This window comes from Ammospiza nelsoni, chromosome 3 (assembly GCF_027579445.1).
Source record: "Ammospiza nelsoni isolate bAmmNel1 chromosome 3, bAmmNel1.pri, whole genome shotgun sequence".
Taxonomy (NCBI): domain Eukaryota; kingdom Metazoa; phylum Chordata; class Aves; order Passeriformes; family Passerellidae; genus Ammospiza; species Ammospiza nelsoni.
Window position 1 is genome coordinate 12,254,526 of NC_080635.1, and position 63,345 is coordinate 12,317,870.

The 63,345-nt window shown below is 42.8% G+C and overlaps 3 protein-coding genes across 6 annotated transcripts in view; 1 reads left to right on the plus strand and 2 right to left on the minus strand.

The window, feature by feature from the left end:
• Positions 1 to 11,381, plus strand: part of LOC132071157 (lutropin-choriogonadotropic hormone receptor) — a 24,098-nt gene extending 12,717 nt beyond the window's left edge. Inside the window, exons 5-11 of the mRNA XM_059468518.1 lie at positions 239 to 313; positions 402 to 479; positions 3,031 to 3,099; positions 3,726 to 3,800; positions 4,928 to 5,113; positions 7,587 to 7,667; positions 9,998 to 11,381. Coding sequence (XP_059324501.1) covers positions 239 to 313; positions 402 to 479; positions 3,031 to 3,099; positions 3,726 to 3,800; positions 4,928 to 5,113; positions 7,587 to 7,667; positions 9,998 to 11,195 — 1,762 coding nt within the window. The 3' untranslated portion in view covers positions 11,196 to 11,381. The remainder of the gene's footprint in view (positions 1 to 238; positions 314 to 401; positions 480 to 3,030; positions 3,100 to 3,725; positions 3,801 to 4,927; positions 5,114 to 7,586; positions 7,668 to 9,997) is intronic.
• Positions 11,382 to 15,292: 3,911 nt separating this feature from the next.
• On the minus strand, positions 15,293 to 27,197 carry GTF2A1L (general transcription factor IIA subunit 1 like). The gene is made up of 9 exons (XM_059467376.1): positions 27,177 to 27,197; positions 25,140 to 25,241; positions 24,742 to 24,865; positions 23,323 to 23,378; positions 22,268 to 22,361; positions 20,480 to 21,066; positions 18,347 to 18,619; positions 17,432 to 17,521; positions 15,293 to 15,560 (listed from the first exon to the last, which is right to left on the minus strand). The coding sequence occupies exons 1-9, from the start codon at positions 27,195 to 27,197 to the stop codon at positions 15,453 to 15,455; spliced, it is 1,455 nt and encodes a 484-aa protein (XP_059323359.1). The 3' UTR covers positions 15,293 to 15,452.
• Positions 27,198 to 35,435: 8,238 nt separating this feature from the next.
• Positions 35,436 to 59,460, minus strand: STON1 (stonin 1). 4 transcript variants are annotated; one of them, XM_059467372.1, is made up of 4 exons: positions 59,394 to 59,460; positions 46,851 to 48,829; positions 40,057 to 40,259; positions 35,436 to 39,674 (listed from the first exon to the last, which is right to left on the minus strand). In XM_059467372.1, the coding sequence occupies exons 2-4, from the start codon at positions 48,778 to 48,780 to the stop codon at positions 39,600 to 39,602; spliced, it is 2,208 nt and encodes a 735-aa protein (XP_059323355.1). In that variant the 5' UTR covers positions 48,781 to 48,829; positions 59,394 to 59,460; the 3' UTR covers positions 35,436 to 39,599. The 4 variants fall into 4 exon arrangements, with proteins under 4 accessions (XP_059323355.1, XP_059323356.1, XP_059323357.1 ...); XM_059467373.1 differs by lacking the exon at positions 59,394 to 59,460 and adding an exon at positions 59,244 to 59,287; XM_059467374.1 differs by lacking the exon at positions 59,394 to 59,460 and adding an exon at positions 58,808 to 58,832.
• Between the last annotated feature and the right edge of the window lie 3,885 nt (positions 59,461 to 63,345).

Genomic DNA, 63,345 nt, shown 5'->3' on the forward strand with positions numbered 1-63,345 from the left:
ATCTCTCCCTCATGCTTAATGTAGTGAGAACATATGCTGCTCCTCTAGGACACTGCTTGAGAATTCTGAAAACTTGATTTTTACAGGTCTTACAAATACCTTTGGAGCCTACTTTAAAAATTAGATTTGTCAGTCAGTTTTTAAATCACTGTTAAACTTACACCTACCAAGTCAGTTTCTTGTTGCATCCACTCTGGTAATATTTCCTTCTATAAATAGGAATTATGTTTTTCTCTAGGAGCATTTGTAACACTGGAATAAGACAATTTCCAGACCTGACACAGATCTTCTCAATGGAAGCTCATTTTATTTTGTAAGTAGAGACCCATGCTAACCCAGCTGTGTTTTCCATCCTGCTCCTGAGACACTGACAAGAACTCCTTTTTTCTTTCCTTCCAAAGGGAGCTCTGTGATAACTTGCGTATGACAATTATACCACAAAATGCTTTCCAAGGGATGAACAATGAATCACTGACTCTGTGAGTACAATAATCCTAGCTCTAGCTCCTTCTGTGAGGATAACACTTCTGCTTGAGGAAAGTGGGTTGACTTCATGAAAATCTTGACATTCAGCCCCATAAAAAATAAATATGTATTGTGTGCTGAATTTTAAATGCCTAAGAAACATAGGGATGTTCTTCAAGATGAAGAGCAGAGTTTTATTTAGGAAAGGAAATAGGACCAGAGATCTAAATCTTCATCTTCCATGTAATGTTGTTTTTAAAAATACCATCACCAAGATATAAACTACAAAAACTGCACTGGAGGCCAAAGTCTCTGTTCTTACCTCAGGGATGTGGTTTCTTGAAACAGTGCTTTCAGGGACCAAGCAGTCTGGGAGAGCTCAGCTTCAGCTGCACAGGATTCCTCTGAAAAGGAGGGATGGAGACACAGAACAAATTGGTACAAACTATGGCTACTGCTTCTTAACCCTGATTTCTTTTGCCTCAGTTTATTTTCCTATGAGATCCCTGTAAGTCTCCACACCCAAGACTTGCCTTTTAGCCAGCAGTGGGTTCATTGTTCCAGCCCCCTTTGAGGTGGGTGGGTTTGATGCTGTGAGATGCCCCACCTGAGGAATGCAGAAAGCCAAGGTGTAATGTCCTCTGCCAGCACAGCAAGAACTCTGTATGGATTTCACAGCTCACTTGGCTTCAGGAAAACTTCCACAAAGTAGTGCTGGGAGACGAGAAATCACAAGCTAAGCCTCTTGGCAGGATTTAGGCCAAAATTTGGGTTTCCCAAGGAAGGACCCTGTGATCCACAGAGAGCAGGTGTAGTAGCCACAGGCCTGGATTTAGGGGCCAGGCTCCAGCTCACATCCAACAGGAGCCCTGCCCAAAACTCCAGGGGTATTTGCACCTGCAAAGGAGCTGCAAGAACTGCAGCTGATGGGCTCTTCATCAGGCTGATGTGCCAGCATGACAGTAATTTTAACCCAGATTTTCTGTATTGACTAATACCTTCTGGAAAGGAGAGAGGAGCTGGGCATAAATGTGACTGAATGCTACTCCTACACGATGCTAAAGAGGAGCAATTGCTTGGATTAGTGCATCATTTCATCTTATGAGCCTCTTTCCTCCCAGCAAGTTCTCAAAATAACTCCAGAAAAATTATTATTCTGCTAATGGTGCAAGAAAATGAACATAAAAGAGATGGAGAAAGGTGCTTAAAGTCTTTACTGTAACCCTAAAGTGTGTTAAATGGGAGGGAGTCTGAGTCAGGAAACAGCCAACAGTCATTTTTCTCCCATCCTTTTGTGATTGGGATCTCACCACAAGAAGAAAAGAATTATCTTATCAGCATCTTCCTAATTGTAGAGCTCTGTGTTAACTCCACCCCATGTTGTTAGCTGTAATTAGGGGGAGTAATTCCTCCTGCTACAGCATGGTCTGGTGGAACACAAGTAATCTATGGAGGTGTAAAGTCACCCTGCAGTCATACTTTGCACTGCAAATAGCTAATTTAGCCTTTCCAGCTGTTAATGTTTCTTGTGAATTGGGAAATTGATCCCACATATTGTCATGGTCTTTAGGGCTATTACTAATTTCAGCGTTGTGCTGAGGTAGATACCATCTATCAAGTGGTATCTACCAGGTGCTCCCCACACTTGAGCACTTGGTTTCACAGGGCCAGTTTGTGCTGTCCCAAAAGCAAGTAGAAAAGCCACAAAAATATTGTTTAATTCATAAACAGTTCCAAGTTTTCTAATAGGGCTTAACATTAAAGCAAAAGTAATAAATACAAGTGACTGTATTGAATTTCTATTGGATACATGAACTTAATATCACAAATTGCTATTAATAGGCCTATAGGTTACATCTCCTGCTGAAGGAAAAGAGCTGGACCTCTTTTCCTCTTTGTGGTGTAGCAGAGCTGAGGCTTTAGGTGTCTGGCACCAGGGTGGGGAGTCAGGAAGCAGGGTGGCATCCAGTGTCCCTGTGCAGGGGACAGCAAGGCTCCCACAGCACAAATCAAGCCTGGCAGCAGCACCTTGGAGAAGCTGATAACTCCTGGCCTGCTGGATGATGCACAGCTCACCCCTGCCTCTCTGCAAAGCTGTCCCTTGGCAGATTTGTCCCTCCATAGAGGATCTGCAATCCAGCAGCTCCCTCCAGGCTTTACAGTTGCTTTCCACCTGACACCTCTCTAAGCCTTGCAGTCTTCCACCTGCACCTGCTGACTCCACAAAATCCAGGTCTCCTGCCTCCAGGTTGTTGTCTGTGTGCCAGGAGCTTACCTGGACTAATGCTTTGTTTCTGGATCTCAGCCCCAGGTAGGCACAGCTGAGCCCCTCAGCAGGTGGAAAAGCTGTACCTCAGCAGAAGTTCTCTTCAGCAGCTAAGCAGGAAGGAGCTTAGAGAATTTAATCTGCACCTTTCTTAATTTAAGAGCTATATTACCTTCATTCTTTAAAAGCAGGGACTCTAATCATTAAAATGAATGCAGCACCGAGGTTTGAAACTTGTAATACAAAATGTAACCTCACCTTTTCCAAATCTTTTTTCCTTATGTTTGTTTAATCTCCAGCAAGCTGTATAAAAATGGATTTGAAGATATCCACAGCCATGCCTTCAATGGGACAAAGCTGAATCAACTGTGAGTATGCTATCCCTCCTCAGTAATTTACACAGTAAATAAGAATTTAAATAGTCAGAGGTTCTTCCTTCCTGTGTCTTCTGTTTCCCAATACCCATGAGAAAACTGCAACTTTCAGTGTCACTGTGACTCAGTTGTTAATCCTGCAGCTCTCACTGCTTTTCCTGAAACAACTTCCCTTAAAATAGTACAGCTTTTGTGAGAAAAGCTCATAATTCTTAAGAAAATTTCATAAATTAGTGTAGAACTTGAAACAGTAGTCCAGAGCTAATCTACAGTTTACAGCCAGGAAACATCAATAGTTTTTAATCCCTCTCACACACTGGAGGACTAGTGTGATGGTTTGGGCAAAATGTGTATTTGCTGCTGAAGTGAAAGAACCCGCCTGTTTGCTCCTGGTTTAAGTCAGAAGAATTTGGAATTTATCACATTTAAGTGTAGATGATAATGATCTGACGGCATCAGAGGAAGTAAAGGCCACATGGGAAATACAAGCACTCCCCAGCCAGGCAGTGCAACAACCACTGCTGTGGTGGGAGAAAGAATGGAAAACAGGTGTGAAGAAGAAACCAAAAAAGTGATTTTTAAAACACAGATGTAAAGAGAGTTCATTTTTTGTTCCATAGGATCCTGAAGGACAACAAGAACCTCAGGCGGATCCACAACGATGCCCTGAGAGGGGCCACAGGGCCAGATGTCCTGTAAGTGTCCACAGCTCCATGACCTGAGTGTCCTGTGGGAACTGCACTGTGCCACCAGGGCTGTGTCACCACAGCAAACACAAGCTTCAGGTCTGGAGGGAGATTTGATCTCTTAACCTCTGTGTACAAAGTGGAAACATGGCAAGGAGATGCCATGAAATTAGAGAGTGAAAGGAGTTTGCATAACACATATCAGTTCCAGTGGTGGCATTGATCTCCACCTCTTAGACATTTTGCTTTATTTGTGTCAGATCCTCCTGATCCTGTATCTTATATTCTGACATTGTAAACTAACCATCCTTTAGTAGGATGGACATGTTTTGGCAATATATAGGTTTAGAACTTGTTTATAAAAGAGAACCAGTTGATTGCACGCTGTAAGTTCATGCTGAATAAAACTCGTTATTATAATCCTCATATTAATCAAGGACTTACTGGAGGGCTGCCCTGGCAATAAAACACAGTGTGCTTCTGTAAATAGCATTTTGTGCTGCACATGCCTTTTTTGTGCCTTTTATTGGTGCTTTATGGAACATGGCATTACCGACATCACTTTCAGAATTGTGAGCCTTTTTTTCCTTTGTTTAATGTCCTAATGGACATTTTTCACAGCAACAGCCCCTCTGAAGTTACTGTAAGCCAAACTCCTTAAGTTTGTGTTGGCAAGAATGACAACATTTTTGAGGTTTTAATTAATAGCCATTTAATTAAAGCACCTAGAACAGCCTTTCAGAGCCAAGCAGAGAGAAAGGAGAGTGTCCTATCTGTCAGCTGGCTGGAGAGTCACTATTGCCCACCTTCCTTCTTCTCTCAGTGTCTCTGGCTTAAAGGGACATCTCTCACTCCATGCATGAATTTCCAATGGAAAGGTCAGGACACAGCCCCTGGAGTGGTGGGTTTCAGTTTCCCCAGGATCAAGGGAGCTCCTTGCCTGGCTGGAGCTGCCAAGCCACAGGGATGCTCTTACCCTGCTGCTCTGTAGTTCACAGACCATGTCTCTGAGCTGGGCATCAGTGCTGAAGCAGATCTGAACCTTTATGAAAAAACCAGTTGCTGTTGTCTACTGTCATGCTTTGGTGGTATTTTTGCAGGGATGAAAAGAAAAGTGAATGCTCTTTGTTTTGCAGGGATATTTCTTCAACAGCACTGGAGTCCCTGCCTAGTTATGGGCTTGAGGCCATTCAGGTCTTGAATGCAACCTCATCTTACTCATTAAAGAGGCTGCCACCACTGGATAAATTCAGCAGTCTTCTGGAAGCTGTCCTAACATATCCCAGCCACTGCTGTGCTTTTCGAAATCTAAGGACAGAAAGGTAAGTCCAAACAGCACATTATGGTACTACAGTGCTTCAGAAGTTCCAAAATGGCAATTCTGCTTTATTCAGCTCACATGGTTTGATCATCTTTATTCCTGTTACATTTTAAACCCTAAAACTGTGGTGCATTGCAAGGCCTTGCAGGAAACAGCAAATCTCGGCTAAGGCCAGGAAAATTATGTCCATTTATTTTAGAGCAGAAATGGATCCCATCCTGTGCCCCAGATCTGCCAGCAGAAACATTATTCTAAGCTTGTTTAAAGCTTACATTTTTCTTGGTATCTCAATTAAAAGCCTACTGGCCTACAGAAAACAAACTTTTATCAATAGCACATTGCCCTAACTAAAAATAAAATGAAACCCCTGTAGCCTTTAACTTAATTAATACAGGTGATATGATGACATAGTAGAAAGGGCAAGCTTTCAATTACCCACCAAAATTTAATGCCTGCCCCAGGCCTACAGAGAGAGATTACACAGTTTAGTTCCAACCATTTCAAGTAATAGACAGTATTGTTCTCCCCACAACTGGAAACTGTGGCACAGGGAGAGCTTTGCATCCACAAACTTGGGGCAGTTAACCCAAGACAACAGGAGCTCATTTTTCAGCATTTATGGTTGAAAGAAACCAAACTCCAGTTGGCTTCAGGCAGCCAAAGCAATTCCAGATGGGTTTAGTTTGAGCCATGGAGGTGCCTCATTTCTCATCCATCTCAAATGAAGGCCAGCAATGACTGAGCAGGCAGTTGTGGGAGGCCTGATCAGTGTCACCCCCCTGCCTTCACTTCAGGGACATCCTGGAAAGGCAGGAGTACATTCCAATTCTTTAGGGTAACATTAGGGGTTAATCTGTGCTTTCTCTGCCTACCTCATTTTACTAAGGAGTTCTTGATTCTGCACGAACAGAACAAAGATTCTACTGTTAAGCATTTCCATTGCTAATGAACTGATTCGGTCACAGATCACATCTCTGAGTGTATTAAATGCAGGAGCAACTCTGGCAGAGAAAAAGGGTATTTATTCTGATAAAGATAACTACATTTCTGATACTCTATTGTTTTTTGGGTGCTTGACTTTGACGCATGGGCATGGCCTATAAAAACAGATGTGCCTTAGCAAGTCACTTTCTTATATTTATATTAAGTGACTGTTTTCTTAATAAATTGCTGGGGAGGAAATCCCATGCAAATCAAGAAATTACTGCTCCCCTACCAGGGGCATCAGCAATGAGGTGAGACAAAGCCATTTCCATTCATACTGGTAGATACCTGGCTGCTACTTTCAAAGGCTCAAAACCAGAGATTTTGCCAAATGTATCACCTTTCAACTTGTACTATTCAAACTGCTTTACTTCAAGCACGCAAAGTCTACCTCCAGATCCCAGACAGCTTTTAAAATAGTCACCTGAGGAAGGTTCACCCCATGCACCAGGCATGGGCTTGGGGCTGAGCTGATGGAAAACAGCTCTACAGAGGATCCAGGGACCTGTCCCTGAGCCAGCAGCGTGTCCTTGTGGCCAAGAAGGCCAAAGGTATCCTGGGCTGCATTAGGAACTGCAGTGCCAGCAGGTCAGGGAGGAGATCCTGGCCCTCTGCTCAGTTGTGGGATCCTCAGGATGAGAGAGATGTGGAGCTCCTGGAGCAGGTCCAGTGGAGGGCTACTATGGAGGTCAAGGGTCTGGAGAACCTCTCCTGTGAGGAAAGGCTGGGGGAGCTGGGGCTGTTCAGCCCCAAGGAGAGAGGACTGAGAGGGAACCTCATCAATGAGGTCTGTCAGTATCTGAAGGGAGGGTGTCAAGGGGATGGCACAGGCTCTGTTCAGTGGTGCTGGGCAATGGGACAAAAAGCAACAGGCAGGAACTGATGCACAGGAAGCTCCATCTGAATAGGATGAAGAACTTCCTTCTGTGCAGGTGACCAAGCACTGGAACAGGTTAAAAGGAGAGGGTTAGAGTCCCCCTCACTGGGGATATTCCAGGACTGTCTGGAATGTGCTCTAGGATGACACAGGGAGGTTGGACCAGATGCCCCACCATGGTCCCTTCCAACCTGGCCCATTCTGGGGTTCTGTATCAGGCCAGTTTCCCAGCAGCTGTGAACAGGCACTTCTCCAAAAGCCAGCCTAACTGCTTCCATTCATCCTGGTGGAGAATCTGGCCCACTTCAATGCAATATTTCAAAACACACAATTTAATCCAAGTTCTAGGTATTTCACTATTAAAAAAAATACATCCTACACAATAACCAAGCTGAAAGACCATCCTTACACACCTTACACAACCTGACACTGCCTATTTTCACAGCATTTGAAGGCTTCTCCTTCCCACTTCCAGATGTCTGCAGGAACATTTGTGCTGCCTTGAGGCCAGCACTGGCTTACCTTACGTGTCTCTGAAGATCACTTGCAGAGAAGACAAGGCTTTGGCCAAAATCCAGCCTGAAACTTAACTTTCTTCTCATCCTTCTTGCAGACAGAATTTGTTGTTTTCCATTTTTGACAACTTCTCCAAGGAGTGTGAAAGCACCATGAGGAGACCAACTAACGAAATGCTGTAAGTACCTCTCTGCATAGAAATGATGGAAGTAGCAAATACAGACCTCCTCCCCTTTCTCCTGTTCACATGTTTTTTACTAAGCAGGTCTTTGCCTGCCAATTCAGTCACCTCTACAAGTTGCACAGTGGTAATCATTAAACCAAGATTTGGATTTTCAAAAGGAAAGGGGAATAAAAAACCCTCATGATTTCACAAGATTTCTCATTCCAGTTTGTCTTCTGAATTCTGAAAGGATTTCAAAATTATGATTAAATATTTACAGAAGTTAGTGGCCTACATGGAGAGTTTCCATCCCCTGAAATAAATGCTGTTATTGGTGTGATTCAAAGAAGAGGTGTTATTGTTAACTTTTTTTTTTTTTGCCTATAGAAAGGATAACTCAAACTCTGCATATCAATAGTTTTCCATGGTAGAATGGAGTCCCTGAGCTAGAAGTGTGATGACCCCATGCCAGTGGTTTACTCCGTCTAAACAAGTCTTTTCATATCATCACAGTTTTGCTTGACAGTGCTCAGTGTGACAATGAGAAAGGCTAATATCAGAACTGTTGTGCTGGCTGTGCTGGATGGCACAGGCTCTAACCCAGCTTTTAAGGGAGAAGTTAAAAGATTTGCTATTCTTCATCCCTCTGCAGCTACATGGGAGACCTTGGGACTTCTTAGCAGCCCTGACGAGGCGTCAAAGCATTCTAAAGTCTAGAAGAAACAAGCTTATGGTCACAAAATCCCAATGGCTAGATACAGCTGAGATGTGATTGATTCATTGGGATAATTACTTCCTTGGACAGTATCTTGTTTGCTGGTTGGTGAGGCCTCCTACACTTGCCATTTGGTTTTATCTGTCTGCTTGTTTTGGATTAGCATCTGTTGCACTCCTGCTGTGCATTAAATAGTCTGCCCAGCCTATTGGCTCCTGAAGATTTTTCCTTTGGCAAATCCCAATCCCAGCAATTCTCCCAGCAATGAGCAGGCATTATAATAAGCAAGTGAAAATAAGGTTATGGTTCATGGGCTTAATGGCTGCAGAACCACAGCAGAAATCATCTGAAAGTCCTGAATTCTTATTAGTAAAAAAACCAAAAAAACCCACAAAAATCCAGCTTCCACATAGCAGCACATTCACACAGCCTCTCAGAAAATCACAATCATTTTTATAAGTAAATAGAGTCAAAAGTATTCCCTGCTTTTCCAGTTTGAACCAGGCAAGTAAATGCAGTTTTCCATATACAGAGAGAAGTAAGGACAATGAGTTTGGGACATTATTTGCCCCACAGGAATAGCTGAAAAGCAGCTCAATTTCATTTGCCAGTTAAGACCCTGCTCCAGAAATATAATTTAATGGACATGCTTCAGTAGATGTGGACGCTTAAGCATGTAGTTAAATTTTCCTAAAGTTACCAGTTTTCTCAACAGTTGTCCTCAATAGAGATATTTTCCAGGTCTCAACACTGCATACTGAGTGTTTGCCCACCAAACACTCATATCAGGATGATTTGGAAGTTGGGAAATGGGCACCTGTTATGGCAGGGAAGTGCCAGAAAAGACAGTGTTTACTTTTAACACATTTCTTCTTTGGCAGGCTTATCACCACACTCTTGCTGACCTAGAGATTTTAGAAGTCCATCTTAAAAACCTACATTTTTAATTAGGCATTGGGTGCAGCCTAAATGTAACAAATTCCTAGCTATCAGTGTGATTTAGTTAACCATGCACTTCTACTCCTTGTCCTATAATACTGCAAACAGCAAATTCCTCAGCACCTCCCAAGCCATACACAGTCTCAGGAATTTGTTTGCTAAGTGCCTTTCCTAAGGGGAGCAAAGGTGCACAGTTAAAATCCATAGGTTGTGTTAGTATGGCTTCTACAACTGCCTGTGAAACCTCTGTGCATCAAACCTGTAACCCATCAGCCCAGGTATTGCTGTGGCTTGGACTGCAGCCAACCAGCAGCATGAGAACCATGGCTCCTCCACAAAGCAGTGAAAGTGAAGTACTTACAAATAAGCAAGTTGTATAAGAGAGCATTTCTGTGGATAGGACTGTGACCCCTGCTGCTCTCCAAGGCTGCTTCCCAAACACAAAGCATCCTTACAAGGCTTCGTTATTTGTAAACACCCTGTAGAAACACATGGAGGACGTCACTGTTTTAGAACAACTCTTATCTGTTGTCTTTTGCAAAAGAATGTGAGTGGCATGTAAATAATAACTCACTTTGTTTGGGGGGTGGTTTTTTCATGGTTACAGCGTTGACTCCAACAGCACATTGCTGTGGTCAGCAGAGAGGAAGATGCACTCCTTTGGAACAGATTATGAGACTTCTCCCTACAGCTACTCAACCATTTTCGACGACAGCGAAATGGCCGGCTTTGACTTTGAGTATGACTTCTGCCAGCCTAAAGTCCTCACGTGCACCCCGGAACCAGACGCCTTCAATCCCTGCGAAGACATCCTGGGCTACAGCTTCCTCAGGGTGCTGATCTGGTTCATCAACATCCTGGCCATCGCCGGCAATTTCACCGTGCTCCTCGTTCTGCTGACCAGCCACTACAAGCTCACCGTCCCGCGCTTCCTCATGTGCAACCTCTCCTTCGCCGACTTCTGCATGGGGCTGTACCTGCTGCTCATCGCCTCGGTGGACGCGCAGACCAGCGGGCAGTACTACAACCACGCCATCGACTGGCAGACGGGCGGCGGCTGCAGCACGGCCGGCTTCTTCACGGTGTTTGCCAGCGAGCTGTCGGTGTACACGCTGACGGTGATCACCCTGGAGCGCTGGCACACCATCACCTACGCCATGCAGCTGGACCGCAAGCTGCGCCTGCGCCACGCCGTGCCCATCATGCTTGGGGGCTGGCTCTTCTCCATCGGGATAGCCCTGCTGCCTCTCTTCGGGGTCAGCAGCTACATGAAGGTCAGCATCTGTTTGCCCATGGATATCGAAACGGGCCTGTCCCAAGCCTACATCCTGCTCATCTTGGTGCTCAATGTCGTCGCCTTCGTTGTCATTTGTGCTTGCTACATCAAGATTTACATCGCCGTGCAGAACCCAGAGCTGGTGGCCGCCAATAAAGACACCAAGGTCGCCAAGAGAATGGCAATACTGATCTTCACAGATTTCACCTGCATGGCCCCCATCTCCTTTTTTGCCATATCCGCTGCCTTCAAAGTTCCTCTCATCACAGTGACCAACTCCAAGATCCTGCTGGTTTTGTTTTACCCCGTCAACTCCTGCGCTAACCCCTTCCTCTACGCCATTTTCACCAAAGCCTTTCGGAGGGATTTCTTCCTGCTGATGAGCAAGCTTGGCTGCTGCAAGAGCCGAGCAGAGCTCTACAGGATGAACTATTTCTCTGCTTATAACTCCAACTGCAAGAACGGCGGCGCAGCCACGGCCCCCACCAAAGCCTCCCAAGCATTCCTGCTCTTGTCAGCCTTAGGGAAGCCCTATCCTGCACCACGGGACAAGACATCTCACAAGGAAAATTTACCCAGAGTGCCAAGTTACCCTTTGCAAGGCCAGTTGTGATTATCTTAGTGACTAGGGATTGTTTTACAGTGTCTTGAACATTTCATAATAAATAAAAATGCCAGTCAGTAATTCTTATGCAACATAACTGTTCTGACATTCAAAGTGGTGTTTTCCCTTCTGTTCCTTTGTGATGACAGGTGTGGAAGGTGGCTATTAGGCAAAACTTTTCTGTGTGGGGAACCAGAAGAGTCCAGGAGTAAAGTTGTTCTTGAAGCTAACAGGTACTGCAGTGATTGCAGCCTGGCTTCTTTTTCTCCAGATCTGCTTCCCTGGAGTATTTAAAGCCTGTTTGCTACCTTTCATGGCTTCTTTTTTCATTCCTATCAGCTGTGCTGGCATTGTTAGTTTAAAGAAAGAGGCACTAAACTAGAAGCCTCCATTTCATCAACAGAAGCTTCCAATTACACAGCCACCTACACACAGTTAAAGAAGAGCATTCAAGCAATAGGCTGTAAAGATGTCACTAAGGAGGAAAGTTTATCTATTGAATCTTTGTCACAGGCAATTTTGCAGTTTACATTAGATCTCAGTCTGAGCTGGTGGGCAGTTTACTTAAATTATTAACCCATGCACAGCCATGTGTGATCTGGAAATCACAAGAGATGCAAAACCTCCTCTGCTGCACACAGGACTCAATTTAGGGCATCACATGTGCACACACAAATCAGGTAAATTGTAAAGGCTCCCTCTCTGCAGCAGGAGAGCTGCCTTCTTTTCCCTCCTGAGACAGTCTCAGGAATGATTTCCACCTGTCCCACTCTCTGACATCACCAGTGGCATTCAGGAATGCACCAGATCCTCTTCAGCACACATAATCCGACTCTATTCCAGGTGATGAAGCAGAGTTACCTTTTTGTGACAATGTTTTCCCATTAAAATCTCTCTTTTCCTTCACTATGCATTGCCTGATGCTAAGTGATCATGCTAAATGCCTGGTCCAGACTTGCAACTGCACTGCTAATTTAAGTGCAGAGTCTGATACATAAGAGAACAGTACTACTGCAATCACTTTAAACCTTTTACATTCTCTTTTCAGCTGAGTCCTTTGCTTTCAAGTCTGTGACAGCAACTGAGTTCCAAAGCACTCCTCTTGTTGCCAAACACTGCACCACCAGCTACATTTGCTTCACATTAATGAAAGCAATTCTTTGTACCAGTGACTGGTCTATCATTAGTTCATAATTGTGATAATTAGCAATAACATCTCTGACCCACTCTTACCTTCAGCATGATGCCATGGTTTCAATCAGTGCAAAAGCTCTTGATGTAAGCACAGCTGTGCTCATGAGCAATTCCACAGGTGGGGCATGAAGCAGGATTGAGAACAGAGGAGACTCTTAAAACTCTGTGGTTTAGCAATCAATACAAATTCCATTTGATGCACCTCTTTACATACACCAGCCCCTGATCTTACCCAATGATCCAAAAAGACTGTGATAGGACATCTAACCATAATACAGAAAAAGGTACTGGTGAAAAAAATAGCTACTGGGCCTAAAACTTCTCTGTCACCTACCTCAAAATGGATTTTTGAGACTCTTCATCTGACATCCCATGGAAAAGTCCTGCACATAATTTAGGACACGGCAGCACAATATCTTAAGTGGGCAACAACTGATTTACTTGCATCATGTTTCAACAGGACAAGCACACCCTCCCCACTACATAACATGGTTAGGAAACCACAGGCAAGGGAAATGAGTTAGAATTAATAACAACTGATAGCACCTGCCCTACAGAGCTGCAGAAGTAACAGATAAGCAGCAAGAGAGTCTCTGAATTTTATTTTTTTTTTGTACGTGCTGCAAGTGCAGTGAAATCCACCATTTACAAAATTGCTGTATAAAAAAATAAACCACTGACAAAACATCAAATGTTATTTATTTACTTAAAATTTGTCTATGCACAAAAATAACCAAATAAGTAAACCTTTAATAAGAGATTTAGATTCATGACAGATCTTCTCATACAAGTTACCCTTGTTATTCTATCTCATTATTTTTACTTTACCTTCTTTCTGGTGTAAAGTTTTAGACAGCCATTTACTGAAGTACCTTTGAAGGCCATAACTGGTATTACACACCTCATCCTGTCACATCTGCAGCAATATGTTTGCTAAACTGAAGTAGCAGCAATCAAAAACATTAATTCATAAACTATTCAGATCAAAAGCACTGATTACTGTTCAAGTCACAGACTAGAGTTTACATTTTAACAAGAAACATTTTTTTCCAGTATAAAAATTCCTAACTTCAGGTGTATTTAGTTGCAAATGTCTTCTTCAAAGCTGTAATTCTTTACTAATATTATCTGTAAAACTAGCTAAAAACTAAGTACTCTTTAGCCCCTTTATTTTATAGTGACAAGGAAAAACAGGTCAAATTCAGAAGCACCATTGAAAGCCTTTGTGGTGCTTAGTGAATGGTGCACATCCAGTCCTGTCCCATGGATTCCTGTGCCACACTACCTCTGCTCCCAGTCCTTTCTGGCATTGGAAGTGGTCCCACAGTTCATAATGTGCACATTTACAGAGCATGAGCACCTCAGAGCCTGTGAGAGAGTGCTGAAACCTAAGAGCATCTATCATGTGGTAAGAGCTGCATTTTTTGTGCATTTATGGGTCTGAAGCATAGCATCAGTGCAGCTACAAGTCATCTGAATGGGGGAAAAGAAATCATACATTGCAATATTTTAACTGCCTCTGGACACGCAATTCTTCACATTCCACCAGCAGCATCTATAAAAGACAAAAGGAATGTCACACTTGGTTCAAGTGCTCTAGTTCAGTGTCCTGTCTTTGACACTGGAGAGTAGCAGAGGCATCCAAAAAAAGCACATAACAGACTCAATTTTTAAAGAGCTACTTCCTGCCTTATGGCATCAGCACAAGGGTTTGCACCATTACCAACAAGGGCTGGGGGTTTTCCCTTTGTTTCTTCCATTCATTCATTCTCTCCCATGCTCAGATTTTTCCTTCCCTTCTGCCAGCCTCTGCACCCTCTCAGGGATTAGAGATAAGCAAAATGTCTCATTCCAGCAGACATGGGAGTAGCAGCAAAGGGGGAGGTGTTCCTTAGTGTAGCACTGCCCTTCCAATAAGATGATCCTGCTCTGAGGCAGCCTGGCTGCAGCTTCACCATGGAATTGCCCATCTTGCCCTACAAGGAACAGGAGCCAGCCAGGGAAAAGCTGCAGCTTTGAAAGACAAGGGCCCAAAGCTTCTCTTGGACCTTTATTTCTGGAAGAACTAACAAAAAGTTGATGTTGGGAGGAATGCAGATCTCATGGTAGAGTGGGCTACTGCCACATGCATGGCTTGTACCCACTTCTCTAAGCAGGGTTTAAACTGAGGGAACACAAAAACAACTCTGTGCTAGAAATGCATATGAGATAACACTTTTATTATTATGCACAATTTGTATCATTCACAGCTTACTGGTCTGTAGTCCTAGAACAAAGTGGAGATGTACAGTAGCAAACTTAAATGACTTTGCATTGACAGTGAAAATAAATCACATTTTAATGCTGCATCACACTCCTCATTGCATCTCAGTAGACGTAGCTAGTATAGAATAAACGATAATAATTCTCATATATTGAGAGCTCCAGGATCTTTCCCTTATTGCATCTAGAGTGCATGTCTTTAAACTAAGTCCAAAAAACACAAAGCAACTAAAAAAATCAAGAGAAATATGCAGCTGAAACAGCCACAGGTTACAGACTAGCATAGATATTGGCTTTTTTTTCAACTCAAAAGTCTTTGAAAAGAGAACACAACAGTGTAATTTTATATTTCAACTCATACCTCAGCTTTTAAGAACTGGGGAAAAAATAACAGAACTAAAACTTATTTGATTATAATCAATAAGTAGTTCTTTACTAATTACTAAGTATTTCTTTACCTTCTTGAATTACAAACAGATATAACACTTCAAACTTTAAAGCTATTAATTCATTGGAAAAAATTAAATAATCAGAAAAAACAGCAAAGACAGCTGAGTAACTAACAGTGCAGTGGTTTAGTTTGAAAATTAAACAGATTAACACCACAAATTAACAACACAGATTTTGCATATTTTGTCATCACAGATTTGTTGGTTTGGGGTTTGATTTTTTTTTAGTTTTGATTTTTTTTTGTTTTGTTTTGGTTTTTGTTGGTTTTTTTTTTCAATGGCACAACAATAGAAAGCCCAGTTGTTTCACACAAGGCTTATAAGGAAATAATGCCACAGCCTTCAAGGACATACTGAAGTTTCACCACTCTGCATCTCCAGTGGCTTTTGCAAAAACATGATCTTTACCCTCAATGGACATCACTCCATCTTTTAAGTAGAACTTCCATTTGTTCTTAGTTCGATGTATCTGATGAAAAATAATAATCAAAATTAATGAAATCACAAATATAAGTTAGACCAGTCATTAAAAAAAACCAACAAGATTTAAGCACAGCCTGTTTTACACACCTGGTTTTTATTTTAAAATCTTTATGACCCAAAATATTTAAGGGAATATTCAATGGAAGCATTATACTTCAATTGTTTATAAAGAACTCCCAGCCCCCCCAAGAGAGAAACCTCCTGAATCTTGTCCCACTCTCCTATCCCACAACTTCCCCCTAAAAAGTGTTACCCATGACAGCTCAACACCAGCAGGACAAGAGAACAGTAACAGGGCAATCCCAAAACACAGCACACCTTGCAAACCAGTGTAGCTTAACTAAAATGCAATGTTTTCTTTTCCACATAGCAATGCAACGTTGCAGGCACAGAGGTGTTAGGAACAATCTAAAAGCACCAAAACTTGGCTTAAAAGCAAATACTGCTATTTAATTTTTTTTTAAAGTAAGAAATAATTTGCATATTCTGTTTCTTTTTAAATGCCTGCAAAGAGATCAATACTCCAGAAAGTTTTGTTTAATACTAAAAGAAGGAATTTTAAATACCCCTGGAAAATTCCTTGAATTGTCAGCATCAGTTTTCAATTCCAGAAAGAAAAGAAACAGGACAGCAATTTTATCAACAACATTGTTTTAAAAGGTAACAAGGAAACTTCAGACATAACTGGTTTTATCTACTTTCTTCTGGGCCTACATGTTTTATTAAATCTGTATTGCAAAGGGGAAAACTACCAACATCTTCCCCCAGCTTCTCTAACTCACTTTCTAATAACATCTGATATTAAATTTCCTGTAAGGCATGCCCAGTGCTGACCTTCCTAGTAGTTTCTTTTAGATTTTCAGACAATTTTTCAGCTTATTGCAGACAAAACTTGCTATGGATAACAGTATGCACTACCTATGGCAACTGTAATGTCTGAGTTCTGAGGCTGCAACACTTGGTGTACCTTTCACTACAATACAGACACCAATAGCTTCATTTCAGAGGCATTTTCTACACATATCCCTGCAACTTTTCAAAATAACTGGTCTCAGGAAAGGTCAATCTGTCACAGTTTTAAAAAGACAATTTTCTTAGCACCTCTCCATTTCCTAAACCACAGACAATCATTAAGACGGGCCTAGTTAGACACACACAAAGTTGTCTCTAGGTACTTCTGAAATAATATTTTCTAAAAAGTCAAGGCACACTCTTAAACTACAGACACATTTTTCCATATCTGCTTTAAAACATGCCCTTTTTTTCTCTTTTAAATTACTGACATGTAAGCATCCAAAACCATGCAGTAGCTAAAAGGATTTGATTTGATCTTCAGGAGCTCAAAGTAAGGTTGAATTTTAAACATTAAAACGAAGGTGGACAATAAGGCACTTAACAACTACTTTGTTTCTCAGAACACAACAAAATTCTGGTAGGAAAATCTCTCAGTGAGCACTACAAAGACAAGTAAGAAAAAAAAAGAAAAGAAAGTACATACACCTCTCTTTCTGTTATCCTTTATAAAAGCCTTAATTCCCAGCTGAATATGCCTACATACATCCACAGAGATGTTGATCTTACTTAAAAGTTAAGGAAATAAACAAGCTTTTGCATCTTTACAAATCATCATTTTGCCAGACTTGTTGTTCCCTTTTCCTTTAATAGCCCATTACGATTATCCTCTTTTCAGAAAACAGTAGGAAAGCCTTCAAACTATTGTCAGCTAAACACATCATTTAAACACTCCATTACAGCATTAGAGTTCCTTCAAAAGGCACTGACAGGAGAGCAGAGATGGATTTGTGCAGGTATTATTTAGGATGATTAAAGAACAAAGATAAAAGTGTATTACTGTACCTTTTCATACTGACAAACGATCACATTGTCGGTGTCAAACAAGTCTGCAATGTCCTGCTCACTGACATCATCACCAGAGTTCAAGGGGTCCTAGAGATTAAAATTCTGGTTTATACACTCTTTCAGAATAGCATTGAATGTACTTGGAATTAAACATTCCAAGAACAATAAACCTACCCCTGCAAAAATCAAGACCTGGAGGCTGTGAAGTCCACATTGCACCAACCTCATTTACAAGCACCAAACCTCATTTTACACCTTTGCATTCTCAAAACCCAAAACACCCTAAACAAAAACACAGGTCAAAAAAAAAGCAAAACTGCTAAGTGATAAAGCAGTATTCAGTAACTGAGATACTGATCAAGTTGTATTTATGTAAAGTCCAAATGCTACAAATTGATGCTCTTGTGAACAAACCCATAGGATACAAAATTGCATATCTTTACATAAAAGGAAAACCTAGGGCATTAAAAGAAACACAGGGGATTAAAGAGAGAACAAAGTTCTTGTATCACTTTTTTCTGTGTCTAATTCCCTGTGGTCCTTTAGAAGGAAAGGAAACTTAGATTTGTATCCTGATCTTAACTAAACCTAATTCTTTAAATAATATCTTACTTAAGTCAAAAGCTCCATTCCACTGAGGCCAGGGGTCTACAATACAGCTTTAATTCTGATAGCTAAGTATTTTAATTCATCCAATAAACAAATTACTTTCTAACAGTTTTTTCATTTTTCCATACTTCTCATAATGAGCTTTCAAGTAATTTCTCTGCAGCACCTCCTATTTCCAGAGGTTTGTAACTTTGCTGTGCATGCCCTGCATCAAACTAACCAGGAACTGTTCTAGATCCAACAATTCAACAGTTGAGAGATCTAATATTGTTATATGCTTCTAAAGGCTAAAAAGTAAATTACCTCCTCAACTATGTCTATCTGGAGGTCTTCATTGTCCCCATCACTGCCGCTGGACTCTATGTTTGAAGAACTGTCACATTCTTCATCATAGTCCTCCTCATCATCCAGAACTCTCAGATCCTCTGAATCAATAAAGCCAATGAACTCATTCTCTTCTTTATCTTTGGTATGGGGTATTTGTTCCTTGGAAGAAACGTCCCCGGTGCCATCGAGCTGACTTATGCCTTCAATGTCACTGCAGAGATCTTTCTCCAGCGGTAAATCAGACTCCGCCTGCGCCGCGGGTTCCGTGGGACAGCGGGGAAAGAGACCAGGGACAGCTTGTGAACCAACACCCCCGTGCTCAGCACAAAGCCTGAGAGTTTTGTATCAACAAGCCAGGGGCACTAATATGGGAGTTTCAGGTCCTACTGCTCGTAAAACCTGAGTACATTTGTAAACATTGCGTTGCATTTAACTTAAATGGAACCCAGGTCAAATATTCCTCAGCAACACAGAAAAAAATTTCTTACCCTTTTCTCTAAACACCCTTGTGTTACAGGGTTTGCAAGGGTTTTTCAGGGGTGAAGAGAGAGATGAGAATCTTGACTTTATTATTAGAAGGTTGGATTTATTATTTTATAAGTTACATTAAGACTATACTAAAAGGAATAGAGAGAGAAGTTTAGAAGCTGCTAAGCTAAGAATAGAAAAAAGAATGAATTAATAAAGGAGCTCTCCTTGATTCTGTCTCAGAGAGAGCTTGTCTTTGATTGGCTCTCAATTGTAAACATGGGTTAATCACAGGTGCACTTGTTGCACTCTACAGCAGCAGATAACCATTGTTTACATTCTCTTTCTGGGGCTTCAGCTTCTTAGAAGAGAGAAAAATCCTAAAGAAAGGATTTTTCACAGAAGATGTTTGTGACAGCCTTGTACTCAAAAAACAGCAATCAAACGGACACTTAGAATTTCTATTGCAAAAAATAACCCTCCCAAAAAAACCAAAAAAGGAAGCTACTCCTCCACCCCCAAAAATAGCATTTTTCATTTTTGAAATAAAAGTCAAGAGGAACTGTTCTCTCTCCCTGAACTCATTCAAAATGCTTTGTTTAAATAAGATATAAAAAGCTGGGAGCAACAGTAAATATTTCAGTACTTCAAGTTGCTGTTCATAAAAGTGACAAAATTCCTAAACAGAGCATTCACAGGAGCATAAAAGGGCTTTAAGGTTTCAGCCATCTTCAGTTTCTCATTAAATCTTTATTGTAGCACTTAATTCCCATCCACATACACTTTCTAGTTCAGGAAAGGAACACTTTGTTTTGACCTCCCATTCTCACTACAGACAGCCTTCATCATGCTGCCATCAGAGTTCAGATGAGCAACATTACACTTTCTATTTACAGACATTTGGCATTACTGTCATTAAATTTGCATTTAATAAATTTGTCTCAATCACATATGAGCACTACAACTCAAAGTCACCAAGCCAGCCTGAACTTCAAACATCTGCAAATCATTTCAGGCGCTAAAATTAGATGAGGTCAGGAAAGAGGCTTGTTAATTAAAATCACTCAAGTTTCCCACACAGCTCTAGCTGAGTTCTAGTTTATCCAGGACTTTTTCTCCAAGGAAATACATTTTCTTCAAGGAGATTTTCACTTATCAAATTTGACTTTTCATCCTGAATGCATTCTCAATACATCTTTAATGCTCTTCACACATTACAAGATAAAATTAATCCCAGCTGATCCTGCAAAAGCACTTTGCTCACAATTGACCAGTATCCATATGCAGATCATGCCCGAATGATATGGAAGTTCTCAAGGAGTCTTTCATGTCTGCTTAGTCACAAAAAAACCCCAAAAGTAATCAATAAGTCTAATACTGAAAAATGTAATGCATAGATAGAATGTATTTTTTAATTGATATTCTCATCAATCACAGTATTTTAGCAGTAGTTTTGACAAATTCTTAACGTAAAAACAAGCAGTCAGCAACTGCTATTCTAAACAAGCTTAAGACTGAACCATAAAAATCAAAACAACTTTTGTTCTTCTCATTTAGAGGAGCTAGTTGTCACTTAGAAATGTGTTCAAACAACCCCCTCTAACAGATGTATTTCCATTAGCTGAGAAACAAAAGCCTTACCTTGTCAGAGGAAGCCATGCTGCCCTGACCCTTCAGAAATGCATTTCCATCCAAGCTTTCCCCTGCAATAATCAGGTCAATGATATCATCAGACACCTGCTGCTGCAGCAGCTCCGGATGTTCCATGTCCAGCTGCCCCTCCACATCCAGCAGGACGCTGCTCGAGCTGCTTGCCAAGGATTCATCAATAAAAAGTCCTTCAGAGCATTCTGGAGTAAACACAGCTGTGTGAAGGTTGTCATGCTGGAATTTTTCTGTGGATTCACTGCACTGATTCAACACTGCATTAATTTCATATTCCTGCAGACTCACAGAAGGCTGCTGGACCAAGGGAGCAGAGTTCTCCAGGTGTTGTTTCTCCACATAGCTCGGTTTAAACAGCACAGCCTGCTGGAGAGCAGCCTCCTGGGGCTGCAGTGTTTCACCAGCTGCATGGGCAGCAGATGCACTCAGCTGTGTGACACTGGCCTGCAGAACTGAAGCTGGCCCAAGGGGATGAAACATCTGCTGCACAGGGTAGTGGAGGAGGCTTCCATCTCCTGAGGCCTGTGTGACCACAACAGGCACATTCACCTTGTAAAGCTGCCCTGCAGAGAGAAGAGTTCAAAACTGCTTCAGCAGGTGAAACCACAGGCTCATCCAGGCCACTGACATGCCCCCACTAAAAACAAGAGCAAACACCAGGACAAACTATGAGAAAAAGGACATTTGCAAAGCAAAACTTTCCTCAAGCACAATTCAAGCCCTGGAAAATCAGGCATTCAGAAGCTTTCTGAATCATGGCTTCCAGCCAGTCCATCATGTTTAACACCTCTTTTTGGGTCTGGCCTACGCAGTACCTGTGTCAGTAAGCTCAATAATTTAACTACATACTGGATTTTAAATAAATCAATAAATAAATAAATACCCTGGGTTTTAACTTTTCCATGTAATTTCAGAAACTAAGGAATATAAGATGAAACAGTAAACTAGTCCATAGCTACAGGGCAAGTTCATGCTTTAAGGACATTTAGGTATTCTCTCTAAACACCTTAAATTTTTTAGAGAGAATATCTAATACCTAAAACTAATTTTAGTTTTTAAAAACACCAACCAACCCCTAATTTATGTATCTTTTCTTAAGAAAACCACTCCAAATACTGAATGCCTAAAGTTATTACTATCAGGGTCAGAATTGAGATGCCAAGTTTAGAAGACAAGTTCCAAATTTAATTTGACTTTTCCCCATACACACATGTTCACACAGACAGAGTTACTGGTACCAGTCTACAGGTCTCATGACATCAGGAATTATGCCTGAAACAGATAACTAGAGATGTCAGTTTTCATCAAAGAATGGCTGTTTGAGAGAAGAGTCAATGACTGAACTAAGCTTTCCAAAACATTCAAGCAGTTTTTGTACAAGCAGTGTTATCACCAAAAGAACAGGATCAAAAAGGTTAATGGATAGTTGAATTTTATTTGAATAAGAAATCAATTTTGTCTCTGAAGCACCACAGTGCTTTTAGCTTTTTGAAAGCACAGAAGATTGTCCCAGAGAGACAGGGAGAAGGAGATACCTGTGTCTGGGCTGACAAAGGAAAGCACTTAAGAGTTGTAAAACTGACACACCAACTAATCATTGCAGTTACTTCCCCACACAGCCACTACAAAAACAAAGTACAAAGAGGAGGGTAACTGCCTCTACCTTACACTTTAACTTCTCATCTGTTCCATCTGCTGTCCCTGGGACTGTCCTTCAACATCCCCAGGGCCCTGCAAGGTTTGACATGCCCCTGTTACCCTTACCTGGTGCTGGCTGCAGCATCACCCCAGCTGGCATCTGCAAAGGGTAAGCAACACACGGAGGGAGAGCAAGAGTCACACCCACTCGTGGGGGGCCCTGCAACACAAGAGCTGGGCTTAGGCAGGGCAGGGCACTGAGTGCCACTCCTGGAGTATCCATGGGAAACAGGAGGGAGGGCATCTTCACTGGAAAGCTGCATCGTGCTTCTGAGATTTAGACAGATGAAGAGTATTCTGCACTGACAGAGCAACAGCTTGCCCCAGGTGTTTCCTGATTTCCAGCTATCACACTCCCATTTTGTTACGGCAACTTTTTCCATAATCCCCTCAAGTACCCATGAAGAGTATTCTGCAATGACAGAGTTTATGCATTACTCCACACAGCACAGGTTTTTTGCCTAGGCCTATGAAGTCACTTCCTAGTCTCTCTTCCTCCTGGGAAGCAAAGAGTTGGATATACACCTCCCTTTCAATCTAGCTCTTCTGAGGAAATCCAACTTTTCAATCAGGAAACGCACATATTGCACAAACATCTTCCCAATATTATATTTCAACTTGATAAGCTACTTAGCTTGAGGCTCAGGAGGCACTCAGTAAGTTCATCAAGCCCTGGCAATCAGTGGCTGCTCCCCAAAGAAATTTTGCTATGCCCAGAGTTCCAAACTTGTCAACTATAAAAACACTCATTTTCCTTCTGGATGATTTCTACACCTCACAGATAATGCTGCTCCCAGCTTCCCTAGAGGTAGTATTTCCCAGCCATGCACTATTTTAACAATCAGTAATAAATTTTTTCTTTTAAAAGTCTATATAGCTGTGCCATGTCAACTACACTTTCATCCTATGGGCTAAATACAGGCAGCTGTATCTTTCCAACATTTCTGGCTTCACTTTTTGCAGAACCAGCTGGTACAGCCCATCCTTTTTCACTGCTCCAACAGAAGCAGCAGTGTGACAACTCTCCCTCCTGAAGCCTATTAATAACTGCCAAACAATTTAAAAAATTTAGAAGTCTAACATAATGAAAATTGAAGTAAAACACCACTACAGCCACATACCAGTTTTGCTGCTGTGAAATGCTGAAAACCTCGGCCAGCTTGGATGACATAAGAAGCTGTAAAAAAATAAATAAAAAAGTCACTTTACAAAAACATTAATTTCTTGGATACAGTTATCATTCAATAATTTACAACAAACATGGGTGAAACTAAAGAAATCTAACTTCAGTTCATCCTCATTAGTGAGCACAAGTATTGCCTTGTCAACTTGAGGAAAACATGCAAGTAGTTTTATCACAGCAGAGCAAATCCAATGATGCTAAAAGTAGGAACAGTAGGACAAGGTTTCCAACAGCACCCAATACTGAATTCCATGGGAGAAAAAAGGGCAAAGGGAAAACTTTCCTGGGCTTTTAGAAGCAAACAATTTAGGTAGCCCTAACTACTTTGCAAATCTCTAGCCATGGGGCAATTCAAATCCCCTTTTTAGAAACAAATGGATTTACTCACACTGCTTGGCCATAGTATTGCCCTTTAAAAACTTAAGAGTAAGAAGGAAAGGCTCATTAAATATAAAACCTCCAGTAGCCTGCAAACACAAAAGTATATTTATTCCCTTTAGTCACATGGAACTAGTAAAACACCTGCCTCCAAAAATGGCTCATTCAGCTAGGAAGACTGTAAAAAAAAAACCAAAAAAAAACCAAACACAACAAAGGAAGATGAAGAAAGTGAAGAACCCCACTGATAAAGAATGCCTGCCCAAGCTTGAAATACACTACAACGTGGTTTTTCATTAAATCGTCTCATATGGGGTTTGTCCTTCATGGGCAAAGATCCTAACAGCCTCTCACTTTGGGATAAATCTCAGCTGAGTTCCACACTCTACCACAACAATACCACAGTGCTCTATTAAGAGGAATAGGTCCTGATGTCAGAGACTGTGTGAAAGTCAAGTACTCCTCTGCAACAGGAATGCTGCTTTTAGAAAAACTAACTGAAAGATGAACTGAAAAGCTCCCTCTCTTCTGTTTGAGCAAGGGATTACATTTTAACAAATTGAGAAGGAGATTAAGCCCCAACCTGACAGCAGAACTGCATGGCACAAACAAGCCATAAAACCTCTGCACATCAGGACACACATTACAAGGGGAAGCAGGAGATTAACCCTGCAGGTAAATTTGCAACTGAAGTGCTACAAGCCCTTCAGACTTGGAGGACTGCAGACAAGGAGGCTAAAACTCTCTGCAAGTTTTGCCACTGGAAATGAGCAGCTGATCAAAAGCATGTAGAGAGAATCCTACTCATTTATTAAAGCTTAATTCATCATTTACTGGTCAAATCCTGCTTTCAAAGAATTCCTGTTCCACATTAAACTAGATATATACACAAACCAAGATTATTTCAAGTCTTCCAAAAATATTCCTAAGTCAACGAGATATTCTTAAATTGCATGCACTGTGTCCAACAACACCTGACCTGCTGAAGTCTGCAAGAGGCTGTGAGTGCTGTGTGGCAGCTGCAGGCTGAACCGTGGAGAGCAGTGGCTGTGTTTGAAGAAGCCTTCTGTTGCTCTAGACTGTGTCACCTTTGTTTCCCAAAGCTGCAGCAAGATTATTAAGGTCAACAAACATCAGCTTTAAAAACAAACTGCATCAAAAAAGATAATCAGGTATTCCTAGCTTTTCCAAGAGTAAATTGACTGATTGTATCCAACAAATAGGGCAAAACGAACTCCCAGGAGCCCCCACACTTCTCACAGGGTGCTTGTAACTCTTAAGCCAGGGCAAAAGTTTGCATGTTTTGGAGAGCAAAGAAATTGACAGAAAAAGACAACACAAACACAACTGCTATTAATGCAAGGGGACCCAACAAACCCGCTTCAAGTCCTTCAGAACCTGCTCCTCTACACCCTCCTCTGCAAAGAGCTCCCGCACAGCTTCAATCACATCTTCGATGATGGACTGGTATAGCTCAGGCTACATTAGGGAAAAATAAATGTTTGCAAGTTAAGATGAGCATTAAGTCATTTGAAAAGGTAGCACAAAGTCTAATCTCACTTCACAAATTGCTGTTACAAACTGAACAGCATGAACAAATCAGTTTCAGAAAATGAATGACAAATGCAAAGGTCAGCAAGTCCACTCATTCTTTTAAATCTAACACCCTAAAAAAAGTACTGGATTTGAGCTTCAAATTATTGTTTAGGCTACCAGTAATTTGGTAAATGCTTAAGAAAATCCTAGAAACATTCAAAAGCCATTGCTGTGCTGTATTTTCAAACAAGCTTGTCTAACCCCATTGTATCATACTGCAATCATTGCTCCTAATCTAACGGCCAACTAATAACACAAATATTAAAAAATTAACCCTGCCAGTTCCATCAGGAGCAGAATGTGAGGAACCCACAAAAAGTAATTGAGATTTTTTTTTTTTTTTTTTTTGTGGAAACAGTCTGATGCTGCATAGTAACCTAACTGGAAATTTGAACACTACTTTTATCAATGCAGATAATTCCTCTTACATTAGAATAGGACTCCAACAGAACATTTTATTCCTTCTTCTGCCCATGATATCAGTGATTAAATCCTAATCCTCCAGTCATTCCTGGACAGCAGATACGCATGAGCTTCAAGATTCCTACACTCCAATTCAAATGTAAGATAATGAGCCTTTATCAATTTAAAGCTTATTAATCTTGACTCTCATTACCACAGAATAGCCTACACAAGGTGAAAAATGAAGCAGAGATATTTTAGGAAACCTCACAAGATTCTGGATTAATAATATATTTTTTTAAAATATCAATATTTTACTTATCCAAAGTTGTTTTAAAGTGCAGATGACAAACAATTTCTTTTCAACGAAAAGAAGAGATTAAGAAGTAACATGTTACACTTTCTGGAAAATGCAACCAACACAACTACTTTAAAACAACCTTACTCAAGTGTAATTTCTTATCAGGGGTTATCAACCTCCAAGGAGTCCCCCAGGACATTTTCAGGATACTAGAAAGATGAAGAAGGGAAAAAAAATTTCCTCTTGTATCTCTACACTAAAAGCTGCTGATCAGCCCATATGTCAAATGCTCTGCATTCACTGCTAATCCAGAAGAGAATCTAAATGTAAATCTTTCAACGGGCCTATTCCTCTCCCCAGGATTGCCAAGCTACAGTGAGTACAAATATTTATTGTGCTATATAAAAACGGCACACAGCAACTGTAAAATTCAGCCACCACATGCTTGCAAATTAGAGAAAAATGGCTACAGCACAGCCACTATTGTACTCCAGCTGAATCCCTTTACATTCCTTCGCCAGAACCAGGCCATCCATAGCGGGCACTGTCCATCTCCGGTTCTACTCGTGTGCAGCGGGGTGGCAGGAGGGGCTCATCCACATCCCATTCCAGCAAAGCCTCCAAGGCTCCCTCTCCTGGGATTCCCGTCCTTGGAGGGAGCCCCAGGAAGGGAGAGGCAGCCGCAGGAAGGGAGAGGCAGCAGCGGGCAGACCCCGCCGTGGCACAGAGGCCTCCGCCGCCCTCCCTGGCACCGCCGGGCTGCCAAAGCAGCAGGTGTCCCTCGCACCCCGCAGCTAGCCAGGGCCAACCCCTGCCACAACGCTTTTGCCCACAAACGGACATTTTCAACTGAAAAAGGTTTTAAAAGTTTAAAAAGAAAGAAAAAAGCTTTCGACGTCGCCCTTGGGCTTCCCGCGCCAGCAAACGGGCGGTGGCTCCCACCCAGGCTGGGGCCGGGAAGCGACTTGCTCATGCTCATCCCGTCTCCCGCAAGGAGGAGCGGCCAGACCCCGCTTGCTTAGCTTAGCCTAGCCTAACTGAGCCGAGCCGAGCCAAGCCTAGCCTAGCCTAACTGAGCCGAGCCTAGCCTAACTGAGCCCAGCTTAGGCACTCACCACAGGGCTACCGTGAGCCATAGCAGCGGCAGCCGCCGCCTAAGCCCCCGCCCGCTTTAAAGGCGCCGTTGCCAGGAGGACGCGGCCGGCCCCGCCCGGGCCCTGCCCCAGCCCCGCCGGCCCTCGGGGCTCCTCTGCCCCTCACACCCCAAAGCCCGCCGGCCTCAGGGCGCCTGCACCTCATACACACCAAACCCCGCCGGCCCTCCGGGCTCCTGTGCCCACACACACCCCAAATCCCGCCGGCCTCAGGGCTCCTGTGCCCACACACACCCCAAACCCCGCCGGCTCTGGGCCATGTGAAATACAAAGCTGTGTTTCGTGTCAGGTACATACACGCAATGTATGTGGTACATACAGGCAATGTATGTACCTGTCCCGACAGTGGGACAGTTGCGAATTCTAACAATGACTGAGGAAAGTAAAGCATGGAAGAAGGCCTTTAAACCTATCTTTTGTTTGCAGTTAACCTTAGTTGATTTAGGAGCATTGGAATTAAAGTGTTAAGGATGTTGCTTTTTGCTTGTAGTTAATCCTTAAAGAGTTCTGCAATAATAATCTTTTGAAGTATAATTTTAGAATATTGCTTGTATCCTTGAAACTATAGCTTTGGAATATATATAAAGGAAACATGCTTATCTCACTTCTTAATAAAGCAGAAAAAAACAGTTTGAGAAAGGAAGATGAACATCAGCTCAAGGATTTATAGTTTTGACCAAGGGAAGCTGGACATCACTGTTATGAGATTTATAGTCTTTGCAATTAAAAGGTGACCCACATCTGGGGAGTTGGACCCCTCCAGATGGGATTCGTCTTTCTTCTTTCGGAAACCGGGCCACCACCATCTGGGGATACTCCTTTTGGGACATATCCTGAGAAAAATTAAATCACAATAGTGTATAGAATTGTGATGTAAAAAAAAATTGAAATAGAAACTGCTGAGAAAGCTGATGAGTACCCCTATAAATACCTGTAAGCCTCAACTATCAGTATGCAGTTGGAGGGAAAATTTCCCCCACTGTACCCAGCACTGTATTGCTCATACTTTACCATATTAATTAATAAATTGATTGTTGCTTGAATATTGGCCTAGTCATCTTCTTATTCATAACAGGGACATCGTGCTAAAGGCAGACCCTAAAACTCAGGGCAAGCCGCCACTGTCTGGTCTGGGCTCCAAGGTGCAGCCTGGAGCATCACCCAGGATTTACCTGGGGTGGGAATGCACCCAGGAGAGCTGGCTGCAAACACGTGTCATTTTTGCTCTAATAAACCCTGAAGTCGTGATTATTTCCTAAACGGGGAGAGCTGAAGCTAAGCATTGCAGTTAAGCAGCAGCAATCTGCTACAACTACTCAATTATTGCTTACATTTGCAGCAATCTGTTCATATGTTAATGCAGAGATCTACTAATTTAGCAGTTACTAATCTGGAAAAATGTTCATTAATCTCATATGTGCAGGGGAATATATACATAGGTCTTTATGCACCTTCGGTCGGTGTTGCCCTGAGGCTTCTGAGAACCTAGAAATATAATCTATTTTTCCTTTCATTTTCCATTGTTTTTCATTTTTTAGGTAGCTATGTCGTTGCAGTGCTGTTTGGCTTGGGAAAAGGAGACTCACCCATTAAGCTTTAATTTTTAAGGCTTACACATCCTGAAAAATGAAAATATTTTAATGAAAATACTGTCAGACCCTTAATTAAATAGCCAGACTAACACCTACAAAATAGAAGAAGCAACACCCTTAATAAGCTGTGTTTTCACAAGTGAGACAAATGCAATTTGCTATTGAAGTAATTTTTCTCTGCAAGGAAATATGTTTAATGACACTGCTTAAGTCTTGAATTAAACAGCAGTTGCATATTCAGCTGTTCTGTATGCCTTCCATCATTGTGAGGAAAAGGCAAGCCATGTTGCTTTGCTTACAGAATAACTTAAATAATAAACCATATTTTTTCCTAAAGCACAGTGCTCATTTGAAACTGCCTGGGCCAGTGCATACCAGAAGTGTCCTTATTCTTCTCCTGACTTTTTTTCCTGTCATGTCAGCAGAGATAGCAGGAAGGAGCTGCAGCCTTGAGGCTCTTGCTGGGCCCTGAAGGTCGCAGATGGGGATCCTGCAGCTGGCTGCCACCTCCTCATCAGGCAGCCAGACCTGGCCCAGAGCCATCACCCTGCCAGCTTGCAGGGTTCACGTTCTAGAAGCCTGTTCAGGGCTTCTAGAAAGGCGCAAGTGCAGGGAGAGGATTCATAAATGAGCTCCCTGCTTTCTACCTCCCTCTGTTTATCTCAGGGTTTACAAAGTGCCTTAGAATCAGAGCAGTTTGTACACCTAACTTCCAAAAGAAGGAGAGCTGGGGAGTTTGGTACCAAAGGACTGCTCAGCTGTCTCAGATGGTGGTCAGGTGACTTTGCCTATGTCCACAGGAAAATTTGCAGACCAAAGCAGATTATCCTTACCTGAGGTGGACAGCATGTGTCTGTGTTTGCATTCCCACAAGGCACTGTGGGCATCCCCCATCTGTTCTAAATTATACCCTCTGGATTTTGAATAATGCGCCGGGCCTGTCACCAGGTCATGTCAGCTCCCTTCATGCTGGGACAGCAGATAAACCTATTTATAGTACACAGATATCACAGGGGATAAAGTAGGAATGGGAATACAGCTGTCCAAGCTGCACAGGGAAGGATGGAGAGACCACTTCCTGCTAACCAAGACCCTTCTGTTTTCATCTGTGGCCTAGCAACACACCTTGTATAATTTGTTTTACAAATTCTTAGGGAAGGTGTCTTTTCATCCAAGCTCTCTCAGCTGAACACCGTGAGAAAGTCTGGTATGCACAGAAAAAATGCAGTCATTTCTCAACAAGGGGAAAAATATAAAAATATCTGTGACTAGCATTACTCATACTGACTGGCTAGCTTTGATGTGGTGAGCTTAACCTACTGTCCATGTCCTGCCAACAGTGTTGTCATTTTCATGCTTAGAGAAGTTTTTAACATTTAATCCCACTTTTAAGAGAAGAAACTGAGACACAGACCCACCAAACATCTTGCCCAAGCTCACAGATGGCACCCAAGAACAGCATCGGGGTTTCATCAGTCTTGGTTCAGCTTCCAGGCCAGCTCTCCCCATTGTAGTGTCTTTAAGAGCTCACCATAGTTTTAGAAAAGAAAATATTAACATGCTGTTCAAACCCTCCTGATTTTTCAGGGGTTTTGTCTACCTTTGGGATAGTGCTGCTTAAGGGCACCTCAAACATTCGTTTACTAGACAGGTTTTAATTTGTAATTATTTGTACTCCTTTTGGTACATGATGTCTAGAGAAGATTTATTTTTGGATGATAAGCCTTTATTAATCATTAAAAAAAAAAAAAAAGTTACCATTTTCAAATGTCTTCCCTTCTAAGAAACAGAGAATCCTCAGCACACTCAGATGCTTGGTCATGAATGCCCTCTCCTGTTTAAATCCAGCATTACTGCTGGAGAGGAACAGCCACACAACTGCAGGGCTGCACAATTCTTCCTCAAGGCATATTATACAAACACCATCTTGCCTTTTCTTTCCAAGTAAAGGCAATCATTCTCAGCAGGAACTGGCTGCAGAATCCAGGCAGTCCTCATGGAGATAACATGACATGAGCAGAGGTGTAATTTCATTTTAAAGATATCCTCTAATGTGTTCCCTTTGTTTTCAGCTGTTGACTCATAGATATATGGCACTCCAGCCTCATAATCAATTTTATTAACAGCGTGATTTTGTTACAAGCTCCATCATTTCCCTCAGAGTTCCGAGACAGATAATACTGGGACCTGTGATTTCTTCCTTTTTCATTTATCATGTGTGACTCCTGTTTCTTCAAGAGCCTCTCTTTTTTTTTCTACCCGATTTAAGCCACTTTATCAGAACTATAGAAAGAGCTCTCCCTTAATTCAATGCAATGACAGATTTTCAGGACATTGGGTGGTTTATGAAGGGCTCTGACCTGTACAAAGGGCTACATAAAAATGGCAGTCTGATGGATTGAATATACTGAATAGTACTGTATATCTCAGCTCCTTAATAAGCCCAAAGACTTGTGTAGTATCAGTAAGCCTAATTAAGGATGAAACAAGCCTTTCCTCTCCCAAATACTCACCCTGATACATATGCCTTATGTGGACAGAAAGCCTCACAGGGAAAGAGCAGCCACCTGGTGTGGGGAGGGGTCATTTCACTGGGCTTGTTCTTGTCACACTCCTGCTGGTGTCAGGCTCAGTGCTCAGCCCCTGTTCCCTCACCTCCTTTGCTATCTGCTTTTTTGGGTATGATGTACAGATGTATATTTTTTCCCAGAGAGATACCAACCTCCTGACCTGCATCCTAAAAATGCCACAGTTCAGCTCCCTCCTCTTTTGTCCATTGTCTTTGCCTTCAAATCTCTTTAAATCCTTTGCCATCTGGTTTTACCCTTCTTCACCTGTCTGTAATTGTCACTCATCTGCTGCTGGCTCCACTGGGGAGGGATTAGCTTCCAGGGGGTGCAGAACCACACAGAGGCAGGGTGCAATGGGAGAATAAATGCCCAGTAACATCATTTCTCCTTATTTGAATTGGCTGATGGAAGTTCATTGCTGAGCAGATGATTGCAGAAGTCCAGCAGTTTTAGTGTGAAGTTAAATAAGAGCAGAGCAGCATGTTTTGGTCAAGGCCAGTTTGCTCTGCCTAAGTTTGCATTTGGCAATTTCAAGAGGAATAAAGCTGAGTGACTGCATCAGGCCTTTGCAGCAGCAGTGGAATTTGCAGCACCAAGCAACCACTAAAATCACCCAGCAAGTGACTTTGAGAGACAGGCTGAAGCACAGCTAAGCAGTCAGGCTGTCCTTCTTACTGCCTCATTAATACCAATTTAACTCTGCTAAAGAACAACTCAGATGTATGCAGAGTAACCTTCATTGTCACACTGGCTGTGGGAAGCATTTATATGAAGACCCCAGTATTTGCTAAAGGTCATATTCCTGAGCTGCCTTTTCTGAGAAAACAAGGAGGGGTTCCTGCTGTCCTAATACACAACTGTGCACACCTTTCCATTTTTGGTTTTTTTCTTTTCACCCCCAGCTCCACTTTTGAGTAGACCTACCCAGAGCAGATTTTCTGCACTCTCATTTTGACATTATAATCACATAATTAGCATCAAAGAGATTCAATAATGGATTTACATGGGCTAAAACAGCCTTTTCCCATTTCTGTTCAGGCAGTGGTTGGTTCCCTCCATTTCAGATGGAGTCTCATCTAAATCCTGGTGTCATTACTTCCATTTAGACAGTGACATCTGCTCCATGCTATAGATGACACATGAAGGTCCCTTTCCAGATGGCAGTCCAAGAAGGTTACAGTGGTAGCTCACCTCTGGATATCACCAGACTAATGCCTAAATTCTTGCTTTAAATCCTCCCTTCTTCACTGCTGGGTTTTGTTTGATATTTTCATTGCATTCCTTGCAGCACTGACCTTGTCCTTTCCATGGCATGAGCAAGATTGTCCTGAGGACTGGTCACCAATGCCAAGAGCAGTGCAGGTGTGAAACAGGGATGCTCCAGGCCCTGTGAGTTCTGCTTGGTGCACAGTGGCAGGATGCACTGTATGAAAGCAGGGCCCCTCTTGGGAGTTCTGAATACTGAGAATTTTAGACTTTCTGTACAGACAGGCTCTGACTCCCAGGAGAGCACTGCATTTGACCTGAGGCTGTGGAGCAAGCTTCCAAAATTGATTGATAGCACTGGGATTATGGGTGTGTAGTTGGTTAGAAGCGTGTAGTATCACAGGGTGAAAAACTTAAAAGTTTGGGGTTTTAGAATATAGTAATACATATGAAGCAAGATGGAGGTTTTAGGGCAGAGACAGGTTGTTCTTCTTTACCTTCTTTCTTCTTCTTCATGGGTTTGGGTGGTGTTTTGTAACTGGATAGAAAAATCCTCAGTGAGGACTTTGAGTGATCAGTTATGGGGTTAAAAGTGAAAATAATTTAGGTATCATTTCTTAATTGGATGGTTTAGCCTTAAAAGACCTTGTAAGAAGAGATTGTTAGCCATTTTGTGGCTTGCTAATGAAGGACTGCAGAACTCACTGGTGTGAGATTGTAACATTGATAAGAAATAATAAACACCTGAGCCCGAACACGAGCTATCGTCTCAAGCGCCTTCAATCCCGAGCCCGACAGAGGTAGAAAAAAAAAGCCAAAAACCGGCAGGTCCCCTGCCTAGCCTGTCCCTGCCCTGCTCGGGTAGGAAACCCTCCCTGTGCCCCCATCAGTCTCACAGGCACCTGCCGTGCCTGCAGCGGCTCTGCCCCTGCTCCTTCTCCAGCTGCTCCAGCTCTTCCTCCCCACCCCAGGAGACCGTTCACTTCTTTACCCCACCCTGCCACCCACAGCCATTCCCAACTTTGTTCTCAATACCTTCCCTTGAAGGCGCTTCTCTGCATGGGTTCCCCCGCACTTTCCTGTCTTTCAGTCCCTTTCCTTGGTAGTTTTTCAACTTGACTTGGAGAGACATCATTTCTCCTTAGAGACTGCTCTGTGCAAACACGCTCTGCTTGCTGCCCTCTCCTGCCAGCTCCCGGCTCGCTCCCTGATTCCTCTCTCTTACCCCCACTGCTGGTCACTCCTCACGCATCTCCTCGGCTCCCAGCACATCCCTGCTTCCGACCTTTTCCCCTTGGGCTTTTATTGCTGGGAATGGAAGTGAAAGTTATTCTCAATTAAACCAAAAAGGCCGTCACAGGTGTGCAAATACTGGATTGTACCCACTCACAGCCAGAAATACCTAATCACACTGGGATTTGGGATGGCAAAGCAGAATATTGAGCCAGTGCTTTTCTTTTCTTTTTATTAGTGAGGCTTCAGCAGGGAGCAAGAGCACCACTTACAACATGTTATGCTTGTTATTGTAAAAAATTACTGGTTGTTTTTGCTAAGGAAAGAATAGTCTTATAAAATAGCACATACAAGGCATTGCAAATACTAGGAAGCTGTCCCAAAATAAATGTTTTCATGTTTTTACTTATATTCTAGCAATTTCCCATCTAATTTTTTTCATGTCCCCGAATCATGTTGTTCGCTGATACTTTTAAACATTGCACAATGTTTAAGCTCTTTAAGGGCACCATACTTTTGCTGGATGCAAAGCACCTGCTTTCCATTTGCAGGTGCTCACTGAAGGATAGCACAGCACTGAAGTGAAAATGGATGTTAACTCAATTTCCCTGTGGTTCCCAGAATAGCTGATTGCTTTGCTACAGACACCGCAGCACAGGACAAATGGCATGGTTATTTTATTCTTTAAGCCCATTCTTTGAATGCTGCCTCATAAACCTCTTGCCTCATTCCCATATTTCCCCACAGAGGTCTCACTGTTTCCCTAGTAACAGAACAGACTTTGAAAATTTGTGAAAGTCTTAAACAGTTGTCGCTACATTATATTCAAATACCCCAGAGAGACCAGAGGGAGCACTCAACAGGAAAAACCACGGCATTCTTTGGGTTAGTACTGCTAGGAAATAAGGCAGAAAAGGGTCTGCCATAAATCATTGTGAGAAGTCCCCAGAGTGCTGGATCCAGCTCTGGGAGCCCCAACACAAGATGGACACAGAACTGCAGTAGTGAGTTCAGAGTGTGGCCACGGAGGTGCTCAGAGGGCTGGAGCAGCTCTCCTGTCAGACAGGCTGGGAGAGCTGGGGCTATTCTCCCTGCAGGAGAAAAAGGATCCAGGGAGAACTTACAGCACCTAAAGGGGGCTACAAAAAGCTGTGACGAGCAATTAGTGCTAGGACAAGGAAGAATCTTTTAAATTGAAAGAGGGCAGGTTTGGATTAGATGTAAGCAAGAAATTCTTTACTGGGAGGGTGATGAGGCACTGGCACAGGTTGCCCAGAGAAGCTGTGGATGTCCCATCCCTGGAAGTGTTCATGGTTGGCTGGGACATTGCACAATGTGGTGTAGGGAAAATTGTCCCTCTTCATGGCAGGGGGATTGGAACTGGATGATCTGCAAGGTCCCTTCCACCCCAAACCTTTCTATGATAAATGTAATCTAGTGCATCCCTTTATCTGCTGGTAGCTTTCTGCTACCAGCCTTATCTGAGTGATATTCCCCACTCACAGACTAGAACTGCTCTTTCTTATGAGCTGCAATACCTGATGATCAAGATCAACCAGTTAATTACAGTAATTGCAAAACTAGCTTGATACATTTCTAGTAAGGTGACAAGAAACTGCTAGTTTGAAATACAACTTTATTTTTTTAATCAATATGCAATCTACAAAATGTTATTACAAGATTATCAGCATGATCTCTTTGCACTTATACTGACAAAAGACCCAAATAAAATTATAGTTTCCATTAGAAGTAACAGCACTGCTTCAGAGTTATCAAAATTATTGCTAAGAACTACTAACTGCAGCAGTTAGTTACTGTGTTAAGTAACAAAAAGACAAATAAATGCAAAATAGGAGTATGGACACCAATACCACAGCAAAGAAGTCTGCCAGGTAAAATAAACACAACCAAAAGTAACATGTGAAAATATGTGTTCAGATGTAAAATACTTTTGGACAATTCATACAGAATCTGGAGGAAAACAAAGCCAGGAGCATAAGGATGACAGTGGCTTGGTATCAAGCTCAATGGAGTGCATCATCATCCTCATTTCTTGAGTTTCTACCCAGGGGCAACAGAACCATTGTTCCCCATCTCTGCACAGCTTCTGCTGTGGCATGCAGTAACACCTCTTTTCTTACCCTTTGTGCTCTCTTCTGGTTGGAATAAGCAGGCATTGCAGGTTTCTTACTTACTGACATAAAAAGTCATCTACAGACCATTACCACTATTCCTTTCTTCTTTTTTTTGCCTCTCTTTTATTCTTAGAGACTTTGATGCAGACCTCATTTTATCAGTAAAAAGGCTTCCAATGACTTCAATGGGTGTTTGAATCCAAAATTACATCAAGTACCATTTACCTGGAGTAATACAATTAGTACGAGAAAGATGAATGCAAAGATAAAGTTTGTCGGTTTCAGCAAATACGACACTAAGTAAGGCAAACACACTATAAAAATAGTTGTTCTCATTGATTTCTGTTTTAAATACAAAATCTCCCAAACCCTGCTGGTCCTTTGTGAAGGAAACACAGATAACATCTAAACACTGCTCTGAAGTAAATGTTAGTGAAATGTCAGCATCTGAAGTGACCCAGGCAGTTGGAAGCATTTCAGTGGCTGCAGACGCTCGCTGCAGGAAGCAGAGATCAGACACGTGTGAAACCTGGCTCCTCACATGGTGCCAACACCTCATGGGTTATTTAAAGCTCCAGTCCTTCTGCTAGCTGGACACTGCTTATGCATCCCAACAGCTTATAGCAACTGTTCCTCATGTCCATTGTCCTTCCCAAAATTACAATTAGACTACTTGTAGCCTAAAGAATTCAGAACCCATATGTTTGATCAGTATCAGCTGCTGATACTACCAGTAGTAAGGCTAATTTTAAGAAAACTGCAGCTAACATTCATGGGAAATGTTAGCAATGAGTCTTAAAGTTAAGAATATTTGGTCAGTAAGTTATGCTCAAGACAACACAGAAGAAAGGAGAAGCCTGGTTATTTCTGGTTTGGCATGTTGCTATATAATAGGAAGTTGGAATTTGATGGCGGGGAAAAAAGTCAGACAACCCAAATTTTCTTTCATTAAACTGCAGCCTGTTTTTAAATATTCTGACATCAAGGCATATGAACATCAGTGTGAGACTGAACAGGGCAATTATTCAATCTTAGGCTGCACTAATTGTCAGTTTAAACTGAAAGCCATGTATTAAACAGAGTAACTTTCTTTCAGTGTAGCAGTATTTCTATGGAGTTAATTCCCTGTTATCCTCATCTAACTCTGATTAAAGTTAATCACGAGTCTTGCAAGCCTCAAATGAAAATCCAGGGGTTTGCAACACAGATAAAGCTGTGGCTTGACCTTTTTATGCTATTGAGTTCAGTAAGTCTGAATGATCATTTGCACCATAACACCTTAATACAACTCTCCAACAGGAATGGTGACTTGTAAGGTGATCATTCATTATTTAAGCCACTCACTGCAAACAGTAGCTCGTATCTTGAAGGGTGAACACTACCCAGGCTCCTCAAACACATCCTGAGACACAGCAGACACCTGAGAGCACAGCAGCAGCCACAGCTTCTGCAGGACCTGTAACACCACCAGGTACCCAGTGCCCAGCAGGTGAGTGCTGTGAATGGAGATCCTAAGATGACAGAGAGATGGAATGGAGATATATAAGTTCCTCCTGCTTAAAAACAGAAAGATAGGGGCCAGCTGGGTGAGACAGGCTCTGGAGAGTAACCACTGCTAGCAGGTTTACTGAATTAGCTGTTTAATGCCAATCAAAACAAGCCAGCCCCAGACAAAGGTAACTGCAGGTAATTGCAATGCATATTTTGCTTCCTCTACCTCACTGAGCAAAGAGGTTAATAAATATTGTAGCTGTAGTACAGCCATGGACTTCAGCAAACTGCAGAGCTTGCCATGTCACCAAGTATAAACACTTTGCCCTGGTGGCAACACTGTGCCCCTTAGTTCAGCTGAGCAGAATATAAACCAAAATTAAATATTAATAAAACACACCAAACACTACTTGAAGGTGCTAATGGCTTCTCAAGTCAAAACACAGACAGAGGAGGCAACAGCTGAGACATATTTGGATCACTGCTACAGTCCAACGCTCGCTTAGATTTATAACAATATAATCTGCTAATAAAAAGGGATATATAGAGAAGCCCAAATACCATAATAGTCTATTTGGGGCTTTGGCAATGCAATACCCATAAAAAACCTGCCCTCAGGACTTACTGTAGAATCTATTACCCATTTCATTCTCAGCTTCTGGATGGGGGAAAAAGTTTATTGTGATGAACTAGGTTCATATTATGGTCTTCTGTTTCCTCAGACTGGTAATTTTCTCTGTGTATATCCCACATATTTCTACTTTTGGGGAATACCATTAATCTGTATTTTTACACAGTGTTCATATAAACAGTTACAAGCTATACAAAATATAAAGTGAGGCAGTGCATTCCTATATTTTTGTTCTCCACTAATTTTAGTTTGAAGTAAGGCTAATTTTAAGAAAACTGCAGCCCAAAAAAAAAAGGGTATCATGGGCATTTTTAAAATTTATTATATTGTTTCAGACATGGAATTACAGCCTGCAGAAAATGGCAAAGGGGATAATGGTTGAAGGGAAGTATTAAAACCTTTCCCTAAAGGCCAATTGTTTGTGGAAAACACAATTAACACATTGACATTGGTGATTAGTAGCTCAGGCTGCCTGATGAAGCATCACAGCTTCATGTCTCTTGTGACAGTCCATTCCTGCATTACTTCCCCATGGAAAATGCCTTTAGAGCCAGGAGCATGAAAACATCTCCCTTTCCAGGCATGTCTTAAAAGTTACTCAAAGCCACAGCTCCTGCAGTTTCCATACCAACATCTGGAGCTTGCATCCTAAAGGAGACACAGAGCAAACAGCAGCAACCACTCTTTTCTCCAGTTTGTGGGGAGAAGCCTCCTCTGGTGTAAATTCTCCAAGCCCCATCAGATGAAAGGGCCCTGGACTGATTTACACTCACTGAGAATCCACCCCTTATCTCACTTGCTGCAGCAGTGAAAAGGAACTGTAATGCTGGCACAGAAACTTCAATCACATCCGCCATATGGGGTTTTTTGCCCAAGAGATTACTTTGAGTGGACCTAAAAAGTGCTGAGGAGGGAACAGTTGCAGCCACAGAAGAATAAAGAGTATTATTATGCAGAGGACCCTTTTTCCCAATGAAATCACCCAATTTCCAACTCATTAATTAAGGCTCTTGTTGAGAATATTACTTGGACTTGTTCTACACACATACATCAAGGAGAGCCAAAACATGAGGGACTTCAGTTTTCAAACAGCACTAAAAAATGTAATTGGTCCTTCTGGACCTTACACAGGTGCTGATAGATCATGAGTTTTTATTAGCAAGTATTACATGTCCAAGTGACATGAACCCTTTGAGTAGTGCCATTGGGTTTCAGTAGGGAGTGTGAGATCATTCCCCAGTCACACAACAGGAAAACAATACATTAGAATCAGTCAGTGAAGTGCTCACATCCTGCTGCTCTGCAAGGAGACCTTGCTCATACCAGGACTCCCGTGACAGGAAATTTACTTGAATGCAGGCCAGTCCAATGAGCACTGATTTGCAGACTCAAACCCATAAGCACTAAAAAAAAAATTCAATGACCGTGTTTACCCTAAACTAGGTCACTGCCCTTCTTCTAACAATAGAATTTCCTATGGAGATTGATTCCTACTAATATCCTGTGACAGTGCCTCCTGTCCTCTTTCATTGCATTAGGCAGTTGCCAGCCTTATCTGGGTCTTCTCCATCAAGCCTAATCCACTTCTTTTCAATTTCAACCTGCAGGTAGAAAGCAAAAAACAGCAGGTAGAGTTAGCAAATAATTGGACATGGAAAGTGTGAACTGCAGCAACAGCATGAAAAAAAGCTTTGACACAAAATCAAAATATTTCCAGACCCAACAGATTTCAAAACCACTACTCCCAAAAATAGCTCAAATGAGGGAAAAAAAAAAAGCAGGTGCATTCACAGTTCTAGTTTTCAGTCTCATCTTTGATCAGACAAGGAATTATTATTTAATTATTCTTTTGCTCAAAGTCATTATCAAAAGTACATGCAAGATATGTTTCGAATACAAAGCAAATATGCTTTTCAAATACTGCATGGGGGAGCAGGGAGGGAGAAGAGGAGGAAAACATGGAAAGCATAGCTCTGAGAATACCTGGCAGCTGTAAAAAGCTTTCTGCACCACGTGTTTCTGGGGCTGCAGGTCACTCTCTATGCCCAGGGACTTCACTTCTGTTCCTGAGGCACAGGTGTCATGGACAACAAACTGGACAGTAGCAAATGGGTACCAGTCAGATGGGATCTCCTGGTCTGATCCCAGTTCCAGTTTGTAAGACAGGCTGTGTGGGTGATCCAAACCTTGGGAAAGAAAAAGAAAACCACCACACCATTAGCAAATTATCTTTTCTTTGTTTAGGTTCCTCTCCTAGCAAGAGAGCACAGCTTTACCTTTGATAAACACAGAGCTGTTGTTTGATAAAAGGTTATTCTATCTATTGTCTTTTGCTATTTGGGCATAAAGTGGCCCCTTGTTCATTTTCTGTCTGCTTCAGCACACTTGTCACAGTCATTGCAATTTTACAAATTAATTTGCACAAGATTTACCAGATCCTTTCAGCTTCTCATTGAGAGGATATTACAAATATAGGGCTTTGTTGCTAAATTCAAACTATTTGATGGAATCTCACTTTTCCCTTAAAAATGCATTTCTTACTCTGAGAGAAAAATAAAAACTGGAAGGTCCCAGTGTAGAGATGCTGCAGAGATGCACAGGGCAGAGATGCTGTCCTGTGTCCAATAACCCCCTTTCCAGAGCTCTGTGCTGTAGAAATTTTACTGCAGTGCTTATTTCAAGTGCTACAGCTATCTAGTGTACCATCATTTATTACACTATGTCCACAGCAGAAAGATAAAGGCGCAGCTCAGAGTGCTGCTCAAACAAGATACATCCCACCTGCCTGCCAGGATAAAGGCTACCTGGAGTCCCTGTCTGCTTGGGAAAAGAACATACCCCATTTCTTCAAAAAACAAAAAAATGTACTGCTAAAATAACTGTGATGTAATAAAGCAGAGTCATTAAGGATTTGTGCAGCATATTCTGAATTACTTTAATCATCCTAGGGATGATCCTAAGGATCACTTGCTTCAGCGTTTCTTACATGTGGCAATGATAAGGGCAAGCACTTCTCCTGGCACACAGGAGCACAGGGTGAAAGCTGCTTCCCAAAGCAACTGAAGTCAGCAGACTGACTGTGTGTGTGAAAGCAGGATAATTTAATATAATGAAAAGAATCCTCTCCAAATTCTCCAGGGCAAAACGTAGCAATTCTGCATTTCTCCTTCTCTCCAGGATTTTAATCACCAGCATGGATAACTAACTATGCTTTGGCTGCAGGCAGGGGGAAAAAAATTAAAAAATAAGAAGAAAAAGGATTGCCTGTATTTTGTCAAAGGCAAGCCTGGCAGTGTATATTTGGTTTTCATCCATTACACTGAATGGAATCTTGAAGTTCAGGGAAAAATGTTCCATTCTTTATGCACTGACTTCCCCCAGTGACAGGAATCAATTCTGTTACAGAATAAAGGAAATACTGAAGATGGAGTTAACATTAACTGAGCTTTATCCATCCCCTGGGGAAAATCATGCTAATATTCCACATCCACAGGCTCACAGGCATTTTGTAAGGCAGAAATAAATAAAAGAGCTGCATCTCCATTGCTCCTAGGAGCCTTGGGGTGGGTGCCTGTCTGTGCTGCAGGTTTTCCCTGTAACATGACACAGCCCTCTGGGCACAGCTCAGGAGAGGGGGTCCTGCAAGGCACTGGAGCACAAGGATCCCCAGTTTGCAAGGAGTGCCATGCCAGGGGCAGGCAGCACACGGCTGATGTCTCAGGACAATAACACAAAACACAGAGACAAGTACAACTGTAACATCAGGGACTTTATTGTGGAAATGGAGGAGGGAACAAAGTCAGAAATAAGGATTACAGCCACCTGCCACTGTCTTGAGAATGAAAGTGGAGCACAGAACAAGCATGAGGAGGAGATGGTGTTCATCACTCCTGTGCCCAGGGACAGGCAGATCTCTGCACCTCTGTGATGTGAGCCTTGTCCATGGTCTGCTGCTTGTCACCTCTTGCTGTGTCCAAGGCCATTTCTGCTGCACTAACACTCTCTTGGTCCTCAGTCCCTCTTCCAGTCTGCCTGGACATGGTGGAATGAACCTCTGTTGATGGAACCTCTCCATCTTTGACTCCTCCATCATCCCAGCAACAGGACACCGTGAGGAACATCCTGTTAGAGCCACACTGCAAGATGTGATCCCATCTGAACCGTGCTCCTTTTGGCTCCCAGGACCTGCTCCCCTTTCCCATGGTGGTGCCAGGATGCAGCTTGGCAACACACAACTTACTTGACCTGTTCTTTGTGCTGTTTCCTGGGTTGGGCTGCACAGACTCTGCACAGTGCCAGCTACAAGTGAAGCATCCTGGAGAGCACAGCAGGAACTGCAGCACCAAGATGCCATGGCATGTCCTGGCCAGGGAAAAGGCCAAGCCCTCTGAAGCTGTGGTTAACCAAGGATCTGAGGAAAAAGAGTTTGCTGCTTGTAGTTAATTTGTGGTAGAAGGCAACCAGCATATATCTAAGGGCTTTTGGAGATCAAATTCAGAATCTTCTTTGGGTTTTCTGGGAGAGAGGCCTATGAAGAAACAAAAAGCAATGGGAATTGTCTAGAAACTATTCTGTCTTCTGAGAAATGGAATCCAGAAATAATCACAGCTTGGAATTTTCCTTGGCAGATATTGGACGGTAAATGTTGGATAATCCAGATGTCCACCTGAGTCCAGGCACAGATGAGCCATACCTCTTGGGCTGTTGCTGAAAGTGTCCCTGCTAGACATGGCATAGTTGTGATTCAGGACTATCCAGAGAAACCTCTGGGTTTATATTCCAGCTGACTGACAGCCATGAGGTGGTCTTGGTGTTGGGAATTCTGGGGTGCTTCCTTTTCCTTAGATGGTAACCTGCAAAGGCAGAGACAACAGGTTTGGGATTTGGATAAGGATAACCCCTTGGGTCCTCTGGAACAGATTCCATTGGACCTTTTTGCCTATTCCTAAAACACAGGGTTCCCCCAGCCCATCTGCCTCTTGCACCAACACCAATGTCAAAGGGAAGTACTCACCCCTTCACTTGTGGTGAAGTTCTGCCACTGCTGGGCTGTGCTGGGAGCACAGAGCAACTTCTTCCCATCAGCTGTCAGATGACAAAGTGACTGACCAGCGTTCTGGAAGGCTCTGAACATCCCCCCAGTTTTCACCTAAAACTGAGAAGTTCTTTCCATCTCTGCTCCATGAAACCACTGCTTCCCAGGCCTTGTGTCACACTGGAGTTGGAAGAAGAAAGAGAGGCTGTGTGTAGAAGATCCTTTTGCAAAAGAAACTGTAATGCTGAAAAAGCCAGGTGTTGGCCAGGAGGAGAGAGACAGGTGGGTTGGAGCAGGCACAGTGTGCTAAGGTGGCATATTCAGAGCCCTGACATATTCAAGATGACACATTCAAGCCCAGCTATCCAAAATGTGGCCTATCAGGCACTGCCAACACATGACCACCAGAACTGATGAAATTAAACCACACCTGAGAGGCAATCAGAAAAATCTAGGGAGATTACTGACATTTTACTATCTAATTTATGAGACAGAAACCCTGCAGTTTAGGTGTCTATGCAACTTGTTAAGACTTCTGTGAATTGAGAGATTTTAGTCTGCTCAAATGTGAAAATCTGGCTCTTGTTTCTTAAAAGTATTCCAAACTCTTGCTCTTTGTCTCCAAGGAATACCAACAAAAAAGCCAAAACAAACAAACAAAAGAGCAGTAGAACTATGAAACTAGATTTCAAATATCACTTAGAATTCAAAAAGCATTTCAAAAGCAATTAATAATCTAACTTTGCATTTATTAATGCAGTTTGGCCCTTTTTCACCTGTGTAAGTAGCATTCAACCAACCTTGATCTGAGAAAGGCTCATGAAGCAAAGCACTTTAAGCCAAAATAATGTACTGGTTATCTTAGTTATGTAATAATTTTGCTAAAATAGGTCCAGTTCTAAAACTCTTACTTTGAACATGAAAACATAAACAGTTACTAAGGACAGATTTACAGACATCAGGGTTGTTAGAAGCTAGTAACTCCTGCAGCCACCTCTAAATGGGTGCATTTCTCCAACCTGCTGGGAGAAGGGCATAGGGAACAGAGGAGTGGGACAGTGCCACCACGAAGCCCCAGCTCACGGTGGTGCCAGTGCCAGGAGGAGGTGGCTGGGCAGGGATGGAGCCCCCCCGACAAAGCCATGGCTTTGAGTTTCCACCTGGGCAGTTTAGAAGATAAGAAAAGCAGCACCTGGTGGTTCCTGGGAACCACATCACCTCCCACAGCAGAGTCCATGCACAGATGCTGTAACAAGGCTGCCAGCAGCCACAGCCTCCAGTCTGCTGTCTTGTTTAGGACCTGCTTCCTCAGTGCCTCCATGATGCAGAATGAAATAAGAAATAAGCGGCTGAAGAACTGTTGCTTTACACAACGGCTCAAGGATGGAGGATTTCTCCTAGCAGGAAAAATCACAGGGCTCAAATTTACACAGCAAGTGATTAGAGCACAGTGCTTTGCAGTTTAGTCTCTCTTGCCCCCTGGGAACTCCCTGGGAAGCAGCTGACACAGCTTCTCCGCTGCAAAGTCTGGCCCCAGCACTGTGCTAAAATCATAACATCTTCTGCACTTCCTCACACTAAGCCCCAGTTTCACAAACATAGACTCAAATTGCAGAAACTTCACTGGATCAGCCCTTCAAAACTTTTTTCCATTTTTAAAAAATAATGCTAAAATTCTGACTCCAAATATAACATCTATATATCTGAATAGGCACAGGCAGCTTTTAAAAGTCTGCTGTTTCTTGCAGCTCCTACTGACTTCACTTGGCCAGCACTTTTCCAAGAAAACACTCCAGTAGAATCCAGTGGATATTAACATATTTCAATGCCCATAAATGGAGCCACAATATAACTGTAAGCAACCTTTCCTTTTCCCTTCCTTTTTTAAAATTTTATTTTAAGAAGCCTTGGACAAAGGCTTTCAAGCAAAGTCCTCAGCATATTTTTCCGCCGGCGGTAAACACATTATGAAAGTTTACATATTTCTATTAGTTTGACTGTCTCCAGACTTTTGGCAAGCCTTGGGACAACTCTATTTTTAAACTCTTAACTGTGTACAGAGCACTTGATATAGAGGCTTAAAATTTGACTGGGCAGAATTACTACCAAAATGTTTTTTTCAAATGCATGAACATTTCACAGAGACAAATGATTCTGCAGATCTCAGCTAGAGGAATTATTCAAATGTCAGAAGATTAAGCTACTGGTGGAAAATAATGTTGTGAGATGCCTCAAAAAAAAAAAAAAAAAAAAAAAAAAAAAAAAAAAAAAAAACAGTTCTTCCTTTCAAATAAGTTAAATCTGAAGTTAACTGTGCACACCAAATCTTCAGGTGAAAGAACTGCAGGAAATTTGTAAGACTTAGATTCTTCTTTAAAATTGCCTTAACTGCTGACTTGATTTTACAGAAACCTACATTAAAAAGCAGAGAATACTAAAAGCTGCCCAAACAGTCCTGTAAGCCTTGGGAAAGCACATATGTCATAGCAACATGGTGCAAATCTCTGAAACCTGGAGCACAGGACAGGGATTTTGAAGACCTAGAGAATCTTCTGCCTTCTCATTCTCCTACATCTCTCCACCACTCCTCTGCCCTCCCTGTCCATTTTTCAGTCCATGCCCTTCACTTCCCTCCCTCTGTCATTGCTCTTCCCCCACCATTAGTAGTAGAATGCCTGAAACTGGGACTTAAGAAGGTAAAATCTTTTCTGGACATTTTAAAGAGGCAGTTAGCCCACACAGGATAACACAAGATCCATATGTTAGTAACATACACTTACCCCCTTTTTCAAAAGTACAGATTTTACAGATACTTTACATTAAATGCTTTAACAGGTGCCCTTGTCTTACACAGATCCCCAAAGCCTCAGGTACACATAATGCAAAGGATCAAGCAAAGGATCAAATGCCTTCACTCTGCAGAACTTGAAGCAGGATACTGTATTCCTCAAGACTTTTTTGCCTTTAGAAAAGTAGTATATGCCTTTAGAAAGGTACTGGTAATATGACTAAAAATTGGACTTGTAAACTCAAATATTTATATTTTTTTCTTCTTCAAAAAGTCATATTTTCACCTTTAAATTAAATTAACTACTTCCATATGTGAAATTAAAAACGTAGCTGTTTGTACTGCTACAAGTTTTCAGTGAGGTACCACCACCAGAAAGAAATGGGAATAAAGTGGGAGGCATTTTTTGTCAGTGCAGTTATTGCCATGAATGTACAATCTCAATGCACAAACCCATGAGAGAGGTAACAGAAACCATCCTTGGCAAAAGCACAGCACTTCCTACAGCAAATTTAATCACAGCACCCTCTAGTTCTGTATCATACCTTCCATTTCTTAAATGATGCTAGAAAGCCCAGACCCAGCAGTGCCAATACCACCTTTTCTATTACCTGTGTGATATTTGGTTAATAAATCATTTTACCAACTTCTGCTTCCCATTCCAGCCATCGCCCTGCTGGTACACAGGAAGCATAAACCCTTCCCTCAGCCTTACTGCTACAGACTTGAGATTCACTCTGAATGAACAGCTCCGCTTCCATGACGCCACACACTTTAAATGACTGACAGTACACCTGCCTCCATCAAATAAATTACGAAATCATGGTTTAAAGAAATTGGTAAGTCTAAAAGATTTTTTTCCTAAAAAATTATTCTGGCTTCTAGCAACAGATAAAAACCCAAGCACAAACCCAGTGAAGACACACACCCAAGCCCACAGCACAAATTATTTACTTGAATTTTTGTCTGGAAGCCTGTCAATCTTCCACACCACGGCCCTGTAGGCACTCTCGTATTTTGCTGTTCCAACCGAGACTTGGATTACGGGGTCAGATTCAACCTCATGCAAAGCCCCAAGGCATGCTCTCCTGTTCATTTTGGCTTTTAGGGATTTCTGCCTTTGCAGGTTCATGGTCCAAAGTGCTTTGATCCACTGTGTGGGAACAGGAAAGCGTATCATAACATTTTCACAGTATTTTACAGAGGGTAAGCGTGTGGGGATGTGAGCAGTTGAGGCCATGTTGATGAAAGCCTGAAGTTCAATGTATGCCCCCTGAACCACCACTGCAGCCTTCACAGAGAAGGGAAGGTCCTGCCCATTGTAGCACGTCCTGAAACGCATCAGTTCCAGCCTGCAGGCATCCAGGGGTGTAAACTTAATAATCCGTGACTGCTCAAATTCCTGCGCTTTGACACAGTTATGGAAATGGCAGTCGAGAATCTCGATCCACTTCTTGTCCTGCTCCTTCTCAAAGTAACGCTCGTCCCTCTTCTGGAGCTCCAGGTCGTTCAGTGTTAGGAAACACTCGGCGCCGCCGTTCACAAAACACAGGCAGTAAATGTGTGTGATGACAGCACTTTCCACGAGTTTTCCTTCTGCCTTAGTGACTTTCCCCCAAAAGTTATCCACTATTTCCAGAGTCATTTCTTGCTCTTCATAATTCCTCTTTTGTCTGGAAACAGTAGGAAGCTTCATGAGCTCCTCCTCGACCGTGGCGAGGAAATCGGTGAAGTCGTTGTAGTCGGTGGTGCCCAGCTTCAACATCTGCTCCACCTCTGGCTCGTGGATCACCTCCACTTTGGGGTGGTACCTCCTCTTCTCCGTGTAAGACACGCACTCGATCTTCACAGTGTGGATTTTCCCTGAGACATTGTAGCTCTCCAGTTTGGGTTCGGACAGCTTGCACTGCGGCTGCAGCTGGAACTCCTTGAAAGGTTTCTCCAGGCCCTTCTCGTAATACATCTGCAGCACGCCTCCAGCCAGGACACTCAGGTAAATGGGGCCCCACTGCCGAGATGACATCATGTTCTTCTTCTCAGGAATCCTCAGCATGAATGGCCACCCGTCTGATTTCTGGCTCCTGAAAAGGCTGCGTGGGATGGCGGGGCAGAGCTTGTGCCACGCGGGGCTGCTGGAGATGGGTGGGTTTTCCAGGGTCTCACAGCTGTCAGCTTGTAGGTGTTCAAGCCTCTCACAGATGTAGCTGAAAGAGCCCTGGTTAAGACTTTTCTGATCATTACATGTTTCTTTGTCTCTAGGATGACACCCACTCCTGTCAAGCACTTTGTCCTTCCTGTGCATGCTGGCATTAGCTGGAGACATGCTGAGGGAGCACCCTTCCTTCCAAAAAGGACTGGAAAAAGCACAGTCACTGTGGAAGTATGGGAAGTGTCCTGGAGCCAGCTCCTCACAGCTTCCTGGTGGGTTAGGACTTCCTGCATCTGCTGATTTGGAGACCAAAGTCTTACCTGGATGTTCATTAGGTGAGGGGCTCAAAGGAAGGCTGCTCGGTTTCTGTGAGGCCAGGGATGAGCACGTCCCAGGGGATGGAGAAGGGTTAACATTTGATGGCCATTCAGGGATGGGGTAAAGCATGTGAATCCCAGACTTTGGAATGCAGGGGTTTCCTGGGTAGTCTCTGGTAGGTGTAGTAAGTGGAGAATTGCTGGGAGGTCCAGGACTCAGGTAGAAATCAACCACAGGAGACGAGAGCGGAGTGCTGCCTGTAGAGGATGGCCTGCTTAAAGAATCATGAACACTGCACAGGTTGAGCTTAAGGCCATTGGGTCTGGAGCTACTCTGATTGTCAACCAATTTCTGAGGTGACTGGAAGAGAGGCTCGTCATCAAAGGTGACCCAGTTTGCTGGATTTGGGGAACACATCTTGTAGGAAAACTTGAGGCACTTGCACAGCGCATCACCCACAAGCCATCTATGGAGAAACAAAAAACATTATTCAAATCAAACTCTAATCACTCAAAGCTCAAATTTGCAAGCAGTTCACAAATCCAGTGTATTTTGTTTTACATGTATAATCTGAGAAAGCTGTGTAGAAACTGATAAACTGCCTGTGAATCCCCACTGCTCTCCCAGGCTGGGGATTGAAGGGAGTTCTAAGCTCTACAGCTGTTCAGAGCATCTGATGCACAGAGCCTCTCAATCAGAGAGAGCAGAATGCCCCACAGCAGTACAGGATTGCTTGAATAATACTTTCAGCTTCATTATATACAACATAATACTATACAGCTTATGCATCATTTCAAATATGGACAGATTTTTCCATACCAGGCATTTACTCTGGGTAAGGTTTCCCCTTCTTCCCGGCATTTTACTAAGAATGGTGCAGCTGTCTCCAAAAATAGAATCAGGAGGGAGAGAAGGGATTATTTTTTTGATGAAAAGCTGCAGCAATTCAGTGCTGATGGCAAAGGTACACATGCTGCTGTCATCAGGGCAGAAGCCTGGATGCCTGCCTGACATGGGCAGGAATCCCTTTACATCAGTTCTTTCAACCCAGGCTTACACTCTTAACTGGAAATGTTATAAGGAAGCATTGGAAAGGCATTAAACTTTTAAACAAGAAATTAGCCCAAAGGATGAGCAGTAGATTCCTGCTGAGGAGCAGACTGCAAGCCTGCACTGCAGACAAAACGCTGATGAAACACAAGTCAAGGCCAAGCAACAGCACTCACATCTGCCAAACACTGAATTGGCTGGTGGCCTGGGAAAAGGACAGGTCTTTAAACCAATTAATAAACTACACTTCATCAAACAAAGTGTCTTTGGTAAAAGGGCTCAGCTGGATGTCCTCTGAGCAGGACTGCAACCAGTAAATCATTAATCTTGCCTTCCTGGTTCTAAACTGTGCGCTGAAATTTAAATGCTCGTTGCATCCTTATGCAGGGCATGTTGCCCCCAGAGATTTTCCTCCCCACTGCTCCTGCCTGATGAGGGAGCAAGCAAAAAATTGCCAGCGCCTGAGGAGGAATGGAGTACAATGAAATAGCAGGGGGGCACATATAAACACGGCTCATTTGATAGAAAGTTACTCTTGTTCTGTCAGAACACATCCACGTTTGCCTGAAAGCACAAGGAAGGCGGAGTTCACAGAGACAAAAACCACCTGCCTGGACATTATTCTGGTAATTAAGGTCAGCTAATGATGACTTGGAGCTATTGCCCTTCATGCACAGAGAGCCACAATCAGGCTGTTTAATTGCACTACAGAATCACATAACCATAAAAGCCATTCTTTATCTGTAACTCATAGAGAACAGTTCACTTCTAGACATGCTGCAGTTCAGCCAAGTGAAACTTGTGCTACAAGTGTCTATTTTTATTTTTATCATTACTCCATTATTTCTGGGGCAGTTTGTAGCCAGTAAGAAAGTGCCATAAGCTGTGGCACAATCAGCTCACTCTGAGGCTGGCCAACAGAGAGCTCTCAACAGAGGGGGACTCTGCTCCTTCATTAGGTTCTGAACTCTCGACCTTTTCGTTCAGAAAAGTATTTGCACTATGCTAGTTATTTTATAAGCACTCTAATCACCACTTACAGAAGGAGAGAGAGAAAAAAGGAGCAAACAAGTCCAAATTACTGTCATAGCTCAGACACACACAACTACCAGTGTGTCCTTCACCCACACAATCACTTCATCATAAAGCGCAGCAATGGAAAGAAAAATCACAGCTATTTGGTCTCTGACTTGGTCATCACTTTTTCCTCCCATATCACACCCTTCTCCTCCTCTCCCTCTTGTTGCCACCATGGCTCTTTCAGCATTAATTATTTCTAGAGCTGAAGTTTCAAAGGTTTCAGCCCTCTTTTCAAAGCCCCATTTGTTAGGAGCAGCTAATGCGATGCTGGCTCGGGGTGTGGCTTTTTCCTGGAACAGCTGGGACACTGGGGCAGCCTGGTGGACAGGAGAACATAAGGAAACAGCCTCTAAGGCTGCCACCAAAAACTCCTCTGGCATTTACAGGAGATAAGGGATGGCCAGAGAGAGAAAACAAACACAATGTGGATGGGAGAGAAGCCTTTCTCTGTGGAGGGGCTCTGGGGATGCTGCCACAACCCTCCCGTGTGACCACAGCCATGCTCAAGGGGAAATCACACAACACTGAGATGCACCAATGGAAAAGAAACCACAAAATCGGGTGTTTACAATAAAGAATACATTTGCAGACTGTTTCCTTTTCTTGTTAGAAATGGAATTTTTCAGTGTCCTTTATTATTCCCAGATGTTCAGGGGGGTTTTTTCCCCCCAAGGTCTGTTACTACTCCCTTTTTCAAATGTGATGTTGCAGATTATTTGGCAGGGGGTTTTTTTTCCCATTACAAAACAAAAAGATGTTTGAACTCCACCTGCCAAACATTTAACTTCAGTCAGTAAGTGTCAATGAAGAAAACCACTTTCCCAGATGGAAAAAAGTGGGAAAAATCACTTTCCTCTGCAGTCACAATGCCCTCAGTGTACCTGTCAGAGGCTGCAGCTTTCAGGTCTTGTTGCTGTTGCAGTTACATGGGAGTTTTTAAAAAGAAAAAAAGATGCTGATTATAATAAAAACACACATGCAACAAGTGTTGAAATAGATAGTGAGCAACATTGCTCACTGATCCCCAAAAAATGACTACTAGGAATGGAGGAAAAAAGCCCAAATGGATTTTTACAAGCTGATTGGAGAATGTCATGCTAATACAAGGAAATGCAACCTCTTTTGTGTTAAGGATAGCACCACCCATCTACTATTTAAAAAAAAATAAAAATCAGTCTTATGCTGCTTTACATCACTTGTTCTCTCTGATTCTTTTACATCTGCACAAAGCAATAAAATAATGCTTTCAATTTCTATTGTGTCCTAAACTGTGCTCCAAATTCCTTCCTATGAACTGGGATGTTTTTCCTTGAAATCAAACTAAAATTCAGGCTTCAGGATAGATGTGTTTTCCCTCCAAAAAGCAAAGGTCCCCCATGGGATCCACATAAATGTAACCCAAATGCTTTGGGTAAAAGGAAAATGATACAAGATACCATTGATCACACATGTTATGGGGCCCGTGACATTTAAATTACAAGCATGTGTGGTATCTTGTTCAGAGAGGAGGCAGGAAATACCATTTTTAGAATATTGAAACTGCCAGTAAAAAAAAGCTGAAATAACAGTTGATCCTAGGTGCATTAATTCCAGTGAACCCAAAAGTTGCAATTCATTTCAATTCATCCTCTTCTGCCTGAAAACAATCTTCCCATTTATCAGATTAACACACTCCCTCAGCATTTAATGAGCAGTCATTGCAGCTTAATTTCTTCATTTTAATACCTTGAGGATGGAAAGAAGAGAAATCCTATCCCGTTATTGAGAGATTTTACAGGCTGTAGCTATCCCTGGGTCCTTTGTTGCTTCAGAAATCCCAGATCAAATCTGCAGCAAAAACACAGCTCAACTTCCATGCCTTGCTGGGGGATATTGTTACCATTTCCTGCACTAATAATGACTCCCTGCTCACTCTGAGGTGCATCCCAAGGCGTTGGCTTTGGCACTTTTGATCCAGATGCAGCTGGGTGCTCAGGGTGTGCCATCAGCCATGTCCCCACCACGCTGTGACAGCACGGCCTCCTGTCACCCCCTGCACCACACAGTGCACAGCTGCACCCCCTGCACATCTCCCTCTCTTCAGGGGCCTTCCCTAAAACCTGGCACCAATTGAAACCCTCAAGCACGTGCCCCTGTGTTCAAACATTAAGATCCTCTATTAAAATATTGGAGGAGCTAAAGAGGAAGGTCAGGGAAACACCTCCCTTCTGCAAAGCACAAAGCAAGTAAATGCAGAGTTTAATAGACAGTACTCACACTCCCAACACACAGAAAAGCATAATTTTATAAATACATTCCTTACTGCCTGTCCAGCTCCAGAGGCCATTGCAGCTCCAGAACTGTTAAGCTACACATCCTGTAAACAAATTCTCTTTGGAACACCCAAGCACAAAACTTATGTGTGCCACTGGCTCAGCTGGGTAAACACCAGCCTCATTACTTGCTCCCAGCTCAAAAAAAAACCCAGATTCATCTACATACAGTGTGACAAAAGAGTTAAATAATCCCTTCCAAATAAGCTGAGCTCTTCCCGTGAGCTCCTCTGTTTGTGGACAGCGCCTGGCCATTTTTATTTCCACCCTTCCAGAAAAACTATGGACCCCGTACACCACTACATGTCAGTTTTATTTCCAGGAGCAAGGTTGTCTGTTGCACACAGGCCATACGGAAATTTAATGCCAAGCTCTGCATGCTGTGCACGCTGTGGTGAGGCTGTCCCACAACCACACCACGAGTTGTTGCTTTTCTTTCCACAAACACCCAGAGAATCCTTCAAGCTTTTTGCCACAGAGTGCAAGAGTCTCTCAGGGAGGTACAAATTCTCTGCAGTTTAAGCAATAAAGCACATATGGTATATAAAACACCCTAAATGTTTCTAAGCCCTTGTGATATCCAAGAAAAACATGGCAGATTTATCTCTGTGTTTTACTGCCATATTATTTGTGTCACTGTTTTGGTTATTACTTAACTCTGCAAAAAAAGAAAAAAACTTGAAGCACAACTTCTACATAAAATACTGCTTGATTTATGATGATTTGCCTCAAATTTTACTTTGATATTACATGTGGCTTCACTTCTATTTATTTAACTCTGCTTTTTCTATCCTAAATACACATAAAAAAATGTATCCAGTCTATACATCTGAAATACACATAAACAAAAGTCACAGCTGATGGGACATAGGAATTTCTTGGCATTTTCTTGTATTTGGGATATGAATTAAGCCTCCCACTGCATTACTCATTTTAGAAAATAAGGAACTGGTGTAATAGTCAAAAATACACCGACTTCAAAGTGCAGTGTGACATTTTATATACATTGCTCACTCTGTGGGGCATAGGCACAGCTGGGAGAAGTTCAGGGCTTGCAGCTAATCTGTTTAATTTGGAATTCCTTGCTCTTGGCCCCAAGAGCTGGAGGAATTGAGGGTTTCAGCTTTTGACAGTGTGCACGCCCCCAGAGCAAAGGCAGGCCCAGCTCCCTCAAACACCTCTCGCTGTTGCTTGCTCCTGCCTGAAGGCACAAGCCTGAAAAAATTGACATTTTTAAGGGTATCAACACAGCCCATCACAACTCTCAAGGAGAGACAGCACTCACTTTCTTTGATAGAGAAAAGGGTTGGGCAGAGGGTAAAACACTCTCCAGAGAGGAGGATGTCACAGGGTTTGGGGTGTGGGGGACTCCCCACCACCAGCTCACAGCACTGCTGTCCCTGCACACCAGGAGAGCATCTGGGATGCAGCCAGGGAGGGATCCCACAGGCACTGCATGATGGAGGCCTGAGGAAATTCCAGCTGCTCTGCTTTAAAAGGCTGTGAGCTGGTATGAGAGTCACACCAGAGGGAAATCCTATGGGATGCTCCCAAATGGAGAATGAAAGAAAAGCAGCCAGAGTCACATCTCTGTTAACCTCTGCTCAGCTGTGCCTGCAGTGGATCATCCCCAAAGGAGTAACTCTCCTTGCTGACAAGAGGAGGAGGTTGGATGCTGAGGATATCCACTGGATCTGAAAATTTAGCAGAGCTACTCAGAACAATTCCCATCTTTGCCATGGATAATCACTCAAGCCTCAGCTGTTACACACTGTAAAAAAAACTCCTTTTCATGTGCAGATCCATTCTGGGAGTCCTTCCCTAACACTCAGATGTGAAGTCATTCCAAATCTGCCTGGAAAAGACAACAAAACCTCATGCATGACTGGTCTTGTGTGTAACTCCATCAGCTTCAGCCACCCTTCCCATGGACACGAGCCGCGATTCCCACACCCTCCCTCACCCCACAGTCACATCACCACTCTGAGTCACATCAGCTTTGTCCTTCCCTGCTTCCCTAGTGGGGAGCAGGAATCAAGGCAGAAAAGCTTAGAGACATTTACTGGAAGTGTCTGTATGATTTTATGGAGACAAACCAAAGGTATTTCCTAAAGGGATCGAGGGATTTTTACAAATCACAGCTGCACAGCCGCCTGGGATTGCACCCTCATTCCTCTCAGGGGGTTTTTGCAGAGCTTATCAGGAACATAACTTTAGGAATGAGATAACATAAAATAAATAGAATAAATTAAAAATAATCATTTTTAAAAATATATTTTAAAAAAATAGAAACTAAAATAGAGACCCAGTGTATCTTTGCCATCAGGAAAGACACTGGAATGCCGACCTGAAGCTGCAAAAAGCAGCAGAGGCCCTCTGACCCCACAGGCCACCTCTCTCACCTGAGGAGATCCAGACCCCTTACAGAACACACAAACCAGCGAATGGAACAGTGTGGAGAAAGAATCAGGCAAAAATCAGCCTCCAGCTACCAAACATCCAAGGCTCACAGCTTGCAACAAGCGCTTTCTAACATTAAAAAAAAAAAAAAAGCAGTTTTCCCAAGCCACAGCTACATGTAACTGCTTTGTTTCAGGGAGATGAAATAACATCTTGCATCACACCACAAAGTGCGTAATTCTGGTACATAAAGAAGAGCCACGGGTACACTTAGAACCTGTTTGGTTTTCTTTTTAACGTAACCAAAGTGATAAAAACCACCTTTGTCTCTGGCATATGTGTAAGAACAGCAAACAGCAGTACCCAGCACGAGTCTGAGCATCTTTCTTGAGCACATCAGTCCTGAGTTCTCAGTCAGTTCCTGCAGATGACATCCCAGCATTTTCCTGTTTCCTGGGCAGATTCCCCACCTCAGGAGGTGACAGACTGTCCCAGGTGTCACCAACACAGGTATAGTGACTCGTGGTTCTGTGCATCTTTGGCTGGAACAGGGAAGCCAGGACAGGGGCACCCTGCTCATGCCCCATTTGCTGGCAAATGGGATGGCCAGGAAACCCTCAGGAGGACACAGCCTGCTATCCAAGACACTAGGAACCGTTTTACCAGCTCAAAATAGAACTGGATTAAATCCTGAGAACCACAAAATGGTTCTCTATGCTTTAGTGAACACCTTTAACAGAAAAAGCTTGTTTTTCCTAGAAGAAATAAGAAAAAGCCTGATTAAATCGTTATTAATTACTCAGAGCTTTTTATTCTCTTCTTTTCTGGATATCACAGTGCCGTCTAAGACACATCACTTGTGTGCAAGAGGTGACTGCAAGGGGTGATGCAAGGCATGACTGCATCTTCTCAAAGCAAAACAGTCACACATAGCAGTGTATTGTGAAAACTCCTTTGGTTTTTTTTATGTTATAAAGTGCTCACTGCAAACCTGTAACCCTTAAAAAGCATTTTTGCTGGAGGTTGGCTTTTGATCTGTGCTGTTCCACTTAATTTCTTCCCATTATTAGCATAGACAAGACAGGTAAATCATATTTAATTCACTTATTTCACTGTGTTCCTGTCACATGTACATCTCCCACAGGGCCCACTCACACTGAGCTCCCTGGGCTAGTCCTGCTTCATCCTCTGAACCACACTCCTCCTCAGCATCACCACAGTCATGGCACAGCTTACACTCCACAGGCACATTTGGGAGAGCCAAGGGACAGCAGGGATTCATGTAAATTGTTTATTAACACAAGCTGTCATTTCACTGTACACAACTTTGTTGGGTTCTTTTAATAATAATTTTAAAAATGCTCTGGCCTAGGAGAGACAGGAAAATAAATCTATTTTTATTTGCAGTACTCCTGCAGGTCACTAAGTTAATGGAATGTTACTGCATCTACTGAAGCGATTTTTTTAACTGTGTTTAGGAAACGTTTTTATTAGGAAAGCACGCACATCCCACAGAAGTGCTGTGGTCACAGCAGCTCTGCACAGGGCTCTGGCAAGTACTTTAGCATCCCAAACCTCTCCCTCTCTTCTCCCCATGGGCAGAGATAGATTTATAATGGACTAAGAAGCAGCAGAAATGCAGTTATGGGTGGCTGTCCCACTTTAGTAACAGCAATTTTTTTTGTTGTTGTTGTTTTTAGGATTAAGCAGCTCTCTAGATTAAAAAAAAAAAAAAAAAAAAAAAAGCCTGAGTACTTTGGCACACAGATCACATATCAAAATATTAAGCTGGCTGTGGACAGAAAGAAGTTTAAGTCTGGTTCTCTTGTAGTGTTTGCAGTGTCCAAGGGAAGGGAGGGATGAAATGCCACAAAGAACACACAGCACAGAAGAACACTTCAAAACTCTTGCCACTAATCTCAGAGTGAGTAATCAAAGGTAGGGAAGCTGACAGAAATACTGTATTTAGGAAAATCACTGAACAGCATAACAGCCCCCTTTTTTTTTAATTTACTTTTAGTTCTGAGTCAGTTTTTATATCTTAAATGCCTTAGAGCCCAAAAAACACCTGGCAATACCTTCCTGGAGTATAACCCATGACATAAGATTTGTGGAGGTCTTCTAGACATGAAAAGTACTGTCTGGCAGCTGTCAGGAACATTTTCTGGCAGAGCAGCTCTCACCTGATCTGTGGGATACTCCCCTTGTCCCTGCTTTCAGGCCCTACAGGAATGCCAGCACTGAGGGGAAGATGTAATGATTAAATCCTTGTTCGTTTGGATACAAGTACTGTTTATAGCAACTGATGACAGTCCTGTCAGAAAGTGTAATTCCTAACACAGACACCAAAAAAAGCCTCGTTTGGGTTCCTCTCCAAAACCTTTTTAAGACAGACACGTGGGCAGCCTGCTTTGCTGAAGGAGAAGACATCAGGTTGTATTTATACCAACCAAAAGCAGGAGAAAAGGAGTGCTGGACTAGAGGCATCTTGTTTACCCAAACACAAAGCCCAACACTGCCCAGTTTTCATGCTGGAGTTAATGTCCACACACAGATTAACTTACAAACCCACATTAACCTGCTAGTCAGAGATCATCAACAAGCTGGGCCACTAAGTTTACAAACCCCAAAAACTTTTGAAGAGATAGAAAATAACACTTACTGCATATTCATGAGGGAGGAGGAAAACAATCAAAGCCCAGCGTGAAGCAAGGACCTCATTCCTGCCCTGGGGCAGCTTTTCCCAGGGGTGTAATTTACAGCTCCAGCATCAGGTAAATACAATCTCTGGCCTGTTTAAACAAATTACTCTAAAGCTCAGCCACAGCTGGTTACAGAGCACAGGGCTGAGTTCTCCTCCTCTCACGCACTGAGGAAAGGAGGCAGCTGATCTTTCCTCACAGCATTTTCTCCCCTTGCACAAATCAGACAACGCAGTGTTCCCTTCAGCTGCTGCTTTTTCTCCTTTCACAGCTACAGAAGAGTCTCGGTCCCCAGACAGGGCAAAGCGAGTTAACACCAAAACGAACAGCTGATTGTTTAAAAGCCTCAGGCTCCAAAACTTCTGTTCCCTCCTCCCCAGTCGGTCGTTACCACCCTCCCAAAAAAAAGCTAAGTCCTGTTTGGAGAGAAATCAGTCAGGGTTTCTCCACCTCACAGCAGAAACACCGGGGAAGCATAGAATTGTGAAACTTTCGTTTGGGTCCGGAGAACAGCTTAGTCAGCGGTTTTCTCGGCACCCTTGTTTTTTCCCATAAATATCAGAACAGTTTCACCTTAAAAAAAAAAAAAAAAAAACCAACAAACTTTAATACAAAGCCCCCCTTTGGTGAGCACATTTTCTACATTTTTTTTCTCGTTTACACCATCCTTAAAGCTCCATCCCTGGGGTCTGCACTAGAGGGACTCACGGTTCAAACATCCCAGCCCTGTGCAGCACATCCTCTGCATCCGCTCCGGGCGTTTTCCCAAAGCCCCCGCTGGATCTATGGGAGCGATTCCTGCAGCCACGCTTCCAAACACCCCGACCCTACGTGCACGCTTTAACATCATCAGCCGAACCGCTAAGAAAACATGAGAAAGGCTCCAGGAATTCAACTCACTTCGAGTACTAAAGAAAAACACTCCAGTCTCCTCCCTAAAACAAGGCAGAAGTCATGGGAATGAAATCCCGTAGGATGCCCGGCTCACAAACCCTCCCGATTTCCGCCGTGGTTTAAAGTACCCAGGCAAAACCATCCCCTGGGCAAAACCAGCCCCTTTTCACCACTTGTACTGGAAAAGAAGAGCAAAGGAAGAGGGGGAAAGAGAAAGGGGGAAAGAGAAAAAGGAAAGGGGAAAAAAGAGGAGAGGAGAGGAGAGGAGAGGAGAGGAGAGGAGAGGAGAGGAGAGGAAAGGAAAGGAAAGGAAAGGAAAGGAAAGGAAAGGAAAGGAAAGGAAAGGAAAGGAAAGGAAAGGAAAATGGGGGGAAAAAAGAAATAAAAAAAAAAAAAAAGAAAAAGGAGCCGAATATTTCTGTTAAATGCATCATGTTCTTACACCAAAACAAAAGAGCCCCATCCGCCGGCCCGCTCCAAGGCAGAACTTCGTGGCTGCGCCTCAGCTACCGGGAAAATTCCACTTCGGACCGAGTCCCCCCCGTGCCCCGCTGCTCCGGCCCGGCCGTGCCGGGGCAGAGCCGCTCCTTACCCGTTCCGGTCCCGTTCCTCACTCGCTCCGTGCCCGCTCCGCTCCCGCCCGCCGCCGGGAGCGCAGCAGCAGCAGCGGCCGGGCCGGGCCGGGCTGGGGGCGGTGGCCGGGACAGGCCCCGCCCGGCGCATCCCGCCCGAGCATCCCCGGGAAAGGCCGGGCAGCCCGGGCAGCCAGGGCCGGGAAAGCTCCTCCGGGGATGGGAGATCCTCCGAGGCTCGGGAAATGTCCGAATAACCCGCAGGATTGTGCGGTTGTGGTACCTTAAGCGTCCTTCTCGCCCATTCCCCTCTGCGTGCACCAGCGGAGGGGCAGAAGGGCTGTTCCCGAAAGGCCACAGCACACGGATGGAATGAGGAAGACGAAGAGGGGGAAACCATCTATAAAAGCCTCCAGACAATTTCCAGGGACATGGAGCAGACTTGCAGACACCCAAATTGCCCATCTGAAAGGGTTTCAAGTAGTAGGGACAGCTCGCTTAAAACAGTGAGCTTCAGTTTCTCGTGTAATCCATCCAAAATTCTTTGTGCAGCATTATACATCCATTTCAGCTCCACTGCTTTCCCGTTTTTGCAATTTCCCTTGTATTTTAGTAAGGAAGGACCTCCTTCTGCAAGCTGGTTTCTTTTGTCCCATTTATCTCCTCTGTAAAGTTTTCTTGTGTTTTCTGTGAAAATGAAGCAATCCTACCTCTTTGTTTTATGCCTGGGGGATACTATTTTTTTTTTTTTTTTGCAGTCCTACCTCTTTGTTTTATGCATGGGGAGTACCATTCAGGCTCTGTCTGCATCTGCAATACAAGTGTTCAGTACAGTTTGCCCTACAAATAAATTCTTCAGTAAGCTGAACACCACTACTACACAAATTGCACTAGGATGAACATTGGCCATTTGTGGTTTAAAAATTTTGGCATTTGCTTTCTTAATTTTTTTAAAAAATCCAGTGCCAAATTTAGCACAGAATTATTTCACCATAATTTAACCATTGAATTTAACCTTTCAAGCCAGTGAATTGTCACATTCTTCTCTCCTCTCCTTGAAGGCCTTTTCTGAGCACTGCCAGACTGAGGTCTCCAAGCTTAGAGAACAGGGTTGGGCAGCTCCACCTGCCTCCCTCATCCCAGCAGGGCAGCCCTGGAAGTGCCAGGACCTCATCCCAACCTCTTCCCTTGGGAATTCCATCCCTATAAGCCTTCTGCCCCTGAAGTCCAGGCCTGGTGTCAAAATTGTATTTCCATAAAAACTGTATTTTCCATAAACAATTCAGTGTTCTGCCTTCTCCCAGGACACACTCAACGTCTTAGCAGAGGGAACCAGTGGATCAATACCCCCTGTTTTGCCAAAATTCCAGGAAACTGGAAATAATTTCTAACATTTTCTGCATACTCCAAAATGAGCCCTTCAAACTCTCATGTTCCCCTGCACAACATTCAAAGAAGCCTTTTTTCCCGTTTAGCTTCCATATTAGCTCTTCCTAGTGGTTTTCAAGTGGGAAGGGTATTAATGTCTCTTATCTCCTTATCAAAGCATGCATATCTAAAAATAGATCAGATTTTCCTTTGCTGAGGCAAGTGTATACATTTTCAAGGCAAGACTATTCTTCTCCAGTAAATTCTGCTATCATTTTCTCTTCCAAAATAATTCAGTGCAATATAAACTCAAGCATCAGAGAAAAAAACCCCACTGATACTGAGATTTAAATTCCTTAAAAAAATTTGACTTTGATGAATAGTATATGCAGAACAAATTACAACTATTAAAAGTTATTTCTACTGTAAATACAATTTGAAGAGCATTTCACATAAAGATACAGTATTATATGTTGCTAGAGGCAGTTATAAAGCTCATTCAACATTTTACAACACCAACAAATTCAGTTTACATTGCTGACTATATTTAAATTGATCTTAACATGATTTGCAGTGTATTGCCTGTTTATCAAATGTTTACTGTCTAGGACTATTTTATCAAAAGTGAAACCTGTCAGTTCATATCTGGCTAGAACCAAATATTTGTAAATAGAGACAGAAAAACAGTTGTTTCTAGACTTATTTGTAACTCTTTCCTCTACTGCTTTGCTTTTTTTTTTTAGCAAGAAATTTCTGCAAAAGTTCATCTTAACAAAGATGTATTTTGTTTTGAAAAGTCAAATTCTCCTCGGGTTAAGTGAATCCATCTTTCACTGAATAAAATTGCTAATAAAACCGTACCAGTTTATTATATTCACTATTTAAATGATGTATGTTTGTTACATATAAATTGGTTATAGAAATTTAGCATATTGCTGTCCTTTTTGTGAGAAATTGGCTTCAAATATTCTTGACCTTATGGGCTAGATCAATAATCTAAGAGAAACTTGTTCTTGCCTGCTTGTTTGGACTAAAAATAAACCAGACTTTCCAGATTTCAAAAGAAACTTTTGGTCAAGATGATTGTCCCCTCTCCAGGTTCATATTTTCTGTCCAGCCCTGCACTGCACATGCTACAGACAATTTGGAAGTCACTGAGCACAGAAGAGGAGCAGCACCAGTTCCAGGATTTCAGCTGTTCCCTGTGCCAAGGGCTGCACTTAATGAAACTGCACTGAAATTCTCAGTTCAGACCTTTTCAACCTCATAACTTCATTAAAACAATCTTTCTTGGATACAGTGCTCTGCATTCACTATCCAAACCCAAACTGAAGGCTTTTAAATGCAAGAGAAAAGAAAGCTGAAGCTGCAAGGGAGAGCAGATGAGGGGGCAGAAGGGGGAGTGTGGGGCAGTGTAAATTGTTGAAAGGGGAGTGTGGGGCAGTGTGAAGTGTTTAAAGGGGAGTGTGGGGCAGTGCAAGGTGTTTAAAGGGGAGTGTGGGGCAGTGCAAGGTGTTTAAAGGGGAGTGTGGGGCAGTGTAAATTGTTGAAAGGGGAGTGTGGGGCAGTGTAAATTGTTGAAAGGGGAGTGTGGGGCAGTGTAAGGTGTTGAAAGGGGAGTGTGGGGCAGTGTAAATTGTTGAAAGGGGAGTGTGGGGCAGTGTAAGGTGTTGAAAGGGGAGGGTGGGGCAGTGTAAGGTGTTCTCACACTCAATTCAGAAGCGAAGGACTTGACAGAGCCTGCAGCAAGCTACATGCCACCATTAACCAGATGCCAAGGAAATTCATGAAAGAATCCCTAGTGCCTAAAACAACTGGAAATGACCTGGACTCCTGAGCTTTGTGGGTTTAACTCTTCTCAGGACAAAGCTGTGTTGTTTAAGGGAGACTGTAACTACAGCTTTGACACCAGCCCTGGGCTTCAAAGGGTTCTTCATTAGTTGAGACCTCATCAGCTTAGAAAGCTTTGGACTCACAGGGTGAATCAGTGCTAAAACAAATAAATTATGCTCTCTACTGCTATCTCTGCAATTTCCATGTAAGAGGTTTATAACCAGAATTCTTTTGGGGCTGTCAGTGGGGTGTCTTGCCCTGCAAATTAAACTCAAGGAGAATCACACAGTTGGGTTTTTTGCAGCTCAGCACTGCAGCAATTGGAGTATTTGCCTCTGTAAGGAGCTGGGTGATTCTGAGTGAGCACTGACGTGCCTAAAGCTGCCTGCACACCCAGCAGGGCACACAATGAGAGCTGCCCCAGGCCAGTTTCCATGTGCTGCAGCTCACAGCCCAGCCCTGCCTTACAAAGGCCCCCAAAGCTCTTCCCTGACCCCCTCTGGAACCAGGCTGGCACAACTGCACTGAAAGGAAGTTTTAAACTCTGTGATTAAAAGAAATATTCAGGAATTTAGGCAAAAATGCCCTCTGTAAACAAACATGGATTGAAATCAAGCAATACTGCAGGTAGTGACAGAGGCAGAAAAGGCAGAGTAAGACACAACAAGCATTCTTAGAGCAGCATCCAGCCTTTGCGGGAGGAAGTAATCAGACCTCTGGCAGCAATTACAATTTTTTACCGCACTAAGCTTTGTTTTTATTATGACCCTC

Bases quoted from the DNA above. Each gene is read 5' to 3' on its own strand.
- STON1 (XM_059467371.1), bottom strand. The intron at 40,260-46,850 runs GTAAATAATTTG...TTCTTTCCCAAG, and splicing joins GCTTCCAGACAAAAATTCAA to GTTTGGATCACCCACACAGC. The intron at 39,675-40,056 runs GTATTCTCAGAG...TTCTACCTGCAG, and splicing joins AAGCTTTTTACAGCTGCCAG to GTTGAAATTGAAAAGAAGTG.
- GTF2A1L (XM_059467376.1), bottom strand. From the start codon at position 27,197: ATGGCTCACGGTAGCCCTGTG. The intron at 18,620-20,479 runs GTAAGGCTTTTG...CCCGCGGCGCAG, and splicing joins GCATGGCTTCCTCTGACAAG to GCGGAGTCTGATTTACCGCT. The intron at 15,561-17,431 runs GTACAGTAATAC...ATTTTTCATCAG, and splicing joins TCGTTTGTCAGTATGAAAAG to ATACATCGAACTAAGAACAA.